General features: G+C 43.6%; 1 protein-coding gene across 1 annotated transcript; it reads left to right on the top strand.

Annotated features, from left to right (window-relative positions):
- The first annotated feature begins 11,118 nt into the window (after positions 1-11,118).
- LOC112103231 (olfactomedin-4-like) lies at positions 11,119-44,151 on the top strand. The gene is made up of 6 exons (XM_026647653.1): positions 11,119-11,228; positions 14,249-14,326; positions 18,380-18,532; positions 29,236-29,448; positions 30,286-30,439; positions 42,278-44,151. Exons 1-6 carry the CDS (start codon positions 11,142-11,144, stop codon positions 43,078-43,080), a joined length of 1,488 nt encoding a protein of 495 aa, XP_026503438.1. The 5' UTR covers positions 11,119-11,141; the 3' UTR covers positions 43,081-44,151.
- The last annotated feature ends 27,938 nt before the right edge of the window (positions 44,152-72,089 follow it).

Below are 72,089 nucleotides of genomic sequence, written 5' to 3' on the forward strand. Positions count from 1 at the left end.
CACTGGCAAGTTGGCACCTGTGCTTCTGGCATTTGTTTACATGAATACCTAGTACTTCTCAGAAGTGCTGTGTTTTAGCAATGCCAGCCATGCTTTTGCCAAGTTCATGTACCGGACAGTTAACTTGTAAGCAAGCTTCTGCTTTATGACAGGGCCTGACTTTTGCTCATTGCATGGCTTTTGCTGACTTTGGTTCAGGCCTCAGGCCTTGCACCAGGCCCAGCGCTCTAGGCTCTCTCTCTCTCTACTAGAGTACTCAGAGAGTAAATAAATAACCAAGTAAGTAGATAACTCAGCAGAACAATGTGCCTTCTGTAATACATGTTATGAAATAGTGTAGAAACTCTGGTGTGAATTCTTGACTAATGTTTTACTGAGGATATCCTGCCTCCTGGAAATTTCTTATTTTGCAATACATGGATCCTTGTTGGATGCAGATTCTATAATAAAAGAAGCTGACCCGTTTAGCTTCAAAAGAAAACATTTTGCAATCATGTTGGATAAGGAAATGTCCTTGCCAAAACCCTTATATGATTTTTAGTCAATATGACTTAGGAATAATGTATTCTCGCTGTTTTTTTGGCCTTGGGTCAAAAATACATATTTTGGGGGGGCGTATTTCACAAGCTTTAGACAAGCTTTGTTAAATCCACAATATACAGTGTACCGGACAAAACACATTGGACGGTTGAATTTATGTTTCTGGGGCTTATCTCTTCTGTAGGCAAAACAGCAGAGCCTCTTTTACATTAGGCTTGCAAAATGTTAAGTACAATGCAATGTACTCTCACACTGAACTATTCTATCAGGTTAGCACAATTAAATATTACATCCTGGTTTGGGGTATTTATTTAAAAAAAAGTCACGTCATAAACCTGAGCTGCAGCTGGACTGTAAACACTTCACAAACAATTTGGAAATCTCAGATCAATTAGATTACATGCCATTTGACAGTGTCTAGCAGGTAGAGCCGAGGTTTAGAAATTATGGGACCTACATTCTCAGGGCTTAGAATTCTCACACACTATTTCCTGGAGCCTCGGGGCTTCTGCCTCGCAGGGTGCGCCAAGGTTCGGAGGCTTCTGCCTCGTGGGGCTTGCTGGGGTTAGGGGCTTCTGCCTCGCGGGACATGCCGGGGCTTGGGGCTTCTGCCCCATGGGTTTGAAAATATTTATAGGAGCTCTTCTCTGGAGGGCTCTAGCTGAATTTAAGCTCTGTCTGCTCTTCATTCTGCCATTAGCCTGCTATATGTCCTTGGGCTAGAGCTGATGGGAAGTTTTCTGACTAAACTTGGTCCTGGTGTTCCAGGCTGGGCAACCCAACAGCAGACAGTCTGGCAGCCAGGGGAGCCTTGGCTGGAGCCCAGTCTCTAGGAGCTGTTAGGATTGCCACTCCACAGTAGGCAGCTTCCCAGCCCCCAGGGCCCTGGCTGGAGCTGGGACTCTCAGGGCTGGCTAGGGTCCTTGCTCTGCTGCAGCAGGGACCAAGTCAGCACCGGAGCTGGGGCCCTGAAGCTTCTAGGCTCCCAGCTCTATCAGGCTCCCTGCTGCGGAGTAGGAAGCATAGGAACCATGAGAATCCTGGTTACATCAACCATTACAGGGCTTCCTGAAAGCCCTGGGAGCCCCAGATCTAGCTGGGCTTGGTTCTCAGCTCTGCAGGAGGAAGCCTGGAAGACATGAAAACCCTGAGAGCCATGAGAACCCCAGGCATGTGGGAAAAGCCCGCATACCCCACGAGGAGTTTCCCTCCTTGCGAGGCAACCAGCCCTAACTTCCCAGGGCAACAAATAGATAGAATGTTTGCAATATCCATGGATGTCATAGAATCATAGGACTGGAAGGGAACTTGAGAGGTCATCTAGTCCAGTCCCCTGCACTCAAGGCAGGACTAAGTATTATCTAGACCATCCCTGACGGGTGTTTGTCCAACCTGCTCTTAAAAATCCCCATGATGGAGATTCCACAACCTCCCCATCTCAAAAAAGATATATTGGAATTGGAAAAGGTTCAGAAAAGGGCAACAAAAATTATTAGGGGTATGGAACGGCTTCTGTATGAGGAGAGATTAATAAGACTGGGCATGAGACTCATCAAGCCCTCGGATCACTACCCCTTCCTGCTTCTCCATGTGGGCACCAGTGATACCCCCAAGAATGACCTTGAGTGGATCACTGCGACTACGTGGCTCTGTGAAGAAGATAAAGGAGTTTGAGGAACAGTCAGCATGGATTCACCAAGGACAAGTCATGCCTGACTAACCTAATTGCCTTCTATGATGAGATAACTGGCTCTGTGGATGAGGGGAAAGCAGTGGACGTGTTATTCCTTGACTTTAACAAAGCTTTTGATATGGTCTCCCACAGTATTCTTGCCAGCAAGTTAAAGAAGTATGGGCTGGATGAATGGACTATAAGGTGGATAGAAAGCTGGCTAGATCGTCAGGCTCAACAGGTAGTGATCAATGGCTTGATGTCTAGTTGGCAGCTGGTATCAAGCGGAGTACCCCAAAGGCCGGTTTTGTTCAATATCTTCATTAATGATCTGGAAGATGGTGTGGACTGCACTCTCAGCAAGTTTTCAGATGACACCAAAGTGGGAGGAGTGGTAGATACTCTGGAGGGTAGGGATAGGATACAGAGGGACCTAGACAAATTAGAGGGCCAAAAGAAACCTGATGAGGTTCAACAAGGACAAGTGCAGAGTCCTGCACTTAGGACGGAAGAATCCCATGCACTGTTACAGACTAGGGACCGAGTGGCTAGGCAGCAGGTCTGCAGAAAAGGACCTAGGGGTTACAGTGGACGAGAAGCTGGATATAAGTCAACAGTGTGCCCTTGTTGCCAAGAAGGCTAACAGCATTTTGGGCTATATAAGTAGGAGCATTTCCAGCAGATCGAGGGACATGATCATTCCCCTCTATTTGGCATTAGTGAGGCCTCATCTGGAGTACTGTGTCCAGTTTTGGGCCCCACATTACAAGAAGGATGTGGAAAAATTGGAAAGAGTTCAGTGGAGGGCAACGAAAATGATTAAGGGGCTGGAGCACATGACTTATGAGGAGAGGCTGAGGGAACTGGGATTATTTAGTCTGTGGAAGAGAAGAATGAGGGGGTATTTGATAGCTGTTTTCAACTACCTGAAAGGGGATTCCAAAGAAGATGGATCTAGACTGTTCTCAGTGGTAGCAGATGACAGAACAAGGAGTAATGGTCTCAAGTTGCAGTGGGGAATGTTTAGGTTGGATATTAGGAAAAACTTTTTCACTAGGTGGGTGGTGAAGCACTGGAATGGGTTACCTAGGGAAGTGGTGGAATTTCCTTCCTTAGAGGTTTTTAAAGTCAGGCTTGACAAAGCCCTGGCTGGGATGATTTAGTTGGGGATTGGTCCTGCTTTGAACAGGGGGTTGCACTAGATGACCTCCTGAGGTCCCTTCCAACCCTGATATTCTATGATTCTAAGTGCCATGCAAATACCTGTTCTCACTTTCAGGTGACATTGTAAATAAGAAGCGGGTAGCATTATGTCCCGTAAATGTAAACAAACTTGTTTGTCTTAGTGATTGGCTGAACAAGAAGTAGGACTGTGTGGACTTCTAGGTTCTAAAGTTTTACATTGTTTTGTTTTTTGAGTGCAGTTATGTAACAAAAAAAAATCTATGTTTGTACATTGCACTTGAACGATAAAGAGATTGCACTACAGCACTTGTATGAGGTGATTTGAAGAATACTATTTCTTTATCATTTTTACAGTGCAAATATTTGTAATAAAAATAATAATATAAAGTGAGAACTGTACACTTTGTATTCTATGTTGTAATTGAAATCAATATATTTGAAAATGTAGAAAAACATCCAAAAATAGTTAATACATTTCAATTCGTATTCTATTGTTTAACAGTGCAATTAAAAGTGCAATTAATCATGATTAATTTTTTTGAGTTAATCGCGTGAGTTAACTGTGATTAATCGACAGCCCTAGTTTAAAGCAAATAGCCTAAGAGTGACACTTTGTGGTCACAAAAAAGTGACAGCATTCATCTTAGAGAAGGTGGAGCTTGAACTGATCTTTAAGCTAGAGACTTTGGTTGGATTTTCAGAAGTACCTAAGTCACTGGGAGTTTTGCTCTCATCAGTATTTTCAAAAATTCCATGTCTTACCACTGTTTAAATCATTGCTTGTATATTATATTGGGGGTTTAATGAACAGTAATATTGTATGTGAGAGAGTGAAGGTCTTAGCTATGAGTATTACCTTTGGAAGGATGATTTTGGACAGAATTGACATTTTTAGTAATTAGGTAACTGACTAAATTCCTAAGTTTTAACTTTAGCATTACACTGGTTGAACTGTTATGGATGTTCCCATAATATAATTGGCATATAAACTTAATTGGTAAATCGACAAGGGCTGGGAATCTAAGGGAATCCCTAATTCTTGGGTTGGGACAAAAATTGCTAGCCCAGATTTATATAGAATAGGATAGTTTCTTTATGTAACAAGACTGTCAGACTTGGAGTAACTGATTTGGTCTATTGCCTATTGGACAAATTTTAACTTTTCTTGTCAAATTCATTCTTTTTAATTTTGTAAAAAAACCCTACCAAATAACCTTCTTTATTTTGTTTTCTGTAATTCTCTCAAATTATTTTTGCTAATGAAACTTGTACATTTACAACCCTCCTCCAGTCTGTACTTTAGCTAAGGAACAGAGGCACAAGAACCGTGAGAAAGGTGACATAGGTAACTGCTTAATTAAAACTACTTAACTAATGTGTGTTTTATACCTTTATTGTCCTCTCTGATTTGGCACCTGAAAGATCTTCTAAAGACAGATTTTAGAGGTAGAGACACAATACGGGTAAGGTACAGAAAGGTCTCTGGTTTTGCCTGAAAAAACTGAGAAAGAAATTAGCTCTGAGAAAATAATTAGCACGGCCATTGACTTATTCACAGATCATAAATTATAATGAAAGATCTGGGAAACGCTACCCAGAATCTAGAATCCGAAAACCAAGCCCTATGAAATTAATTGAAATGTCAGAATCCCCAGAGACTGAGTAATATATAAACTCAAAAGAAGTCCAGGAGGTAGACTATAAGGTGGATAGAAAGCTGGCTAGATTGTCGGGCTCAACAGGTAGTGATCAATGGCTCCATGTCTAATTGGCAGCTGGTATCAAGCAGAGTGCCCTGGGGTCAGTATTGGGGCTGGTTTTGTTCAACATCTTTATTAATGATCGGGATGATGGGGTGAATTGCACCCTCAGCAAGTTCGCAGATGACACTAAGCTAGGGGGAGAGGTAGATAAGCTTGAGGGTAGGGATAGGGTCCAGAGTGACCTAGACAAATTAGAGGATTGGGCCAAAAGAAATCTGATGAGGTTCAACAAGGACAAGTGCAGAGTCCTGCACTTAGGAAGAAAGAATCCCATGCACCGCTATAGGCTGGGTACCGACTAGCTAAACAGCAGTTCTGCAGAAAAGGACCTGGGGATTACAGTGGACGAGAAGCTGGATATGAGTCAGCAGTGTGCCCTCATTGCCAAAAAGGCCAACGGCATATTGGGCTGTATTAGTAGGAGCATTACCAGCAGACTGGTGAGGCCACACCTGGAGTACTGCATCCAATTTTGGTCCCCCCACTACAGAAGGGATGTGAACAAATTGGAGAGAGTTCAGCGGAGGACAATGAAAATGATTAGGGGACTGGGGCACATGACTTACGAGGGGAGTCTGAAGAAACTGGGGTTAATTAGTCTGCAGAAGAGAAGAGTGAGGCAGGATTTGAAGCAGCCTTCAACTACCTGAAGGGGGGTTCCAAAGAGGATGGAGCTAGGCTGTTTTCAGTGGTGGCAGATGACAGAACAAGAAGCAATGGTCTCAAGTTGCAGCGGGGGAGGTCTAGGTTGGATATTAGGAAGCACTATTTCACTAGGAGGGTGGTGAAGCACTGGAATAGGTTACCTAGGGAGGTGGTGGAATCTCTATCCTTAGAGGTTTTTAAGGCCCGGCTTGACAAAGCCTTGGCTGGGATGATTTAGTTAGTGTTGGTTCTGCTTTGAGCAGGGGATTGGACTCTCCTCCACCCTGATATTCTATGATTCTATGACTCTATGGTCTCTAGTTGAAGGGAATTGTCTCTTGATGCCAACAAATTGAAGCAGTATGAATACTCCCAAAAGAGGGCACTGGTCCAGGAACTTATAACACTGACCCTGGGTAAAAATGTCACTCTCAAACAGAGCTGAAGAGATTAATAAACATAACAGGAATTAATCATACACAACACGCATATAAATGATCTTATAGGCCTTAATTTTTAGGTAAACTTTGAGCGGAGTAAGAATACTGAACTATAGAACATGTCTTACCACCATAGAACGCAGTGGTAATGATGACCATACTATTCCAGGGCAGTTAGACCTTGAGGAACTCTCTCTTTAAGGGTTAAAACAGAGCATGATAACTCAGAGAGAATTCCCCTGGATAAAGTCATTATCCTCATGTAGAACGCAAGCCACATCCTGCAAAGGGGGTAGAAAGGTCCAAGAGACCTGCTAAATAAAATGGGACTCTGAATCCTGAGACTGACAAAATATGTTTCAACGGCTTTTACCTTAAGCCGGGAAATTCTAAGGATCCGCCATTAACACCTCATTTGCAGAAGTGGCTAGATAGGGAATGGGGTTGGAACTGCGACTTTAATGAATGCCTTCCCGCAGCTCTCGAGAGGGTCTGGCAGAAGGATGTTACATGCAGTGGATGGGTTGGATCTGTCACTGCCTTTGTGACTCACCAGTGGAACTGGTCAAAACATTTCAAAATACATATTTTTTTGATGAAAAAAGGGACACCTTTCTATGATTTTTTCCCTCCAATTTTCAGCTAGCTCTACTCATCAGGCACATAACAAGGCCAATAGGGTGGCCAGAACATTGGACTAGGACATCCACAGAAGGCTCATCTGCCCAGAAACCTAGATGCCAACACAGCTGGTTACAGCCTGTGTTAGATCAAATTCTAGATGCCAGGTGAAGCTTCAGGGACATTACTTATCCTTACACAGAAAGTTTAAGATCTTATGTATTCATAATAATGAAGTATAATGAATCAAATTGGTACAGGTCACCTTTCCTTCAGTTGATCCTTCTCAATGTGTTTTCCACCCCCTTCCTCCTCCTTTCTCATCTTCCCTTTGTCAGATCTCTCCAGGCCAGCTACAGGAAAGCACTTAAGCTTGTACTAATTTTAAGCATGTGCTTAAGTCCCATTTAAGCCACTCTGCTTTTAATTATTTTGTTTCCTGGAGCTCATACTTTGAGACTTCTTCTGCTGGGCTGTCACTTTTACACTTGGGGCTGCTTGGTAGTTTGTGTACTTGTATTTGCGGCTGTCTGATAGGGGCTTTGGTCTTCTTTTCAGTAACTACAGTGTGTATTACAGCCTTCTGGTCCAAGGAAAGCTGGCAACAAAGCTGCTTATTGTAATTTATTTCATTTAAGTAGGGTTATATATATGAGCTGCTGTGTAAATATTAAACAATTAACCTTAGTGTCAGGCTAACCTGCACGCTGGCTTGTCACTAGATTAAAAATGCTTTTGCACCTGTGCTTAGGAGTCATTTAAAAACATCTTGCACCTTCAAATAAAAATATGCTTTCTTGTCAGGGTTTTCCTCCACCTGCTGGTGGCAGCATGGGTGGCAGAACCGGGGGTGGAGGTGGGAGGGGGCGGGCGGACGTCCCTGCAATGGAAATATTGTGGGAGCTCTGTCCCCAGGTAAACTTACACGTCTGTGGGGGGAGAAAGGGACAGAGGGAGGGAGGCGAGAGCAGGATGCAGAGTGGCTGGAGTGGCTGCCGTGGGGCCAGGGAGCAGGGACCCAGAGGAGCTGGAATGAGCCCAGGAGCAGGTGGGAACACCTGAAACCCTCCTTCCCAGCCTGGAGCCGCCTGCCTCTCCCTTCCCCCTGATGAGCACTGCTCTTCACTCCCTCTCCTATCCCTTTGCCCCCTCCCATTGGCAGGGAGCTTCTGCCTCCCCTAGATGCCAGATTCCCTTGGGGACATTCCACAGACTAAAGAGGGTGCGTGCAAAAGTTCATACTCACTAGGAGCCTGATTCAAGGCCTGCTGAAGACAATGAGAGTGTTTGCATGAGGGTTTGGATCAGGTCATAGGTCAATATTCACTTTAGTGAGGATTCTCCTTAGTGCTGGTGTGGGGGATGGTGCATAGACACTATGTTTTCCCACCCTCCCCCAAGCCCTGCTCCCTTATGCCTACCCCTGACAACAGCATGGATCCATGTACTTGTGGAGGGACTACCACGGAGGCTGAGAGAAGGGAAGCTACAAGGCCACAGAGGAAGCACCTCACTGTTCTGCTCTTCTCAGCAAGAGATCCACCAAGTTTTCATTCGTTCCACCCACAAAGACAGATGGGACAATAGGGCCCATAATTTTCTCAATTAAAACAGAATCCCGCATAGTAAGCAGAACGTTTGGAACACCTTGGGTGGCCTGTTTGTGATTAGAAATGAACCAGCCAAGCAAATATTTCAGTTACCTTGTCCTCCCAATTCCCATGCTGCCAGTTTGTTTGTGTTTCAACTGCTGTCACTTGTCAGATGTTTAGACTGCGTAATGTTTTGCGCACTAAGGCCTGGTCTACACTAACACCCCAATTCGATCTAAGGTACGCAACTTCAGCTACGTGAATAACGTAGCTGAAGTCGACATACCTTAGTTCGAATTTACCGCGGTTCAGACGCGGTCCACACACGGCAGGCAGGCTCCCCCGTCGACTCCGCGGTACTCCTCTCGCTGACGTGGAGTACCGCAGTCGACGGCGAGCACTTCCTGGTTCGAATTATCGCGTCCACACCAGACGCGATAAATCGAACCCGGAAGTTCGATTGCCAGCCGTCGAACTACCGCGGTAGTGTAGACAAGCCCTTAGTTAAACCAACAGTGTAGCTCTAAATTTGCAACAGAGTTAATCGATACAAAATAAATCTATGTGCTTATTCAAAGTCAACAATAGAAGGTAAACATAGAAATCTGACAGATTTTGAGAACTGTATGTCCCAAGAATTGATGAGAAACAATTTGTGCTGTCCACAGAATATAGCATGTCTTGTGGCTATCTACACAACACCTCTGCCCTAGTGGAAAGTGCAGTCAAGTGGTAATAGGGCCAGATCCAAAGCTCATTTATATCAGTGGGATCTTTCCATTAACTACAGTGGGCCTAGGATCATACCTATAAAGCAGAGGGGCTGGAACTTTGAAGACTTGGATTCTATTCTTGACTTTGTCACACTGGCTTCCTCTCTGAGGGTCTATGCTACAGCAGAAAAAGGTTTGTTGATATAGCTATACAGGTCTAGTAATACTAAACCCTTCTAGTGTACATTCAGCATCTACCAGCAAAAATGTGCTTTTGCTGGTATAGCTTATACCAGTTCCCCAAACAAAATAAGGACTTTTATGCTGGATTAATTGCACCTACACAAGGACTTTTATCAGTATAGAAATGTTGTAAAAAAAATCACACCCTTAATCAACATTATTATACCTGCAAAAGGTTTTAGTGTAGATCTGGTCTAAGAGTTAGTTGTCCCCTCTGTAAAATGGAGATGATAATAATATTAATCCACTGCTGAAAAGCTCTTTAAATTCTTCAGAAGGAAGATGTGGTACATGTGAAGTGCTGTTATTACTTAGAGGAATTGGAATAACCTCATATCTGCAAGGACAGAGTTTCTAACTTGTTTTGTAAGTCAGGAAATAGGTGGGGTAGAATATTATGTTCCGATATGGGGCCCCTTTGCACTGCTCCACCAGCACAAAGCAGGTGAGAAACTTGACAGAACTGGCTGATGGGATTTCTCCTGTATAAGGGGAATCCCCAAAGAGCCTACAGCTGCCATAGTGGCTTCCTTCAGCCTGTGCCACTTCTGCCTCACCTGCATACTGGGGGAGCTCATATGGAACACAGCTCTGCGGCACTCAGGTGTTGCGTACCCTCTGTGTAAGGTCTCAGAATCCTCCCCCTCCCTCATTTTCTTACACTTGAAGCAGTACTCAGAAAACAGAACCCAAGCTGCATTCTCCACAATAAGTATGTATTATTTAAAAATACAGCTGCAGACACTAATTAAAGGTAGGGGAACTGACCTGAACTTCCACCCAAACTCACACCTTGCCTTCATGCCAGTTTAGAAATGTCTGGATAGCCATTTTCATTCTTGCTTGCCTCTATACCTGGCTCCAGTGAGCACTGGAAGTGGAACTGCCTAAATGCCATGAGACCAGCTCATCAATTGCCTGAATGTCTTGAAATCTGCTGGCAAACCATGCAGATCTTTGTGCTCCCATGCAAAGGTCTGTTCCACTGTGTGCTGTTCCCTGATCTCCCCTGCATCAGGAGCCATGGTACCAAAGCTGTAGGATGGGCGTTAACACTGAATTGCAGGTCTGTTTTGGCTGTTCTTCAGTTCGGCCCCCTCTCCCATCCAATGGTTGGTTTTTAGCTCAAATTTGTGGAGCCCCATGTGCATTATGCTCATGTTAAAAGGCATCCAGAGGCTTAGAGGAAGGGAGAGATGCTCCTTTGACATTGTATGTGAAATGACCTACCTTGAGCTGCTTTCACCCCATCTGAGTTTAGAAGCAGGGTTAGGAAGATGATGTGGCCCAGGTAGTCTATGTGCTCCTGAAAGGATTTACAATAAAAATATGGATAAAAGTCCCATAAAAGGAAGCAGCTATTCTCCTCCCACCCCCCGCAAAAAAAACCCCAACCAAGAATGCATTTTAATTATTGCAGTCTTATCAAATTAATTGATCTGTCCATTATGTACTTATTCCTTTGTGGCTCTCAGAGCACAAGATTAGATATTGGGAATGAGGAAAGGCTTTGTTTTTGACAGCAGGCAATAAAAAAGTTATTATGTTTGTATAATAGCTGTTCAGTCACTTTCTGTGCCATGATTCACTCACCTTTATGAGAAGTGTCAATAAATATTGCACATGTTCCTCTTTCAAAGCACCAAACTCCTACTGGGGGAATTCCCAGAGCACACTATAAAAGGGCTCCCGCTGTCCTTTCTCCATCATACCTGTTTGCTGAGAAGATGAAGTGTGCAAACTTGGCTGTGCTGCTGGTCTTTCTACAAAATGCCATTGCACAGAATGCAACCAGCATCACACTCCAGAATGTGGTAAGATGCGTATTATGATTTTCACAGGCTCTAATGTATTCTTTTTTCCTCTCACTTATTCATGTTGCTAGGAAAATCTTTTAAAATTATTTGAGGCAAGTTTTCAGATCTCCATTCGTTCTGTGGACTCTCTGTAAGTAACAAGTGTAAAATATCGCCTTTAACGAATGTGCTGGGATTTAATTATAAATCTGAAAACAAATTACACTGTTTTAAAAAGCCAAAATTCTGCCTTCAGTTAGGTGAATGCAACTCCCGTTGCGAATTGGAATAGAGTTTAAATGCAAAATGCAGGTTGTAATTAATTAACTATGGTTTGTACCTGAGATGAGCTCAATCCAAAACCACAGATGCAAACACCCCACAGACTTTTGGAGTGTTGAAGATCTGGATTTAGATCTCAGTGTCTCAGGTTCATTTGCCCAGCACTTTGAAAACATAATGCCCTATATGAGTTCTAGGTGATACTATTAATGCAGTCTCTTGGTCTAGTAGGCCTTGAAAGTGCTGTGGACTCAGGTAGTGAACTCAGCATCTAAGGGGAGGGAATGTTTTTCACTGCAGCATGATTAAGCAGTGGCAATTCCTGGCAGTAAGAATCAAGGCTGAAGTGTAAATATATAATGATAAGCTGAGGACGGGGGAATTTAGTATGTCAGAAATTTCTCCTCATTATGCTCACTCTTGGGTAAACCATAATTTGAGCAGACATTTGTAAAATTTATGATGCTCCTTGTAACTCTGCTGTTAATCACTATCAGCCTCCCCTGTACAACGCTATCAGGGGACCAGACAAATGGCTGCGTATGTTATTTTTTTGACCAGCTGGCACAAAAAAACCCTGTTTTTTCTGAATCAATTTAAACAAGTGGCCATTTTCCTGCCATCTTCCAGTTCCTCAGCTGTCCAGATGGCTGTTTTAGGGGCTCCTTAGGAGTGGGACTGTCTGACTGGCTGGGGGAGTGAGGGAGCAGGTGATGGGGATGCAGCGGCATGAGGCACTGAACGGGTTCTTGGATGGAGTAGTAGGAGGCCTGCAGGGGAAGCTGGCTAAAACTGGGGCTCCAGAGCTCTGTCAGAATGGAGTTTTGCTTCCGCGTGGCTTTGAAGATGTGCAGCCAGGGATGTCCCCTGCCACGCAGAGCTCCTGCAGGAATGGCGCATTGCTCTTGTATGGCTGACTAGCAGCTGCCTGCTTGTGCAAGCCCCTTCCTGCCCCACACGCCTCAGGTTTAATCACGTCTGTGACGGGTTGGATCACAGAAACCCCCTTGGGAGCTGCCACCTGACGTACCAAGACTACTCCTGCTTCTGTTTTCCCTGCCAGCTCAGGACTCCAGCACCCCGTCTTGCTGAGCCAGACACTCCCGTCTGCTCCAACACAGACCCAGGGTCTGAATCACTTGCCCCAAATCTGCAAGTTTACCTGAAAACAGCTCACAGAAGTGTGCTTGTCTCTAGCACTCAGATGCTCAACTCCCAATGGGGTCTAAACCCAAATAAATCCGTTTTACCCTGCATAAAGCTTATGCAGGGCAAATTCATAAATTGTTCGCCCTCTATAACACTGATAGAGAGATATGCACAGTTGTTTGCTCCCCCAGGTATTAATACATACTCTGAGTAAATTACTAAATAAAAAGTGATTTTATTAAATACAGACAGTAGGATTTAAGTGGTTCCAAGTGGTAACAGGCAGAACAAAGTAAGTCACCAAGCAAAATAAAATGCGCAAATCTATGTCTAATCAAACTAAATACAGATAATCTCACCCTCAGAGATGCTTCAGTAAGTTTTTCTCAGATGGGACACCTTCCAGGCCTGGGCACAATTCTTTCCCCTGGTACAACTCTTGTTCCAGCTCAAGTGATAGCTAGGGGATTCTTCATGATAGCTCCTCTCCCCCTTTGTTCTCTTCTACCCCTTTATATATCTTTTGCATAAGGCGGGAACCCTTTGTCCCTCTGGGTTTCCACCCCCCCTCACTGGAAAAGCACCAGGTTAAAGATGGATTCCAGTTCAGGTGTCATGATCACATGTCACTGCAAGACTTCATTGCCCACTTGCCAACACACACATATACAGGAAGACTAACAGGTAAGCACAGCCATCTGCAGACAATGGTCCTGGTTAATGGGAGTCATCAAGATTCCAAACCATCATTAATGGCCCACACTTTACATAATTACAATGGGCCCTCAGAGCTATGTTTTATATTTCTAGTTTTAGATACAAGAGTGGTACATTTCTACAAATAGGATGATCACACTCAGTAGATTATGAGCTTTGTAATGATACTTTACAAGAGACCTTTTGCACGAAGCATATCCCAGTTGCATTATATTCACTTATTATCAAATCTTTATAAAACTATCCCAGTTACATTATATTCACTTATCATGTTTTTATAAAACCATATAGACTGCACAACGTCACAACATCATTTGGTGCACAGTTTATCAAATGGTTTTGCAAGCATTGGAGATTGCCACGGTTCCCATTCTGTGGAGCTCAGCTGCGTACATTGGTGGGCTGCGTCCCTACGGTATAGTGTTTTGTGCAGTACACAGGGCCTTGATTACTGTAGACTCCCAGGGATGCATATTAAGATTCAAGAGTGACATCCAAACTTGCCAGTGCTCTGGAGGGGTAGGACCTGAAACCTTATTCCATAAGATGGCAGTGAGAGGGTATATATTACTTTAGCATAAATAATGCACACTGTTTTGGACAGACTGAGCATTTGCGGCCTTTCATTGATCACATGAAGCTTTTTTCAAAGGAAGGACTCCATGAAACAGAGTTGTACCAGAAGAAACATTAACTGTCTCAGCAGTCAGTCAGAAATCCCAATCAATGTTAGAGCTGCTGGAGATGGCTCCCTTCACAAAATCAAAGTGTTTCAGAATACTGAGGAATCTGGAATGCTGATTGTCTGTCGGGAGAGGGGGTCATGATTTAAATAGGGATGGGACACGTAGTATGTTGCACTGTAACAGGTATTTTTGTTTCCTTTCCAGCCTACACCTCTTCCTACCCTGGTGGAATATCTGACTGAACCTCAGGCCACACTCAACAAACCTCAGTTCATGCCAGAGGTATACCATTGTTTACTGTTCTTGGAAAGCTATAGTAAACATCATCATTAAGATAAGAGAGATGCGTGGTCTAGTATATTAAGCGCAGGACTGGCAATCAGGTGGTTTAGAGGTCTAATCCTGGCTGTCACAGGTCTCTGTGTCCTATGCCAAATTGCTGAGGCTGAAATTTGAGTGCAGGATTTTCAAAATTAATTTCCTAAATTTAGGGTCCTAAATCCATATAAAGTCGCCCAAATAAATGGCCTGGTTTTCAGAAATGCTCAGCACCCCACAGCTCTCATTTACTTTACTAAGCTACAAATATTTGGATCAGGGTGAATAATATTTCTTTTAGACTCAGATACCTTTATGTAATACATGATTTAATTTTACAAACAGAACTTTTGCAGTCAAGTCCTTGCTGCAGGCTAGGACAGTTTGCTCGCTGTTAAATACTAAATGAAGCCTATTTAGCTTTTAAAAATACACAAACCATCCAACCAAAAAGAGCTGAGCTTCAGCATATTTTTATATAGGACTTGGAAAGATGTTATGACCAAAATTAATAATTCTATTGACATTGTACTGTGATCAAAGGAGTCAGGGACCCAGGAAGATCTTTATAATAATAATAATTAATTAATTAATACTACTTATGGTTTCATCAATATCATGAACCCAGCATACAATAATGTCAATGGAAGAAATGAAACAATTCTGTCAACATCATAAAAATAACAGGAGTACTTGTGGCACCTTAGAGACTAACAAATTTATTAGAGCATAAGCTTTCGTGGGCTACAACCCACTTCTTCGGATGCATATAGAGTGAAATATATTGAGGAGATATATATACACACATACAGAGAGCATGAACAGGTGGGAGTTGTCTTACCAACTCTGAGAGGCCAATTAAGTAAGAGAAAAAAAACTTTTGAAGTGATAATCAAGATAGCCCAGTACAGACAGTTTGATAAGAAGCAAGTGTGAGAATACTTACAAGGGGAGATAGATTCAATGTTTGTAATGGCTCAGCCATTCCCAATCCCTATTTAGCCCTGAGTTGATTGTGTCTAGTTTGCATATCAATTCCAGCTCAGCAGTCTCTCGTTGGAGTCTGTTTTTGAAGTTTTTCTGTTTTAAGATAGCCACCCGCAGGTCTGTCAAAGAATGGCCAGACAGGTTAAAGTGTTCTCCCACTGGTTTTTGAGTATTATGATTCCTGATGTCAGATTTGTGTCCATTAATTCTTTTGCGTAGAGACTGTCCGGTTTGGCCAATGTACATGGCAGAGGGGCATTGCTGGCACATGATGGCATATATCACATTGGTAGATGTGCAGGTGAACGAGCCCCTGATGGTATGGCTGATGTGATTAGGCCCTATGATGGTGTCACTTGAATAGATATGTGGACAGAGTTGGCATCGGGCTTTGTTACAAGGATAGGTTCCTGGGTCAGTGTTTATATTAAGTCTGAGGAAGATATGAACTTGATGTGATGTTAATGTGCAAAGGTCTTGAAATCTGCAACCATTTTTCATGCTGAATAGTTCTACTGAAACCTGCCCCTCTAAATTCCTGTTAAACATTATCAGCCTTTAATTCTTAGGTCTTACAGGAGTTGAATGACTCAACCCAGGGCCGGCTCCAGCATTTCTGCCGCCCCAAGCAAAAAAAAAAAAAAACCCCCGCTCGGCGGCGGCAGTTCAGCGGCAGGTCCTTCGCTCCTAGAGGGAGTGAGGGACCTGCCGCCCCCAAATTGCCGCAGGTGCCGCCCCTCTCCCTTGGCCGCCCCAAGCACCTGCTTGTTAAGCTGGTGCCTGGAGCCGGCCCTGACTCAACCTATTGATACCATTTATTTTTTTGGAGGAAGGATATTCTTATGGTTAAGGCACTAGCCTGGGACTCAGGGAATTTGGGATGGTCCAATGATTGGGGCATTGGCCTGGGGCTTTGGAGAGCTGGATTCAGATCGCTGCTCTGCCACAGACTTCTTGTGTGACCTCGAGCAAGTCATTAACTTCTCTGTGCCTCAGTTCCCAATCTGTACAATGGGGATAATAGCACTTCCCTACCTCACAGAGGTGTTGTAAGACAAATACATTAAAGATTCTGAGGTGCTCAGATAGTAGGACAATGGGTGCCATAAAAGATAGAATTGTTGCCCCTGCCACAAATTTCATGTGTGATCTTGGCCAAGTTACTTATTAGGCTGGGTCTACACTACAGCGGGGGTCCGACCCAAGATACGCAACTTCAGCTACGTGAATACCGTAGCTGAAGTTGCGTATTTTAGGTCGTCTTACCTGGCAGTGAGGACGGGGGAAAGTCGACCGCTGCCGCCGACTCCGCTGCCGCCTCTTGCCGCGGTGGATTTCCGGAGTCGACGGCAGAGCGATCAGGGATTGATTTTATCGCGTCTTCACTAGACGCGATAAGTCGATCCCGGAACATCGATTGCCTGCCGCCGGACCCTCCGGTAAGTGTAGATGTACCCTTAAACTTTCTAAGTCAAATGCTGATTCCTGTTGAAGTCAATGGCAAAATTCCCATTTCCTTCAATGGGGCTCCTCATTGGTAAAACAGGGATAACAATATTTCTTCCTCCCACCCTTTAGCTATCTTGTCTATTTAGACTTTAACCTCTTTAAGGCAGGGGATGTCTCTTACTAGGTATATATACATCTTCTAGCATAATGAGGCCGAACCTCAGAAGGGGTAACTAGACACTCCTACAATACAAATAATATTTTTTTAATAAGTAGTTGAATCCATCCATTGAAGTTTGGTGGGTTTTTGATAGTTTAAATCCACTTTTAAAAGAGTTATTTAACTTATTAAATAAACATAGATAAAGGGCAGTTTGTAATCTGTATCAGGATAAAATAATGTCCCCTCCTCACAGGCTAGCACAGATGGGACCTTATGAAAGGTAAGTACAATAACCATATTTGTCTGTTCATTGGATGTTTTCCTCTCTGCTCCTTTTTTCACCATTCCTGCTGAGCAGAATGCAAATCCAGTAATGTGAGGAGTCTGAGGGTGACAGTTCCAAAAGCACCTAAGGGACTTAGGAGCCCAAGGCCCATTTTTAATAGTGACCTAGGCCCAGATTTTTAAAAACTATTTAAGCGTTGCTGCACTCAGTGTTGCAATGCCTAACCAATTTAGATGTCTCAATTTCATTTTCAAAAGGGATTTAGGAGCCCAAATTTAGGGATTGTGTTAATCAATAAAGGAAGCACGGAATGTGGAACAGAAGCCTGTTTATCTCACTTTATTGGAAGTGGACAAATTTAGTCATGGTACAAAACTACTCATAAAAGCGATATTCAACAGCCAATATTTTATTATTTTTTAACTCTAACTGCCCCAATTAAAAAACTTGTTTATGCCCTTGTGCACTGATAGAGCAGTGATAAATGTCCACTCAATACCCTGGAGTAGCAGACATACCAGCTCTCATGTGCATGTGGTTGAGTATGCAACCTGTTTACCAGGGGTAGCTGAAAAATATCAAATGAAACATATTCCCAGTGGGGAAAATAGGGTTTAGTCAAAATCAAAATTTTCCATGAAAATAGATCAATTTCTGTGGATTCTTCCATCAGTAAAATCCAAACAAAACTTTGTAAAGTGCTCTGAAATTAATGGACTAAAAGCACTAACTGGACCTGATGCAAAGACCATTAAAAGCAATGGAAAGACTTCCTATAAGATTTAATATGATTATTTCCTGCTCTGCCATTGACTCACTGTCTGATCTTAGAAAAATCATGTAACTTTCCTGTACCTCAGTTTTGCCAGTGTTAAAATAGTTATAATAGAATTTAACTACCTCTATAGAGGTGTGGTGAAGTTTAATGAATTAATATAGGAAAATACTTTGAGTTTATTGGAAGAAAGTTGTAATAATAATAATTAATAAATGCTTTCAGGGTCAGTATTATTATTAATTATTACGCTCAACTTTTCCCTGCTTGGGGACTGTTGTTAGTCCTTTGCTGTTGTTTCCTAGTAGCATATTGACAATTTTTTATTTGCTTTCTGAAACAAACTTGTTCTTACAGCCATTTGCCAATGTAACCGGTTCTTTGAATGAAAATGGAGTGTGCCAATGCTCAGTGTACCTGCCAGACACTGCGTTTCCTGTGCAGAAGGTCGAGATGCTGGAAATCACAGCCCGAGTGCTTTCTGAGAAATTTGAAATAGAACTTACTAAAGTAAGGATTTTTGGTTTTTCTTTTAAAAAAAATCTACCAGTCCTATTTTTAGTGAATCTGAAACAGTCCAGCAGTCAGAACTTTGCAGGGCCTGCCTTCCAAGCAACTGCAGTGAGGGGCATGTAAAAATTGCAAGGAAAAGGGTGATTAAACATAAAATGTTCAATATTGTAGCATGCAAGCAGGGCCTTATAACAACATGAGTTTCAAGTATCCTCAGGCCTCATTCCTGGGCCTATAGGCAGTCCCTACGGAGGTTCGGGGCCTGGGGTGGAAGTGATGGATTTGTCTCTTCTGGGACCGACTGTGCCAGCCAATTGCACCGGCCCGCAGGGCCTCCCAAAGCACGGGGCCCGGAGCAGTCACCCCAATTCGCCCTACCCAAGGGACAGCTCTGCCTATAGGCACATGGTGTTCTTGGAGGGATGGAGGAAGAGCTATGCTACTCTTTATGAACCGTGGAACAGTCTTGTTGGCTTGTAATTGCTATATACAGTCACAGAAGAAGCCATGATTCCTGCTCCTTCCTGTGTTATTACCAAGGCCGACGAGAGGGGGGGGAAGTCGGTACAAATTACTGGGGCCCGGCGGTCCGGAAGGGGGCCCAGGGTCTGGCTTCCCCGGCTTCCCCCCCTCTCGTCAGCCCTGTTTAGCCGGTCCACCCTTGCTGGGGGGCCCAAAAATTTTTTTTCACCGGGGCCCGAACCCGCTCTTGGCGGCCCTGGTTATTACTTGTATGTAACCAGCTTATGGGAGGGAATGAGGGAAAAGAGAGCAAATGTCAGCTCAGCCCAGGTTGAAGCAAAAATCCACCCCTTGACCCCCTCCATTCCCATAACAGTTGAAAAAAAAATCAGTTATTTTCTCTGTCAACATCTGATGCTCTAGCAATGACTGTTGAATTATGCATTCTAGTTAAAGACAAACTCCTTACCCTTACACTACTTTGCTTGTTTGTTACAAGGATTCAGATCTCATTTTTCTTGCAAAAATCAGGCAAAACTAGGGGACTACCGTGGTTTCTTGAGAGAAGGAGAACCTACATTTGATTTTTGCTGGTAGATGAATATTCAGGGTTTAAATTAGGTGTCCATGAGAAAGTGTTTGACTTCTCCAGGAGCCAGACATCTTAAGAAATGAAGTGTCCTTGAATTAATCAGTAGAAAAGGCACAGCAGTAAATTATAAATTCTAACCATAAATATTCATAACTCTCTTCTAGTATAATCAAGAATAGATAAGAAGTTATGCATAAAAACACAACAATGTGGGGGCATAATCCTATAGAAGGTCTTTTCAGTTAAAATAATTTGCTTTGAAATAACTAGTGTTAACGATGACATACATTCAGTTGTCAGTGAAGGTATGAAGGGCAATTTGACAAATCTCAGTGCCTCTCGGCACAAGAGCTACCTGATCACTTTAGGAGGAATATGGAACTTGACATTAATGATCCATGAAAACACTAGGTATTTAAGGGCCCCAAAGTGCTCCCACTGTGATCAGTGGCAAAATTTCAATTGCTTGCAGTAGGACAGGATCAAGTCTATAATTCCCATCCTGAAACTTGGACTAATTCTGCAAGGCCCTCCCAAATCAGAGAGGACTGAAATAAGACCCAACTGAAGCCAATCTCCGATTGAAGTGAAACTCTGCATTGGGAGTTTTGCCTGACTAAGGACCAAGTACGGATGGCAGGAATTGGCTGATTTTTTGAAACCCTGTAGCCATTCTCTATTAAAAAAATGGCTGGACTCTAGTGACCAGATCCTCAGCTGATGTCATTTTCTTCAAGTCAATGGAGCTCTTGCAGTTCAGGAGTTGGCCCTCACTTTTCAACTCCAGTGGTAGATACCAAAAAAAAATCTTGACCTAATCCGAGTTTCACTGCACTTTATCATGTTGAGTTTGATCAGCCAAACAGTGTTACAATGCATCCAGTTAGATATAGTGTGACACATCCTCCAATGTGATCCCAGGCAAAGAGACATCAGGTCAGAAATGAAAACAAACAAACTGTATTTTTGTTTAACTACAGGGGTGTTACAATTTCATAGTTAGTTATTATGTTGCTTGACCATAGAACGAAAAAGATACCAGGCGTTGACTTGTTCGTCTCTGAGTTCAAGTAAAATTGAAATGTCTGGAGATGGGCAGAAGACGCTTGAATCTATGTGCATATCTGTACTTGTCTCATGTAAACATATTTCTCAGGCTCTCTTTGAAATGAGTTTCTTACCTTTCTAGTTGTAAAGATACCCCTCAGTGTGTAACCCAATGTACTGCTGTTTCCTGAAAATACTTATGGACAAAATGAAACAATAAAACCAAAAGATCTCCCAACTCATCCTAGTGATAGAGGGGTCTGAACCAAAATTCTGGGTTCCAAGCACCCCCAAACTATGGGGATGTTCAGATCTACATCCAATTTTGCAGCCCAGACTCGTCTTTACACATTATGGAGTGGGAGCGTCTACTGAACTACTGTGAAATTTGAAACTATGCAAATCATAAACACGTGGATTTTGGTTTTGAATCTGAGAACCACTTTACAAAGAGGGTTGGAATAACAAACAGATCCTCAACTAATTTAAATGGATGTAGCACCATGGAAGTTAGTTTACAACTTACTAATTTACACCAGCTGAGGATGTGACCCAAATGCCATAACTATATTTCAGCATCCCATTGTGGATGGGTTCAATCTTACCTTACTTGCTTAGTCAAAACTCCATTTGAAGCTAATGGGAGATTTTCCTGAGTAAGACTTGCAGGATCCAGCCCCTTAAGAGGTGCTATACATGTATTAGAAGTCCCAGATATACAACCTGATTGAATCTCTAAGCTTTTGTCTGATTGTAGGCTGCTAATTCAACAAGCAAGGGAGGCCCTTTTATAAAATCAGCAGGCAGTGAATTTCACAAAGAGATACTCTGATATTCCAAATCAGTAAAAAACTGTAGCTTGAAAATGTTGGACTAATTTTTTCATCTGTAATTATCATGATGAAAAAATTAACTTGTTAGACTAATGCAGGAATCAGCTTTGTTCGCAACAGTGAAGAGGAGTATGGCTCTCTTTGTGCACCTCATTAAAAGGGAAGAATAGCAACTTTAACCCAATGGGAGAATGTGCCTTTCAGTGCTTTGACCACAATGCCGAGAACATGCTTGAGCAATAAAATCAGGAAGAGCAAACACACCTGCCCAACAGAGATGAAAACTATATTCAAGATAGATTATTCTGTTGGAAATATTCCTCTTGATCTCAGGCTGGGTTATATGACATGCGGGTGGCATGCTCACCATGTGATCATGGAAGTCAGACTTGCCTGTGGCCAATGCACTTGCACGTGAATTGCTTGCTCATTTCATTTCTATCCCCCTTTCTCTCCCTCTCCATCTTTTTTCATTTTATGCCTTCCTTCTGCTTCCTCATTCCTCCACCCCCACCCTCCACCTGCATGCTGGAGGAGTGTCTGCTTGCATGCTGAGAAACCTGTGTTGATAAATACCAGTTTCGGGTAACTGACACAATAAATGAACATTACAGATTTTCTCCCTGCCCTTTTCAGGCCCTTAGTGTGACAATGCTTGCAAAGCAGGAAAAACTAGATAGGAATTATTCTTACACATGCCTAAAATAGATGAATTTTATATTTTTTAAGGGTGAAATTCACCTCCTGCAGAGGTCCACCACAAGGCCTTTGCACTGCTCAAACCCCACTGCAAAGCTCTGTGATGAATGTGAGATGCATGGTGAATACTGATCTGTACCCCAAAATGTGGTTTATGTACTAGATTTCTGAAATGGTGTTTTGGCCTGTTAGAGGGGAGCAGATGGTTTCAACACAATCCCCCACAGGTAGATACAGTCACAAGCTATTAAGGCAAAATGGGTCTAACTGCCAAGCAATAGAGCAGCCATCATGGGAGGCATTCTCCTAGATGGCCTGGCTGGCCAACTGGGAAAAAACAGTCTGAGGTAGAAGGAAGACTGGGCATTCCGACTAAGTGGGCATTCACCCACGAAAGCTTATGCTCCAATACATCTGTTAGTCTTAAAGGTGCCACAGGACTCTCTGTTGCTGGTCTCAGACCTGAAGCTCTTACTTATGAGAGTAGCCCTTACTTATGCAGGTAGTCCACTGACTTCAACGGATTGCAGATTTGGCATATTTTTGGCAACTAGATTTTCTTTTAAAGCATTTATTTTCTTTAAGTATTTTAATATTATTAGCATTGGGATAGATACTCACATTTCTGAACGTTTGTGCCTGTGGTATAGGTAATTGTACACATCAGTACGCGTTTTCTCCACATGGTTGCCTACTTTGTGCTCACCAGTTTGCAAATGCAAATGTATTTTTGTGCATGCGGTGGGTTCATGTGCAAATTTTACAGGCACAGTTTAGACACTAACTTTTAAACATCTTCCCCACAGAGATTACTGGGGAAATCTCCCAGCTCTCACTGGATTTTTGTGAGTAGCAAGGTAGTCAGAATCCATCTAAATCCTCTCTTCAAACAACACGGATCTTGCTCTATGGACTGGTCCATGTTAGGGTGGAGGTAGGGAAATTTAGACATACCTATGGTGAATGTCCAGTCAGTTAACTCCATATATAGAAATACATTTAAACAGACACTATTTATTTTGATTGCCAAGTACAATACATTTTATTATTCCTTAGCTTGAATTTATACAGGACTAAAACTATGAGAGCCAGATCCTCAGTTGGTGTAAATTGGGGACTCAGTTGGTGTAACCAGGAGATATTCAAAGACCTGAAACTCAAAAAAGAGTCATACAAAAGTGGAAACTAGGTGAAATTACAAAAGATGAATATTAAAAAAAACCAACAGAAGCATGAAGGGACAAAATTAAAAAAGGCCAACCCCCCCCAAGATTAATCTAGCTAGAGACATAAAGAGTAACAAGAAAACATTTTACAAATATATGAGAAGCAAGAAGACGACCAAGGACAGGCGAGGCCCATTACTCAATGACGAGGGAAAGACAATAACAGAAAACACAGTAATGTCTGAAGTGTTAACTGCCTTTTTTTGTTTATATTTTCACCAAAAAAATTAGCAGTGATTGGATGACTAATATAGTGAACATCTGTGTAAATGGGGTAGGATCTGAGGCTAAAATAAGGAAAGAACATGTTAAGAATTAATTAGACAAGTTAAATGTCTTCAAGCTGGCAGGGCATGATGAAATACATCATAGAATACTTAAGGAACTGGTTGAAGATATTGCTGAGCCATTAGCAATTATCTCTGAGAACTCATGGAGGATGGGAGAGATCCCAGAGGCCTGGAAAAGGGCAAATATAGTACCTATCTATAAAAAGGGGAATAAGGACAACCCAGGGAATTATAGACCAGTCAGCTTAACTTTGGTACCCGGAAAGATAAAGGAGCAAATAATTAAACAATTTGCAAGCACCTAGAAAAAATAAGGTGATAAGTAGCAGTCAATCTGAATTTGTGAAGAAAAAAGTATGTCAACCTAATATCCTTCTTTGACAAGGTAATAACCATGTGGATAGTGTGGACACAGCAGATGTGATATATCTTGATTTTAGTAAGGCTTTTGATACTGTCTCACATGACCTTCTCATAAGAAAACTAGAGATATATAGCCTAGATGAACCTACTATAAGGTGGGTGCACAACTGGTTGGAAAATTGTATACAGAGAGTATTTATCAATAGTTCATATTTGAGCTGGAAGGGCATATTGAATGGAGTCCTGCAGGAATCTGTCCTGGTCTGGTTTTATTCAATATCTTCATAAATGGTTTGGATAATGGCATAGAGAGTACACTTATAAAATATGTTGACAATACCAAGCTGGAAGGGATTGCAAGTGCTTTGGAGGACAGGATTAGAATTCAAAATGATCTTGACAAACTGGAGAAATGGTCTGAAATAAACAGGATGAAATTCAATAAAGACATATGCAAAGTACTACCTTTAGGAAGGAATAATCAGTTGCACAAATACAAAATGGATATGACTGTGTAGGAACACATACTGCAGAAAAGGATTTAGGGGTTATGTGGCATCACAAATGAAACATGAGTGAACCATGTAATATTGTTGCAAAAAACCTGAACATCATGCTGGGAGGTATTAGCAGGAGTGTTGTAAGCAAGACACGAGAAGTAATTCTTCCATTCTACTCAGCACTGATAAAGCCTCAGCCGGAGTATGGTGTCCAGTTCTGGGCACCACACTCTGAAAAGATGTGGACAAATTGGAGGAAGTCCAGAGGAGAGTAACAAAAATGATTAAAGGTCTAGAAAACATGACCTACGAGGAAAGATTGAAAAGATTGGCTTTGTTTAATCAGGAGAGGAGTAGACTGAGGGGGGAGGTGAAAACAGTTTTCAGGTACCTAAAAGGTTGTTATAAAGAAGAGGTTGAAAAATTGTTCTCCTTAACCACTGAGGACAGTGCAAGAAGTAATGGGCTTAAATTGCAGCAAGGGAGATTTAGGTTAGACTTTAGGAAAAACTTCCTAACTATAAAGGTAGTTAAGCACTGGAATAAATTGCCTAGGGAGGTTGTTTAATCTCCATCACTGGAGATTTTTAAGAACAGATTAGACAAACACCTTCCAGGGATGGTCTAGATCAGGGGTCGGCAATGTTTGGCACGCGACTCGCCAGGGTAAGCACCCTGGCGGGCCGGGCCAGTTTATTTACCTGCTGACGGGAAGCGGCGTGGGCGAGGGATGTGCTGGCCATGGCTTCCTGCCGCCCCCATTGGCCCGGGACGGTGAACCGCGGCCAGTGGGGGCCGTGATCGGCCGAACCTGCCGCGTCAGCAAGTAAATAAACTGCCCCGGCCCGCCAGGGTGCTTACCCTGGCGAGCCGCATGCCAAACGTTGCCGACCCCTGGTCTAGATAATACTTAGTCCTGCCTCAGTGCAGGGTTCTGGACTGATGACCTATCTAGGTCCCTTCCAATCCTACATTTCTATGGGTTTATGCTAAATGACTTCCCTCAGACTCAAAAAGTAGTTCAGTCACAGTTGCATAAAAAATTGTAACTCTGAAAATAGGGTCCTCTTATCACAAATTGCCATTTTTTGCTATATATGAAGAAACATGCTTAAGGCCAAGATTTGCTTTAATTTACACTGATTTAAATCCAGAGTAACTCCACTGACAATAGTAGAGACATTCCAAATGCTGTGTTAGTCTGGATCTGTAAAAAGCAACAAAGAGTCATGCGTCTGACGAAGTGGGTATTTACCCATGAAAGCTTATGCTCCAATACATCTGTTAGTCTATAAGGTACCACAGGACTCTTTGTTGCTAGTTGCAGAGTGGTGGCCTGACCAGTGCCCACTGAAGTCAACAGAAAGTCATCTTGGAGAAATTGGTGGATCTTTCGTTATCTTTTTCAGCCCCAGAGAGTACATCTATACAGCAAGTGGCAGGCTGCAGCAGTGAGTCTCTGAGCCCAGGTCAACAGACTTGGACTTGCATGCTGTGCTAAAAATAGCTGTGTAGGTGTTGCAGCTCAGGCTGGAGTGTAGGCTCTGAGGTCTAGGGAGGGGGTTATTTTTAGCACTGCTATTTTTAGCACGATAGTGAGAGCCCGCGTTTGTCGACAGGCTCAGAGACTCGCAGACGCGGGCTGTGTAGACATACCCCAAAATTCTTCATGTACATTACTTATCTGAAATAATCACTGCAGATTCCCTGGTAGAATCTGGCCCCTGAAATTCTATATAATCCTGGATAAAGTTAACTCCAAGAGGGAACATTAGTGAGTGTAAGCGGGTGGCTTGCCCTGTGCAGGCAGGAGGGCCTGGGGCTCAGGGCCGGATTAACCTTGCGTGGGCCTGATGCCAAACATATTTGTGGGACCCCCTGGGGGATAGTGGAGCATGGCATGGGGAAGTTGGTCCCCAGAGCGAGGGGCTGGCTAGGGGCAATGGGGCATGGCATGATGGGGGTGGTCCCACTACGCCCAGCCCAGTGCAAGGGCACTGTTTACAAACCGGCAGTTGCCAGATACACCATGGCCCACCCGGCCCTGTGCTGCCAGCATGCCTCTTCCCCTTGGGGGGCGGGCCTGGGCCGTGCCCCACAGTTCCCTGCCCAAACACTGCCCTGCTCCCAATGCCCAGCATCCCCTGGACCTGCTATGCCCATTTATGGTGCCCCTCCACATATCCCCCACCACAAATGCACAGTGACCTGCACACCACCACCCTGCCCAGTGCACCCCCACTCACAGCCCCACCTAGGGTTACCAGATAGCAACTGTGAAAAAACGGGACAGGGGGTGGGGGATAATAGGCGCCTATATAAGAAAAAGTCCCAAAACACGTGACTGTCCCTTTAAAAACGGGACATCTGGTCACCCTAGCCCCACCACAACTGCCCAGCACCCCCCCCCCACAGCCCGACCACAACTGTTCAGCACCCACACAGAACCCCCACTCTCTAGCACCCCAACACACATAAACCTCCCCCACTGCCCAGCACCCCCGCCCCCTCACAGCCCAGCACCCCCCACTGGCCCCCCAGACACACACTCCCCTCACTCCCCGCCCCCGGCCGAACTCACTGCTGCTGGGAGGTGACTGTGTCAGCCGGGGCTGGTCCCGTTCCTGGGATGGGGAATTGCTCTAGCTCCTTGGGAGCAGTGTGATCATCCAGGCGAGGGCCTGCCCCTGCCCTGGACAGCCTCTCAGGACCCTCTTGCCTAGAGGGGCCCAGCCAAGGCCCCCACACTGCCCCTTCCCCCTTACACTGGCCGAGAGTGGCCAGAGCCAGAGCTGCACTGGGGTCTGGCCAGGGGGGCGGAGAGAAGGTGGGTGGGGCCAGGCAGCAGAGAGGAGCCAGAGGGCTGGCAGGGCCTCAGGGCTCAGTGCAAATGGAGCAGGCCGGGCCAGGGCCCCTTCTGAGCGCGGGGCCAGCCAGGGCCGGCTTCAGGCCGATTCAGCCGATTCGGCTGAATCGGGCCCCGCGCCTAAAAGGGCCCCGCAGCTGTCCACCCCTCCCCCAGCTCACTTCCCCCTTCTCCCCTCCCCTGAATGCTCTGTCCCCCTGCTCCTCCCCCTCCCCTGCTTCCTGCGAATCAGATGTTCGCGGGAAGTCTGAAAACAAGCAGGGGCAGGTGGGCAGCAGCAGGTAAGCTGAGGCGGAGGGGGACGTGAGGAGGAGGGCTCCGGGGAGGCGCGGTGCGGCCCAGTCCGGCCCCGGCTGAGCAGCTCCCTCCGGCCCCGGTGGCTCCAGCCTGGCCCAGGCCCTGGGGCACTGGCCCCGGTTCCAGCCGAGCGTGCCGGCCCCGGTTCCGGCCGAGCGCGCCGGCCGAGCACCCCCAGCCCCGGCGGCTCCGGCCCCGGCCCCAGCGGCTCCGGCCCGGCTCGGGATCAGGTGATTCCCCTATAAAAAGTAGCTGGAAGCTGAAGTGAGGGGAAAACTCAGGGAGAGCAAAGACTGCGGGAGTGAGGAGGCTTCAGCAGAGTCCTGGGATTTGTGACTATGGTTTATCTATACCAGTGGTGCCCAACCTTATTACACAGGAGTGCCACATAAAACTTATGTGGGCCAAACAGATTCTACATATTTTAATAAGATTTAAAGTTACATGTATTGATTTATATTTGAAGTTTAGCTTGTGTTGTATGTATTTAGATAGGTTGTTTCTATGTACAGTATTGTCTGTTTCAGGGCCGGCTCCAGCATTTCTGCCGCCCCAAGCAAAAAAAAAAAAAAAAAAACCCGCGCCCCCCGGCGGCAGGTCCTTCGCTCCTAGAGGGAGTGAGGGACCTGCCGCCCCCAAATTGCCGCACGTGCCGCCCCTCTCCCTTGGCCGCCCCAAGCACCTGCTTCTTAAGCTGGTGCCTGGAGCCGGCCCTGGTCTGTTTACACACTTGTGTAAACTAAAATGATGTAAACGTGATGACAAAAGGCTAATGAATTGGCCGAGTTTGGACCCCGGGATGTGAATAGCAATGCGCACCAGGATGATGAACTGTAACTCACTCATGTAGATGCTGCAGGTGCAACCCATAAGGTTCCTAGTTTGCCTTCATGTAATCCTCTTCAAACAGGACTACATTAATGGGAAGAAGGAACCTTTTAGTTCACACCCCCGGCATCCACACAGGGGAGTTACAGAGCAGTTCTTTGGTGCTCCCTGTAGTCCGAACCACAGGTCAGTATAGATGTAGCCTAAGATTCCAGCTAGGAAGTGCTGGCAATAGCCTGCTAAGGCAGGGAAGACCCTGAGAGAGCAGGGGAAAGACAGCCAAAGTTCTCCAAGCAGGGAGGCTTGGGAGCAGGAAGAGAAACGTTTGCTTGTTGGACTTTAATTTGGGACTCTGAGTTTTATTTTGAGTTTGTTTTGTGAATAAACTTAGGTCCAACGAGGGGTATTTTGACACCAGAAAAAGAGTGTGGAGTCTTCATAAGGGGCCCTTGAGGGGGAAACACGCAGGTGCTGCAGGGTGACCTCTGGCCATAAGGGGTTGCTCACAGTGTGGTTGCTCGTTACAGTGAGGAATAAAAAAGTGAAGATTATGAATGAAATTCTGCCCTCAGTAATGCACAGGGGTAAATGAAGGCAGAATTTGACAAATTTATATATAAATGCGTGTAATAAAGATGTCAAACATGCCTGTTATATTTGTTCAACTGAACTTGAAAATGTGCTTGTTTTTTTTTAGGTTAGCCAATATACCAAAGCAATTCAAATATATGAACAGAAAATCCGAAACCTAACCATCAAGGTGGAACATATGGAGTCAACCAGTGTTTCTTACACTGAGTTGGACTTTCAGTTACTGAAACTGGAAATCAATGAAATGCAGAGACTGGTCACTCAGCTGAAATCCACACTTGTGGGAAGCAATGTGATTGTTGAACAACTATACGTGGAGGTAGAGTATGAGGGTTATTCTGCCATTCAGAAACATTCAGTTCTCTGTTACACCAGTGAAATTTGGAATGTCTCTACTATTGTCAGTGGAGTTACTCTGGATTTAAATCAGTGTAAATTAAAGCAAATCTTGGCCTTAAGCATGTTTCTTCATATATAGCAAAAAATGGCAATTTTTATCGTTTGTGTGACAAAGTTAAAGTTCTTGGATGCTGCTATATTAAATAAATATGCTGTCTAAATTATTATAATAAATATTAATTTATGGGCACCTATGCCTGAAAGCTTCTGTGGTCTAATAAACATAATTAAAAATTTAACATATTAGGGTAGTGACCTGATTAATATAAAATCAAGAACTGGAAAAGACTCATACCTTCCCAATATTCAATAAATCAAATTTTCAAAATTATCACTCATTCACCTGGAGTGAATAATTGTTTTTGATGGTAAGTAAAATATCATTAGTTTCTTCACTGTCCTCTTCAACATTAAATGAGTGTGTGAGTAGATTATTTATCTGGGCAGGTAAATTTTCAAGATATCTGCAAGGCTGAAATCATTTATAGGTAACAGTTAATAACCAAGTAAGCCTTATTGGACATTTTGGGGTGATCTTTAGCATTACGGTATATGATTGAGAGCTAAAATCACAAACATTTTCTTGTGGTTACACACATCCGCACGAGACCTGATGTTTATGCTAAAACATATTCTTGGGAACATTTCCTAAAACTTGTTCTGCAGCACCTGTTGTGAAATGATAAATTCAGCCTAAAATATTTGTGAAATAAAGTTGACTGTAATTTAAAGTCATGCTAAATTTTTATTTCTCCAGATTAGGAATCTGACTGTCATGGTAAATGATCTGGAATCATTGGACAAAAACAATATCCTTGCAATCCGTCGAGAAATTGTGACACTGCAGAATCGATTGAAGGAATGTGAAAAGGATAGAAATCAAACCACTCCACCCTCCTATTTCCCACCAGGTAAGCATTCCGTGTATAAATCACATGAGAAAGGATGGTAGAAGTAGGAAGAAGACTGAGTTAAATGAAATGACAATAAAGCACAGGTCGAAAAGTAACGTTTTGCCCTTCTTCCAAACTCTCTTTTTGTGGTATAATATAAGAACATAAGAATGGCCATATTGGGTCAGACGAAAGGTCCATATACCCCAGTATCCTGTCTTCCAACAGTGGCCAATGTCAAGTGCTCCAAAGGGAATGAACAGAACAGGTAATCATCAAGTGATTTCTCCATCCCTGCCCATCCTGGCTAATAGCCATTGATGGACCTATCCTCCATGAATTTATCTAGTTCCTTTTTGAACCCTGTTATAGTCGTGGCCTTCACAACATCCTCTGGCAAGGAGTTCCACAGGTTTACTGTGCGTTGTGTGAAAAAATACTTCCTTTTGTTTGGTTTAAACCTGCTGCCTATTAATTTCATTTGGTGACCCTTAGTTCTTGTGTTATGAAAAGGAGCAAAAAACATTTCCTTATTTACTTTCTCCACACCAGTCATGCTTTTATAGACCTCTATCATATCCCCACTTAGTCGTCTTTTTTCAAAACTGAAAAGTCCCAGTCTCTTATTAATCTCTCCTCATATGGCAGACGCTCCACACCCCCTAATAATTTTTGTTGCCCTTTTCTGAACCTTTTCCAATTCCAATCTATCTTTTTTGAGATGGGGTGACCACATCTGTATGCAGTATGCAAGATGTGGACGTACCATGGATTTATATAGAGGCAATAGGATGTTTTCTGTCTTATTATCTATCCCTTTCTTAATGATTCCCAACATTCTGTTTGCTTTTTTGACTGCCACTGCACATTGAGTGGATATTTTCAGAGAAATATCCACAATGACTTTAAGATCTCTTTCTTGAGTGGTAACAGCTAATTTAGTCCCCATCATTTTATACGTATAGTTGGATTTATGTTTTCCAATGTGCATTACTTTGTATTTATCAACATTGAGGGGGCCACTTAGGGATCTGGGGCAAAATCAGTACTTGGTCCTGCTAGTGAAGGCAGGGGGCTGGACTCGATGACCTTTCAAGGTCCCTTCCAGTTCTAGGAGATAGGATATCTCCATTTATTTATTTATTGAATTTCATCTGCCATTTTGTTGCCCTGTCACCCAGTTTTGAGAGAGATGTTTTTTCTGACTAAGTCTGATCATGATTAACTTCTGTTAAAGTGATTTGTGTCTTGTCAATGTCACTCTACTGATGCTTGGGAAATTTGAGAAGCAGCTGATGCATGGAGCTGTTTGTATGCAGACTCAAGAAGACAAAATTGCGTAGTTTACATTTTTCATTAATATGCAGAAATTTATTCTGAGCCATAAAGGCTAGAATCTTAGGGTGAAATCCTAGTCCCATTGAACTCAGTGGGAGTTTTGCCATTGTCTTCAATGGAGCCAGGATTTCACTCTTTTTTTTTTTTTTTTTAAAGAAAGTTTAAATTCTGTAGCAATTGATAGCTCTCCTTAAGGGAAAGCTTCCCAGTCACTAATGAGTAGGCAAGAGGATTTTTCAAGCAGTGTTACTCCCTTTGTATGCATTTTTATGACTTCTTTTTGCCAAATTATTCTAAAGCAGAAGGTATTACAATGTTCATAATACAATGGGGGAAGAAGACTGCTTTTTCACCTATACCTAACAATTTGGCTAGCAAATCAGAGGTGAACCAGACTAATAACAAAGAGTTTGGAGAAACCTTTGAACAAAGCAGAGCACTTTCCACTGTACAGATAGTTCACGAATTACCTACCGGTACTTGCCTCCTACCACCTTCAGGTCAGTTATTTCAAGCTTCCCATTAGCAGGAGAGAGGAACTGGTAAAAGTAAAAGTTTTCCCTCTGTGGCCTCTTCAGGGCTTGCCAGCACTGCAGGCAGCCAGTGCAGTTTGTCTCTGATAGGAAAAATGAACAGCACTTTCTCTGTTGGGTCAGATGATGCGGGGAGGGGGAGGGAAATACACTCTAAAGTCCTTTGCTAATCCTTAGGAAAGGCTTACCAATTGTTCAGTGGAAAGTGTAGGATTTAAAAAGCATTTGAAGGGCATTTCATTGATTTATTGAGGGTGATGGTGTGTAGAGAGAGGCTGCCTCTTTCTTCTCAAGCCTGACAAGTCTTTCTTACAGTTAAAAAGTGCTAAAACCTTTAACCATAGTGCTGTGTTCAGCAGGTGTATGTAAGAGGAGGAGGGGCTCATTTCAGGGTTAGTGGACCTCTTTCTGGTTGACTTGAATGTGGCATGCCTGCAGGGCACACAGGCCCGGCTCCAGGCACCAGCTTGGCAAGCAGGTGCTTGGGGCGGCCACTCCGGAGAGGGGCGGCAGGTCCAGCTATTCGGCAGCAATTCGGTGGATGGTCCCTCACTCCCACTCGGAGCGAAGGACCTTCCGCCGAATTGCCACCGCAGATCACGATTGCGATTTTTGGTTTTTTTTTTGGCTGCTTGGGGCAGCCAAAACCCTGGAGCCGGCCCTGAGGGCACAGCAGCTTTCTTAGCACCGGGAGTGACATGGAAGGCCAGCTCCTCAGCTGGCATAAGTTGCCATAGCTCCATTGACTTTGGTTGGACTATGACAGTTTATACCAGTTGAGGACCTTTTTGGATGGTTTCTGGGTTCAATTCCCCCATGGGCACAGAGGCTTCAGAAGGCCCCTATTGCAATGAAACCTCAGTGGTTCTCTTGTTTGAGGGGGGTGTGAAGCTGTGGAGAGGCCATAGGGAGGGACTCTGTATGTCTTGTGAACAGTAGAGGTAACTTGCCACCAATTTCAAATAGGTCAAAACAAGGTTTGGTGGGAGTTTGGGAGCAGGGTGGGATTGTGACTTCTGGGTGTGCCATTAGGGGGAGATCCAATGACAATAAACCATGCTGAAGGGGAGTATATCAGTGCCATGGTTCCTACTCCAGCCCAAGACTGGAATAGCAACTGTGGAGAGCCTGGGAATTTTCCTGTCTGTTAGGGAGTGGAGCTGCTCAGCTACTACTGTGTAAATACCTAGATAGAGACAAAGATTCAGATCCCTAACCTGCTGTATAATTGACCACACAAAGCCTGCTTAGCCTGACTTTGGGTACGTCTATACTTACCTCCGGGTTCGGCGGTAAGCAATCGATCTTCTGGGATTGATTTATCGCATCTTGTCTAGACGCGATAAATCGATCCTGGATCGATCCCGGAAGTGCTCGCCGTCGACGCCGGTACTCCTGCTCCACGAGAGGAGTACGCGGAGTCGACGGGGGAGCCTGCCTGCTGCATGTGGACCTTTGGTAAGTACCTTTAAGTTCGAACTAAGGTACTTCGACTTCAGCTACGTTATTTACGTAGCTGAAGTTGCGTATCTTAGTTCGAACTGGGGGGTTAGTGTGCATGGTGGGGAGGGAAGGAAGGAAGGGGAACAGATAAATTGCACTCTCTTTGCAGTGGGTGCAATCTTTCATTTCATGTCATATTGTTCAAAACTTTCTACACTGATTGCACACAGTATAGTCCATTTCCTTAACAGAGAGAAAGTGGGAGGGAGAAGTTGCTGTTTGGGAACAGGGGGTGAATAAGTGAGCTTGTTGGATTTCCTGGATGGGTCCCTTTGGAGGATGCAAATAGTTGCACACACTAGACTATCAAAACTCCCTAGCACGCCTTTAAGCAGTTACACACAGATTTTCATACATTTCCTCCACAACTTTGATTCCTGTCAAACCACTTCCTCTGCTTTTGGCTCATACTATATTTATAATATTTGTATTACACTGATCCTTTGTCCTGCTTTCAGATCTGTTCCCCCCCTCCCCTACTTCGTATGTTGGTTGGGTAAAGTGGACTTGGGAGAGCCTGAAAAATCCCTAACTTGTCTAAGGAGGGTTTAATTAAAGTTACTTGCTCTTGCTCTTTGGAATACAGCCCCTCAAACACTGCATCCCAAGGTGCTGCTCACTGACACGCTGTGTAGTGAGAGCAGGCCTATTCTCAAGCAACCTATCAGAAAGTAAGTACTGCTCTCCATCTGGCCTGCTCTCTGACTGCAGTTTTCTAGTGCATGGCCCAGTCTGAGATGGGATTCAGTAAATGTGTTGATAATAAAAACTCATTACTTTTACCATGCCTGCAGCAGTTTCCAGCACCTCTGTCACTATTTACTGCCCCAAATCAGCAGAAACTTATCCAACCTCTTCCCATCCCTTTGACAAACTGAATGACTGTCTCTCTTTTGTGTTGATTTCAACTGATTGCATCAGGGCAGGAGTACAGAGACGAGTTCAGTGAGGGCTCAGCAACAGGCTTTTTGTCACACTGGACTAAAATTATCTGGTAGTCAGTGGAGAGTCATGAGCCAAATGAGACACTAACAGGCAAATGGAAAGGAAAAGCTGTTTCCCCCCCCCCCATTGAGCCTTCATGGACTAATATACCAGACTTCAAGTTATTGGCAAACAGCTCTCACGAGGGTGGGAACATGGAATTAGCCTCCATGGAAGCTCAGGCATCTTGGTATGAGGGTCACACTGATTTCATGCCCTCCCCCCCATCTAAGTAAAGCTGGGATGTAGGAAAATAAATGCCTATAGTCTGGTTGTCTTTTGGGGTAAGGTACCAGTTATCACTTGAAATGTTAATGCCTTAGTTACGGATATGTTTATTTAGAGCTGGATATTTCCATGGTGTTTGTACAAACACAGGCCCACTCCAGAAATCTGATCTGGGTGGGTGGATCCCTGTGCCCCTGATATCAATGGGAATCAATGTGGGTATAAGGATCTGCCTGCATGGGCCAGATCACAGGAGTAGGACCAAAATGTAATATGTTCCTTTCCCCAGGGAGCTTACTATTTCTGGGTTGGATGGTGTCCCAGCCCTTTAGAAGAGGTGGCACATTGCCGGGCTGCCCCAGGAGCAACACAGGAAAAATTGTGGTGCAAGGAGTCACATTTTCCCTTTCTGCCTTGTTCTTCAAGGGGCACAGGCAATGTTCCCTCTACTTTTTTCCATCCATGTGCGGAATGAATTTTGTTATGTGCACCAAATTATCGAGGTAATGTGTGGATGTGTGCTACCAGTAGAAACAAAATACTTAGATATAATATATATTTTTAAAAAGTTACCATAGGGATAATTACTCCATCCAGGACAGGTTAGGCATTTTAGAACTCATTAAACAAAGCATTAAATTTAAGCGTAAGAGAAATAAAAATTATGAAATGCACAGATGAGTCAAAAAACTCAAATAACAGCATGTTGAAAGAATAAAATTACAGAGACTATATGTGCATTGCAGGAAGTATTAAGAAGTAACAGCAACAACAACAACACAAGTATGTGTTGGGGAGGTGAGTGTGAAAGACAGTGTGTGTGTGTGTGTGTGTGTGTGTGTGTGTGTGTGTGTGAGAGAGAGAGAGAAACACACAGTGTGTGTGTGTGTGTGTGACAGACACACACACACACACACGCTGCCCCTTTAAGTATGCTGCCCCTTTAAGTAGATCGGCACTCACCAGTCTGAAGCCTGCTTGTTCAGACACAGCAGCAGCCACCAGCAAGCTCCGTCCCAGTTCTGAGCTCTGTCGTGTCCCTCCCCCGCTCTGCAGAGATGGTGGGGCAGGGGAGGGGGACACCCTGACATCACACTCCCTCCTGTCCTCCTGATCTGCACAGCAAGCAGGAGGCTCCCGGGAGCAGCTGACCAGGGACTCCAAGGCATAGGGCAGGAGCAGTGCAGCAGTGGGGGGAAGAGGGCACCTAAAGTGCGCGGCACTTGATAGACTGCTGGGCGGCCGCCTGGCCACGCAGCTTAGAGGGAACTATGGGCACAAGGATATCAATTCACTGCAGTCACAACCCCCAGCCTGCCAGCTTAGCTGTGGTGACTGGCACACTGGGGCTATGGAGCCATGGCTTCCCGCCTCTCCATGCTCACTCCTCTGCCCCACAGAAGTGGGGTAGCAAGCAGACATGCAGCGCCACTTCCCCCTGCGCATCCTGACCCAAAGTCTGGGTAGCCTGTGTGGGGGAATAAAGCGTATGTGTTTTCTTAGCTCCCTCTACCTTATTCCCCCACGTGAACATGCAGCCCACCTCTGAAAAAGAGACAAGACACGGCTTTAGCCCTGGGACTTCAATGATCAGAGGTCTAACACAGTAAAAAAGGAGTTAAAATGCTAAAGTCTGAATAATTCATATGGATTTATTTCAAGTGCCGCCCAATATTTACAAAATGACATGACATTTTGTTTCTTTTGTGTATCTTTTTCCACAAGATCCAGACAGGAAGGCAAGTTAAGATTAAATAAACAACAATGAGTTCCTCTGAACCTGTGCAGAAGACAGATAACCCACCCTGACTACCACAGAGGGTTTTTTTTAAACACTTTCTGGGAAAGTTTTCAAAAATCAAAATCAAACATCCACTGTATGGAACTTCACACAATTTCTCATGTCATTAAACTAAACATGCTCCTAACTTTATTTTAATAATTCATACATGGTTTCATAAATAAGAAACAAACAAGTGTTCAGCAGAGAGATCTCTTTAAGGGAAGAAATAATAATTTATTATTTCTTTTGTAAGAAACGGTCTCTCTGCCGAACACACGTTTGTTTTTTATTTATGAAACAGTGCATGAATTATTAAAATAAAGCTGGATTGGGTTCAGTTTAATGACATGAAAAATTATTTGAGGTTGCATATATATGAGTTTAGTAGTACCTCAGTACCAGCAATATTATTTGGAACAAATCACAGATTTATAGAAGCACTTAATAACCATTTAATTTTGAAATAAGATTGCTGTGAGTTAAGTTCAGTAATAGATTCAATATGTCGACAGTTAAGAACAAACCATAATGCCGGAGGTAGCGATACACAATAGAGATATAAGGCAAATGGCTCAAATTGATTTATGAGTTGGCAGGCTGCAAGCCACTGTGCATCATCATCTGCATTATCTTTCTTGCACTGCATTAGCTGAGGTATGAGCACCTCCAAACATCAGTATGTGTGCCAAGTACTGAGGCCATGTTCTTAGCCATGCTAATTGCCATTTGCAGAGCTACAGCCTGCCTGGCCGTACAGTGCCTGCATTGTGTGCTATATCTGGAAATGAGGTCTCAGGTCTCAGCGGTCCATTCCCAGTCAGTAAAGCACTTAAACACGTGTTTAAATGCTTTGCTGAATATGAGCCTAGAATGCTGATTTGCTGTAATTGGAGCATTATTTGGTAGTTTTTTCAACAAGGGAGCAAAACCCAGGGCTACACCATCTTCTAGCAGTGTGTCCTCAGAGCAGAAAATTGATCAGGGGGGAAGTTACAGTGGCACAGAATGGCTGTAACCTCTGCTCTGGCCAACCAAGCCCCACAGATGGCTGGTGCTGACTAAGAAGGGGCATGACCCAGGTGGCCAGGGGAGGCAGCAATTCAGCACAGCCTCTCTGCAGCTTCCATCAGCAGGGCTCCATAGAAGCCCCACGAAGAAATGAAATCTGCCTCCCACCCCCCCACAGTGAGGGCAGTGAGTGAATTCCTGATCCCCACCTGCTTTGACACCAGGGGTCAGGCTGGGCTAGGGAGATGTGGGAAAAGCTATACAACAGAAGAAAGGAGACAGTGGAGCTTAGGAAAGGGGAAAGACAAAAGGAAGGGAGACATGGTGAGTTTCACTGCAAAACCGTATTTCATAGACTGCCACAAATGTTACAATTACAGTTAAATGCACATTAATATTGGATTCTGCAGATGTTACCAATAGTTAGACTGAAAGGCCAGAAAGACACTGTCCTGCCTCTAGGGCAATGCATCCCTCCATCTAGATGCCGATAAATCATCCCTGCCAGGGATGACTTTGATCCCTCTATTTCTGAAGAAGAAATGTTTTGCATTTGTAAGCGCCAGTTTTCTCCAAGTGGCAGGTGTGTTCCAATCATTTCCCAGAGAGAGCATCTTCAGACCGGCCATAAGGGGTTTTCCCCCCTCTGCATATTGCTTTGTATTTTGTGGACTGTTCAGAAGATGTTTCTGGCCAAAGGAACCTGCTCGTCTGGGTCTGTCAGTGGCAGTATGCGTTTCCCTATTCTGCTCCATGGGTGCTGTTCAACCCTCCTTAAGGGGGACCAGCTTTAGGTATGAGAGCATAGTTCTGTCTTTGTGTTATCTCAGTTCTCAGTGCTAATAAGGGGGTGATGGTGTTATTTGTGCTGTGGCTACTTCTCTGTTAGGAATAGATTAAGGCCAGCAACTCTTTTCATATAGGCTTGCAAACAGCCATCAAATGATATTCACTGAAAAGATAAAATATCATGAGTGATGTGGAGAAAGTAGACAAGGAAAAGTTATTTACTTATTCCCATAATACAAGAACTAGGGGTCACCACATGAAATTAATAGGCAGCAGGTTTAAAACAAATAAAAGGAAGTTCTTCTTCACACAACGCACAGTCAACTTGTGGAACTCCTTCCCTGAGGAGGTTGTGAAGGCTAGGACTATAACAGCGTTTAAAAGAGAACTGGATAAATTCATGGAGGTTAAGTCCATTAATGGCTATTAGCCAGGATGGGTAAGGAATGGTGTCCCTAGACTCTGTTTGTCAGAGGGTGGAGATGGATGGCAGGAGAGAGATCACTTGATCATTACCTGTTAGGTTCACTCCCTCTGGGGCACCTGGCATTGGCCACTGTCGGTGGACAGGATACTGGGCTAGATGGATCTTTGGTCTGACCCAGTACGGCCGTTCTTATGTTCTTAAGTGACTTGTGTCAAAGATACACCCCTCCCCCACTACAGCATGTGCAACCTCTGCACTGATCTAGGTGTTTATTATGTAATCAGCTGTTGCCATGAATTGATCAATTAATAGAAACATGAAACTCAGGTCTTGGCAGGTAAAATTTCCTTCACCTCTAAGAAGGAGGGAGCATTGTCTAGTGGTGAAAGCACCCTAGTTAAGAAATGTTTGTTCTAGTCTTGGCATTGCCACTCACTTGCTGTGTGACCTTGTGCAGGTCACTTAGCATCTGTGTCTCAGATTACCATATTTTTAAAGGAAAAAGAAACCTGGCACATGTACATGGTGACATCTTTTAGGGCTGGAAAGAGTCAGACAAAAGGACACTTTTATTTTAAAGTGTGCTGGTGTCACCACGGCCAGCTTCTGACTCAGAGAGGGACATGTGTATTTTGGAGTGGAGGATTTTTTCAATTTTTAAATCAGCTTCTGTACCGAATGACTGGAGGATAGCTAATGTGATGCCAATTTTTAAAAAGGGCTCCAGAGGTGACCCCAGCAATTACAGGCTGGTAAACCTGACTTCAGTACCGGGCAAACTGATTGAAACTATAGTAAAGACCAAAATTGTCAGACACATAGATTAACATAATTTGTTGGGGAAGAGTTAACATGTTTTTTGTAAAGGGAAATCATGCCTCACCAATCTACTAGAATTCTTTGAGGGGGTCAACAAGCATGTGGACAAGGGGGATCCAGTGGATATAGTATATTTAGATTTTCAGGAAGCCTTCGACAAGGTCCCTCATCGAAGCCTCTGAAGCAAAGTAAGCAGTCATGGGATAAGAGGGAAGGTCCTCTCATGGATTGGTAACTGGTTAAAAGATAGAAAACAAAGGGTAGGAATAAATAGTCAGTTTTCAGAATGGAGAGAGTAAATAGTGGTGTCCCCCAGGGGTCGGTACTGGGACTAGTCCTTTATTCAACGTATTCATAAATGATCTGGAAAAAGGGGTTAACAGTGAGATGGAAAAATTTGCAGATGATACAAAACTACTCATGATAGTTAAGTCCCAGGCAGACTGCAAAGAGCTACAGAAGATCTCTCAAAACTGGGTGACTGGGCAACAAAATGGCAGATGAAATTCAATGTTGATAAATGCAAAGTAATGCACATTAGAAAACATAATTCCAACTACACATATAAAATGATGGGGTCTAAATTAGCTGTTACCACTCAAGAAAGAGATCTTGGAGTCATTGTGGATAGTTCTCTGAAAACATCCACTCAATGTGCAGTGGCAGTCAAAAAGGTAAACAGAATGTTGGGAATCATTAAGAAAGGGATAGATAATAAGATAGAAAATATCCTATTGCCTCTATATAAATCCGTGGTACGTCCACATCTTGAATACTGCGTACAGATGTGGTCGCCCCATCTCAAAAAAGATAGATTGGAATTGGAAAAGGTTCAGAAAAGGGCAACAAAAATTATTAGGGGTGTGGAGCGTCTGCCATATGAGGAGAGATTAATAAGAGACTGGGACTTTTCAGCTTGAAAAAAAGACGACTAAGGGGGGATATGATAAGAGGTCTATAAAATCATGACTGGTGTGGAGAAAGTAAAGAAGGAAGTATTATTTACTCCTCATAACGCAAGAACTAGGGGTCACCAAATGACATGAATAGGCAGCAGGTTTAAAACAAACAAAAGGAAGTATTTTTTCACACAACGCACAGTCAACCTGTGGAACTCCTTGCCAGAGGATGTTGTGAAGGCCAAGACTATAACAGGGTTCAAAAAAGAACGAGATACATTCATGAAGGATAGGTCCATCAATGGCTATTAGCAGGGCAGGGATGGTGTCCTTAGCCTCTGTTTGCCAGAAGCTGGGAATGGGCAATAGGGAATGGATCACTTGATGATTGCCTGTTCTGTCCATTCCCTTTAGGGCACCTGGCATTGGCCACTGTCAGAACACAGGATACTGGGCTAGATGGACCTTTGGTCTGACCCAATATGGCCGTTCTTATGTTCCAATGATGTAGTGTTCTGCGTTCATTGTGAAACATTGAACAAGTGTCACCAGCAGTCGCTTTGAGCAAAGGAATAGCTTTGATAGCATTCATTCACGTTCTCTTCATTCCAGACATTGTTCATTCCACTGAATGCTCATTCCACTGTGCTGTTTGTTCTCGGTAAACAGTGTAAATTCTACTCAGCATAGCAATACATCTTGAACAAGCATTGTGTAACTATAAAAAACCCAAACATTTTGGCTGATGAAATAAAAAAAAAACAAAACCAGAATATTTTAGTCATCCTGAAGCTCCTGGGACATCATAAGAAACACCAGGACTGTCCTGTTTAAACTATGTAAGGTCACTTTATAGTTACCTCACATGTAAACTGGGGATATTTAACTCCAGCTCACAGAGCTGTTGTAAGGCTATGCTCATTAATGTCTGAATTGCTTTGAGAGCTTCAGATGGAAGGTACTGTGAAATATTGTTTTAAAGTGGTGATTTTGACAGCAGCATGCTAATCTGAAATGAGCCTCTAGAACTAGTGCTGCTAATTCTCCCTCCAACTTCTAAAACTCACTGTTGTACAATGAGACAAGATGTTCCTTTTTCTTGTTTCCTATATTCTCAGAACTAAGCTCCACTGCAGGAGCAAATGACCTAAAATGCTTCTGAAATTGTATTTTCTATGTGATTTCCCAACCCATCTGATCATAAACTGATCATTTATCTGAAACAGAAGCTGATCACGTATTTACTGCAAATGAGTACTGACTGAAAACAGAGGTCCCTATAATTTGGTGCTGGATTGTTGGCTGTTTTTTCAGTATGACCCCCGTTCTAGTGGTATGGGCCTTTGACCGCTGTATCTCAGTCAGACTGGAACAGCTACAGTAATGAAATCCATGTGCTGTTTACATGGTGCAAAGCAAGTCGTTGACAAAGATATGAATGTATTTCTGTCCTTGCAACTAAGCTGATTCTTATAAAGCACACACTGTAAATCCTCTCCCCTAATCATGCCATTTGAAAAGCCCGAATTTTCTTTTTGCTTACAGGTAGTTGTGGTCATGGTGGAATTGTGAATATCAGCCAGCCCTATGTTGTACAGCTGAACTGGAGAGGATTTTCCTTCAAATATGGTGCCTGGGGTAGGGATTACTCTCTTCGGACGCCACAGAAGGACCTATACTGGGTTGCACCTTTGAACACAGATGGGAGACTCTTGGAATATTACAGACTTCATAATTCCTATGATGATTTGCTGCTATTCAAAAACGCTAAAGAAAATAGAATTGTATACGGGGAAGGCAGTGGCATTGCAGTTTACAATAATTTCATGTATTATAATATATATAGTACAAGAGATATGGGCAAGCTCGATTTAAACACAAACACATTGGCTTTGAGGAAAACTCTGCCCAACGCTGCTTATAGTAACCGTTTCTCTTATGCTGGTGTTGGGTGGCAAGATATGGACTTTGCTGTGGATGAAAGTGGATTATGGGTAATTTATTCAACTGAGGAAACCACGGGTAACATTGTGATTAGCAAACTCAATGAGACCACACTTGATGTGCTCCATACTTGGAAAACAAGGCAGTACAAGCCATCTGTTTCCAACGCTTTCATCATATGTGGTGTTCTATATGCCACAAGACCTGTCAACACTAGGAAAGAGGAAATATTTTACATGTATGACACCAACACTGAACAGGAAGGTAGAATTAGTATAATTATGGACAAAATGTTAGAAACAGTTCAGAGTATCAACTATAACCCCTCAGACCAAATCCTGTATGTTTACAATGATGGCTACCTTGTTAGATACAATCTGATTTTTCAACCTGCGTTACACTGATATGAATTTACATAACAGCTAGAGATCATAGAAAGTCCAATTTTGTATCCCTGTGGACAATGTTAATGTCCTAATCCTACCAAGAGTAGCTACTGGGCATAGGGTTTATTACCATGAGCTGTCCCATTGAAGGGATTACTTACACTAATAACCTCTATGCCTGGTAATAACTAGTTGCAAGATTGGATTCTTAGCTTTTTAACTGGTGTTTAGATACAATGGTGACAGGTGTACTAGAAATGCCTCTGCTGTAAAGATAAATAGATGACTTATTGATGGACAGAACATGCATAGCAATAGGCTCACACACTGATGTGCATTTGGAGGAATGTATGTATTTGGATAAAACATGGAAACTGAACTGCTGTTTTGTCATCATTGCTCAAAATATGGAAGGCCATAAATATATTAATCACTAGCCTCAAATAATTACTAAAAGATTAAAATTAGAGGAGAATTAAGACTTGATCTTTAAAGAGCAGACCATCGGTTAAGATGAAGCTATGGAAACGGTTGCCATGGCGCCTTCCTTTCAACCCATCAATGTATTTTAGATGGCAGGGCTCCAATGGACTACTTTCCTAAAGTTGCACTCCTGGGAAAAAAACCTTACCCATTTTTGGATGGTTGCATTTTCTTAGCACTGTGTCCTGGGAGCATGAGCCATAGCCCACTGAAAACAATGGAAAGAGTTCCATTGACTTTCATAGTCTCTGGCAGTCCCTTGGTGTATGCCATATGCTGCAGTAGAGCAGAAACTATGCCACTCTACATGCTTCCATTGAGCCATTTGGCATTCTGCAATTTACTGTGACCTCCATTAGCATCTTTCAAAAACACTCCGAAAACAAGGAGCCAAAATTCATTTCCAGTATAACTCCATTGGCTTCAATTATTTTACATTGGAGGGTGAATCTGGCACATGATCTGTCAGTTACAGAATACTGAAGTTAGGACAAAATCAGTCATATGATCTTTATTTTTAAAATGCCACATAATATTTTTTATCAATATCTGTACTGTAATCATGTCAGAAATACTGACATGTACAATTATGAAAATGCAGTGAATGTTTGCTGGTTTTGTTTTATTAACCCTATCTTTGTTTTCTTATAATCTGGATCAGTAGATGTGAATGATTAATTTTTGTTTAATAAAAAGTGTTCTAAAAATCCAAACCCTACAGTTATTTAAGTCATTATGTGACAGCTGGGAAACTTTTGGGATGCAGCAAAAAGCCAGCTTGACCAAACAATATTGGAAACAGAGATCATCATACTCCATAGTTCCTAGAACAACACAAAGGTGTGAATCAATCTGTCAGTAACTAGATGAAGGACTTTATTTCCTCCCATTGAAATATGTTCATCAGTTAGATTAACATTCTCCACCAAGTTGAGATGTTACTTGAGAGGTCTGAGGCTGATGACCCATCTTTAAGCCAGGTGCTGCCGTTTACCAGGTATCTGCATCTTTTTCCTGAAAATCTGTGAAATAAATTTGAAAGCCAGCTAGCACTGGCACAGTAATCTGATCCATGAGCATGGGCCTATAAGGAATTCACAATAGCCCTACCAAAGGATGTTTAAAAATAAAAAAGCTAATAGCAGAATATTTCTTGCTTCACATTTTTTGGCGAACCAATAATTCCCAAGGGTTGCCCTAATCACAGGCAGCTCTATATGGCAGCTCTATATGGCATCACATTTTAAGGAGAAATTTGGGGCTAGATCCACAAACAGGACTTAAAGTTAGGTGTTGCAACACTGAACCTAGGTCCCCTGCCACTTACTGGAATCTTCTGCTCTGACTCAGGTACACAGGCTCCCCATAAATCAGTGGTTCCCAAACTTTAGCAACCCATGAATCCCTTTCACTAAAATGTCAAGTCTCGTGAACCACCTCCTAAAAATGAATATTTCCAGGGATTTTCTCCCTTACCTCAGCATAAATTATAAAAGCAGTGATCTTGGAAATTTAAAATTTGTTTTTATGACATGCTTATTACACACTATTAATTATTATTTATCATTACAATATTTTTATTACATTATGAAAACGGGAACACCCTTCCAAGATCCCACTTTTGTAGCTTGTATCACTTTTGATTAAGCCTGTTATAAGACAAGGCTCCTATCAGAGGCACCAGTAGAAAAAATGGGGGCGGGGGCAAAGCCCCCCCCCACATCCTGGGGTCTGGGGGGCGGCACTGCCAGAAAAGTGGGGTGCCCTACAGGGTCTGCCAGAAAAAAAGGGGAGGGACCCGTGGGAGGGGGGCGCAACACGAGGACGACCCGTACTGGCGCCTCTGGCTCCTATGTTTCATCAAGGAGTATCAGATGTGAAACAGCATGAAAATATTTAAGAAGCCAGCTCAAAGAGTTCCTCCTACACAAGCATTGAGGTCTTGAGCAGTCCAGGCAAACAAACAAAGCTTAAACTTGTTCTTCATAATAATTTAAAAACAACTCTAGCAGCCTATTTAATTATAAAAACAGCAAAAAAAACCCACCTCCCTTTCTATTTCATATAAGGAGTCTTGAAATTTAAATCTCCTCAGTGTGATAGACATGCTTGCTTTGATCTGCTTAGCTCTTGGAAGTCCCCGGGCTGCTGACCCGTGCTGCCCAGGGTCCCTATGGACAGCTCTGTCTGCCATTAGGGAATTTTTTTCTCCTGAGAACCCCCTGTAACATTTTGTGAACTCCCAGGGGTTCACGAACCCCCATTTGGGAACCACTGCCATAAATGTATGCGGCGATTTAGGCACCTAAGAATGAGATTCCCAGAAGCTGAGTGGGACGCTGCTTAAGCTAGCCAGTAGCAAATGCTGAGTAGAGGGTTGGGCTCAAGTCCATTTAATGCCACTTGGGATTCCAGCTGTGAACCCTTTCCTGGAATTAGGTGTTTAAACCAGGTCAGCCTTGTCTGAATGGGGAAAAGAAAAGACAACTTGGAGGTTGTGATGCCTTTTTATACACAGTATTTAGAGCATTCAGCTTGGATGTGGGAGATCAGGGTTTAAATCCCCACCCTTCTTGTGTCAGAGCAAGCACTTGAACCCAGATCTTTCACTGCCCAAGTGAGTATGCTAAGCACTGGACTACAGGGAGGGTGGGGGGAGGGGTTTTCTCAATCTCAGCTGTTGAAGCTGCTTCACTTTGTATGGAATACTTAAATAGTCAGTGGGCCAAAAAGTAGTCAGAATGACTCTGTAGTAGAGGGATTACAGTATCTAGTTACAGACCGAAGTTCTAGCCCTGCACCAATGACTGTTTAAACCCGGACCACTACTTAGTTCTAAGCTGTTACAGCATCTTATTATTGTCACTGTGAGAAATCTTGTGATTGGCAACAAACTTGCTAGTAGCAGGCATGGCCAAACCACTCGACTTTCTTTTGTAGGAGGTTCCTATTTACCAAATAGGCTGTGCAATGTCAGCTCATTCTGTATCTAATATCAGAAAGACTAAAGCAAAGGGCAAGTCTTGCTGATTTTGTGCATTTCCCACTTGCAATTTTTGAGTGTCACATCAGCTGGACAGTTCCATACCTTTCTGTACTGTCCAAAGAGAGAGTGCCTCTTCACAGTCATGGAGGTGCCTAGTTTGGGGTAAGGCCCAAATGGCCTCATACAGTAAATGAGTTTCTGATATGGTACTCTCCAATTTACAAAGAGGAGCACAGTGTCCCCAGTCCCAGCACAGGCTTGCCAGATTAAATGGCAATGCAACAGGAAAGCATGCGCCTTCCATTGAAGCAAATGACAAAACTTGCTTTTTCTTCAGTGGGAGAGAGACTACAATGAACCAAAACCTGGACACAAATTCAGTTGTTTGGAGATCCATTCCTGACCTGATTCCTTTCCACAGTCTTGCATCTTGGCCTGTCTCTGTGTCATCTCCTTGTGGATATTTTGCTATCTATTTAATTGTAACTTGGTTAAAATTGAGCTCCTTTCATTCCTCTCAAGATCTCCATTGCATTCTCAGTCACCATTGATAGTACTACCATCCTTCCTGTCACTCAGACTCATCATGAGAGTCATCTTTGACTCTTCGCCCTCTGTAGAGCCATACATCCAAGCTGTATCCAAGCCTTGCCACTCTTCCTCCCTAGCATTTCCACTATTGGGCCTTTTCCCTCAGTCCACATGACTAAAACTCTCTCTGGTGCTTATCTGCCTCCTCTCTGACCTTCCTGGCACCCACCTCACTCTCCTGTCTAGTCAAAACGATGTTGCAAAGTCACCTTTTTGACCTGTCACAGTGACAATGTCAGCCCCCTTCTTGAGTCCCATAGAATATGTCATATGCAAGCTTTTTGTTCCTCCTTTATGGCCTTTCACAAACTGACCCTTCCCCACTTGTCTACTCTTGTATCCAACCCTGCCTCTTCTGCTCTGCCAATGCTGTCAGCCCCCATCATCCATTAGTTCACCTGTCACACATACACTTTCCCATTTTCTTCCATTCTGACTCTTATGCATGGGCACTCCCTCTAAACTAATCCATAAATCCACTACACTGTGCTCCTCCAAATAGCTCCTTAAGACTGACTTCCAGATGCCTATGGTAAGTTGCCAACTGATTACAGCTAAGCAGATCTCTTCAGTAGGAACCTCTAATATTTATCGTATTTAATTATATTAAAGACATGAACCAACTCAAAACCATCTATCCGTGCACATAGCTGGCCTCTGCAAACTAATGATCTTGTTTCTTTTACCCTCACTGTTTATCCCTCATTCTTTTCAATTGTTACAATTACTTGTTGCGTCTTATCTTAAATGTTGTTGTATGTTCTTCTAGGGAGGAACTGCCTTTTTGCTCTGCGTTAGAACAGCATCGAGCACCAATTGTGGTCTCTGGGTACTTCTGGGATACAAACAATAAATAATAGCATGCCTGGGATTTTTTTGTGCATCTGTGTTTTTGTCTGAAATTTCATGCGTGCGGCTATGTGGATTGAATATAAATTGGCTTTGAAAAGTAGGCAAACAATATGTTTCCAGACAACTGTGTAAACATTCTGTTGCACATAATGACATTTAAATTTCATGAATTCATCCCTAAATTTATAAGGTGTAAGAGATGGGGAATCTCTTTCTCCTGTAGATATTACGTTGTTTTTTTGTGATTGAATATTAGTGCTCCTGAAAGTTAGAGACTAACAACACTAGTCAGAAGCAATCACAGAGCACAAAGCCAACAGGAAGTCTTTTGCACACTGCACTATTGGTGGGACTCAGTCATAAAAATGACATTTAGCATGTCTCTTGAGAATAGATTGAAAAAATCATGAATTGTAGTCTCTGCTGAAGATTCTTGAGGAATTCTGTTCCTATTTGTTCTTAGTCTGTTTTCAAACTCTAACAAATAGTTCTAGTGTTAATTACTTAACACTCTTTAGTTAGTTATTTGCCAGTGTAGCGCCCTTGGAGTTCAGGGAGCATGGCCCCTTTAAAACTTTGTTCTGAGGCAGAAGTAGTGCATGTTGTTTCAGGGGCCTGGGGAGCGGAAGAGTGACAGGGCAGGTATGTCCATAGGTCCAGACAAACGGGCTACACCGAGCAGGCCCTCATGTAATGAAGCAGCGGAGAACGAGCCCAGAGCGGCTGACTGGGGCCACCCCGGGACTGGAGCCAGGAGGAGCACTGTGCCAGGGAGGAATCACCCAAGAAGGACAAACAAGATCCTGACCCAGAGCTCTATGGGGCTAGGAGTACTGGGGCTTGTAACCTTGCAGTTGGAATAAAGAGGGAGGCTGTAGCAAGTTAAGTGGGGAGGTTGTTGCTCTGTGTGGCTTTGTAGAGAGTGGCAGAAGAGGGCACTGGAAGGGTTTGCTGGGGAAAGTTTACTGGTGCCGAAGATGACCAGGAGCACCAAAGACTCACTGCCAGACTGGAACTTTGCCCAGGACTCCTGAACTCTGAGTGTAGATGCATTTTGCTCAGTGTCTACCCCTTTCAGACTGTGGTACCACTGGGGCCTTGTGTTGTATGTAAGCCTGTTTTACTGCTCCTCCTATCTTCCCCCCTGTTGTTTTTCTCCATTCATCCCTCTGTGATGAATTATTTCCCTTTCCTATATTCCTTGTACTATTCTGGTGCGTGTGTATTTACTCCAGGGGATATGGAACAGATACTCCTGGGTTGGAAGGGAGTTTCCCTGCTGCATTACTGCACTCGCCTTTTCTTGGCTGGAGCTGCCTGAAAAGCAAACTCCTTCTTGACCACAAGCTCACTAAAGTTACACTAGCATGTTAAAATAGTTTCCTCAATTATACACTCTTTTGGCTTTATCTCCACCTTCAATTTTCAGTTCCGATTGAGTTAGCCTTGTCATTGTACTGGTAATGACTTACATTCTTACACGGCCACTGATATTGAGCTTTATCTCCAGAAAGATCCTAAAGAACCATACAAGCCACATTTGTGTATGTACATGTAACTCATGGTGAATGTGTGTTACAGGTCCCCCGCTGTAGCTGATCTGCTCTATCTTTCCAAGAAGTAAGGATTTGTTCACACAAGGAAGCTCTATCACTTTAACTACACGGGTAAGTGGTACAACTGCTAGTAAGGGATCAGTTATATTAGTATCATCATCATCATCATCATCATCATGTTCCTATTACGCCTCTGGCGTTTAGGGCAGTGACGAAGCTCCTCCACTCCTGTCTGTTTCTGGCAAGTCGTTCAATGGTTCCCCAGCTGTGCCCCAGGTTTTTCAGCTCAGCTTCCACAGCTGTTCGCCATGTTGTTTTCAGGCGGCCTCGTTTTCGCTTGCCTTCAGGTGTCCATCTTATTGCTACTCTGGTGATGGAATCAGTTTCCATCCGAAGCACATGACTGATCCACCTCCAATGCTTCCTGGCAATGATGGTGCTCAGATCCTTGTCGCTGCACTGTGTCAATAGATCTTGGTTTGAAATTGTTCTGGGCCAAAAGATACAGAGGATTTTTCTGAGGCAGATTGTATGGAATGAAGACAGTTTGGACATGTCACCCAGCATTCCGCACTATAAAGTACTGTTGAAAGTACACAGCTCTGATAAATCTTGAATTTGGTTATGGTGTTGTATTTTGAAGATTTCCAGACTGTATTTAAACTCCAGAAGGTGTTCCTGGCTTTATTGATTTTGTTCCAGATGTCCTGGCTTGTTCCACCATCTTGGCTGATGGTGCTGCCCAAGTATGTGAATGTTTCTACATTGGTGAGAACATAATCCTCTATCTGTACTGGAGATGGTGAGGCAATATTAAGGGTCATATCTGTCTTATTGTGATTGATTTTCAGTCCAATTTGCTGGCTGAATGTGTTGAATCAAGTTGTTTTTGCTTGTATATGGTGTTGGATATGTGAAAGGAGAGTGACATCACCTGCGAAGTCCAGGTCTTCAAGGGATGAGAAGAGTGTCCATTTAATGCCTCTTGGCATGTCTTCTATTGTATGCCACATTACCCAGTCAATGGCAACGTTGAAGAGGATTGCAGACATGACACACCCCGATGTACTCCTGTTTTGACTTCAAAACTGAGCTCACTGTGATCAACACTGCATGTAAAGTTGAAATAGAAGCTTTTGATGATGCTGATTATATGGAAAGGAATTCCATATGCCCACAGAATGCACCATAGGCTGGTCCTGTGAATGCTATCAAAAGCCTTTTCAAAGTCTATGAAATTTATGTAGCGTTGCCCTTGCCATTCTAAGCACTGTTCTATTAAGTTTCGTAGAGTGAAGATCTGGTCTGTGCATCCATGCCCTTTCCAAAAAACAGCTTGCTCTTTTCTGAGAACGCTATCATCTGCCTCTGATATACGTTGGACTATGATCTTACACAATACTTTGCTTGGCACAGATAAAAGTGTGATACTATGCCAGTTATTACAGTCACTGAGAGTTCCTTTCTTTGGTATCTTCACTATAACCCCATTGGTCCACTCAGGGCCGGCTCCAGGCACCAGGCACCCAAGCTGGTGCTTGGGGCGGCACCTGGAGGGGGGCGGCGCGGCGCTCCGGCCGCCGGGGAGAGCGGGGCCACAGCCGGGCTCGCCGCCCTCCCCCCCCCCGTGCCCTCCCCCCGGCCGCCGGGGGGAGAGCGGCGAGCCCCTACTGGGGCTCGCTGCCCTGCGCTCTGGCCGCCGGGGGGAGAGCCGAGCCCCCACCGGGGCTCACCGCCCTCCTCCCAGGGCTCCGGCCACCCTCCCTTCCGGCGCCCCCCCCTCCGGCCGCCGTGGGGTGAGCGGAGCCCCACCGGGGCTCCGGCCGCCCCCCCCCCATGCGGGGGGGGGGGGGGGGGGGAGCGGCCGGAGGCTTTTTTGCCTGGGGCGGCAAAAAAGCCAGAGCCGGCCCTGGGTCCACTCATCTGGCACTTTTTCCCTTTCCCAGACTGATGTAAATAGCGGGGCCAGGATAGATGCTGCTAATTTGGGATTTACCGTGAACAATTCTGCATTCAAGTTATCCTTGCCAGGAGCGTTCCCGTTTTGTAAGGATTTGATGGCTTGAATGATCTCTTCCTTAGTTGGGGTGTCTGTGTTGATATCAAGATCTTCTTCTGCCTCCTGGATGTTTGCTTCCTCTTTAGGTAGTTCCCTGTTCAGCAATTCTTTGAAATGCTCTGTCCAGTGCATTTCTTGTTCTTTTTCGGTTGTTAGTAGGTGCCCTTGTTTGTTCCTGATGAGAGTTTGTTGGTGTCTGCCATTTACCACTGATAAGCCGTGTCATTTTATAGACGGTTCCTTGTTCACCACGAGCAGCTGCATCCTCTGCTTGTATTGCCAGATCACCAATATAATGCCGTTTGTCCGCTCTCATAAGGCGTTTGAACTCCTGGTGTGGCTTTCTGTACTGCTCGTGGTATTTGTTCTTTTGCTTCTGGGATTTTGTGTCTAAAACTTTTTTCTTCAGGGCTCATCTGGTTTCTATGGAGTTCCATGTGCTGGGTGTAATCTACTCCTTCCTTCTCTTCTGCCTGTATCCTAGACAGGCTTCACTGCTCTGTTTATAAAACTGGGAATTAATATTTAATCTCACTGAGGAGCTGGGAATCTCCTCTCACCAAGAGGCTATAACACTTGTTACTTTGTCCCACTTTTTGTTGATCTCCTCATCTGCATTCCCCTCCTCTTCATCAAGGTCTGCAAGTGCTTAGCACCTGTTCTTTAACTGCAGAACGAAGACTTTCTGTATTTCAAGGGACTTTGGCTTGTCAATATTATAAAGTCTATGTCCCTTGTTTGGTGGACCCACATTTCTCAGTTTTAGCTTGATGGAGGCTGTCACAAGGTGGTGGTTGCTGCCAACATCTGCACCCCTTCTCACTTTCACATCTGTCAGTGAGCATCGCCATTTGCCATTGATCAAAATATGGTCAATCTGGTTCTTATCTCTGCCATTTGGAGAACACCATGTGAGCTTGTGAATTTCATGATGTTCAAATAGGGTTCTGCCGATGACTAGGTCATTCATATTACAGAAATCAACAAGCCTTTCTCTGTTTTTCATTCATGGTGCCACACCCATGTCTTCCCATTGCTCTGTTGTTGTTTGTGTTGTCCTTACCGACCTTGGCATTCAGGTCTCCCATGTTGATAGTTAGGTCATGGCGTGGTACTCTAGTGTAAGGTAGAATTTGTCCTTTACTTCTTCATCACTGTCATTTGTTGGAGCATAGCACTGAATTGGAGTGATATTATGTTTCCTTTTCAGTCTGGCTCTCATAAGTCTGCTGCTGATGGATTTCCATTCCAGGGAATGCTCCACTCCCTTTTTCAAAAGTATGGCAACACCCTCATGGTGTTGTCCATCATCCCGTCCAGAAAACAGCAAAGTTTCTCCTGAGGCTGTTGTTAATCTTCCTGATCCCATCCATCTGCTCTCGTATAAGGGTCCTTTAGACTGTTACAGCTATTCTCGTACAGGAAGAACAACAAGTATACTGGTATCAGCATGCAGCATAGGTATAGTCATGTAGGTCCCAGGATATTAAAGAGACAAGGTGGGTGGGGAAATATATTTTATTGGACCAACTTCTGATGGTGAAAGAGTACCTTTCCCAGACTTGAAGAAGAGCTCCCTGTAGCTCAAAAGCATCTCTCTTTCACCCACAGAAGTTGGTTCAGTAAAAGGGATTACTTCACTCACCTTGTCTTTTTGATATCATGGTATAAGTCATCTTTATACCACTGCAACTGCATCCACATTAGGGCTTCTAATGGTATAACTATTGTAGTAAAAAAGTAACACCTATTTGAAATAGTTATCCTGGTTAAAAAAACTAAAATATAAACAGGCCTAAGTCTAATGATGTTCAAAACTGCTGAACAACTTCAAAGAGCTATTTAAAAAAATAAAATAAAAATCAATGAGAAATATAAAGTTCTCTCTTCCTCCACACTCTCTAAAATGTGGAATTCCCCCTCCAAATGACATTGAGGCAAGGTTCAGGATGGGAAATATGCAGTCTTGCACCAATGAGAGGAGTAATATCCAGTAGCTTGTAAACCATCAGGGCTGGGAATTAATATTTAATCTATTGAGGAGCTGGGAATCTCCTCTTTCCAAGGGACTATCACGCTTGTTCCTAGCCTATCCAGGTTTTGACATATCAGACTTTTTTTTTTTTTCTACAAATCATAATGTGATTTAAAGAAAAGAGAGTGTGTGTGTAGCAAGAAGTCCCTCTCCTCCCTTCTGGAGTGCAGACAGTAAGCAAGCTGTTTTTCATGCACAGGGCTGCAAATGGAATGAGCAAAGCTGAATGGGCAACCATTCTTAGGAACTCTACTGGGAACAGCTACAGCCATTGGCCTGGTTTCTCTGAACTAGCTGAGTTGTGCTTGGCTCAGGTTCCGCATGTGGAGGAGTCAAAGGTGACTTGCAGCCATCACCCCAGTAATGCGGCTGGAGGGTACTGGCCTTGGCGAAAATCAGGGCATCTTTAAGTCTCTTATCTTATGCTGGCTGCTAATGGCCCCCAGGAGTCATTCCAGAAGCTGGGAATCAGCTGGATGAGGCAATATCCTGACGTCATGCCTTTCCTCCTGCCCCATCTCCTGTGCTAGGATTTGAGTTGGGTTACAGCTTCTTTGTGCAGCTAGAGTGGTGCAAAGCAGTCAGAAATCACTAGAAAACTGGGCCCACCATTTGGTTCTTAGGGAATCAATCCTGCTCCCACAGAACTGATTGCAAAACTTCCATTGACTTTAGGCCTCAAATCTTATTCATGATTTTCATGAAGCAAACAGTGAAGGAGTTTGAGAGGGAAATGTGATAGAGGTCCAGATTTAAAGGAGAAAATGAACTATTCATGTGCTCTTTGCAAGCACAAGTCTCAGAACTGAGTTGTTTTACTGTACTGAATTTCAAAATAGGTGGGAAAAGGGAAGTGGAAGCTTAATGTTAGCCCATATAATTATCTATCTAATCCAGGGGTCGGCAACCTCTGGCATGCGGCTCGCCAGGGTAAGCACCCTGGCGGGCCGGGCCGGTTTGTTTACCTGCCGCGTCGGCAGGTTTGGCCGATCGTGGCTCCCACTGGCCGTGGTGCGCCGCCCCAGGCCAATCGGGGCTGCGGGAAGTGGCGCAGGCCAAGGGATGTGCTGGCTGTGGCTTCCCGACGCCCCCATTGGCCTGGAGCGGCAAACCGTGGCCAGTGGGAGCCGCGATCGGCTGAATCTGCGGACGCAGCAGGTAAACAAACTGGCCCAGCCTGCCAGAATGCTTACCCTGGCGAGCTGCGTGCCAGAGGTTGCCGACCCCTGATCTAATCTATTAAAAAAAATTTTAAAAGCACCAAACTGAGTGGTACCAAAAAAATTTTCATGCAGAAAAAATATTAAAAAGATGAGGGATTCAAATAACTTTTTATAACCTAATAAAAGTAAGAGGACACTAGATTTGTGTGGAATGTAAGTGACTCTGGGAATGAAATGTATGCAGTCCCTTGCAATAAGGGGCATTTTGGAATCTTAAGTCATAGTTTTGGTACTTTGGTTCTCCGCTCATTATAAGTCCATAGGTATGTCTTCAGGAGAATTCCAATTTCCAGTTAATCAGAGTAGTGCCTTGCTTCTGATTTGGAATCAGGGCTTATTCATCAAAATAAGAACCATGGAAAATTAAGGCCAATCATTGTGCAAGAGCATATCAGTCTACAGCAGTGTTAAAGACTGAGATTTAAGACTCAAGTCTCCCTATGAATGTCAAAAATGCATATTCAAACAGCACAGATTGTTACCATCCACATTCTGAACAGAACCCAGAGCCTTAAACTGTTCTATTTGTTGTATACATATGGAAATATTGTTTACAGCAGAAAAGTAGAGGTGTAAATCCTTTTTATGCATTAAATGTGGGACATTTAATACATTCAATAGTAAAGCAATTTTATACATTTTGAATGGAAGCATTGTTTGCTTATTCTTCTCACTGTGACAACCCCCCTGGAAGGGGGTTAAAGGCTCAGACTTTTTGGAACTCAATAAAAAGGCTTGAGTGATACAATTGCACTCTGATTTAACAGTTTCTGATTCTCCCCTATGGCAATATTCTACAGAGCAGGTAGAATATTCCACTGTCGCAGGGTCCCAGAGCTCAAGCTCCAGACCAAGCCCAAAATCTCTATACAACAATTTTTCAGCACCACAAGTTCGAATCAGTTGACTCAGGCCAGCCTGAGTTTTTATCCCCACGTAGATATACCCAGAGGAGATGGAAAACAGTGAATCCACTACTGTCTTTCTCTTCCATGCTCCATATGAGTTCTCTTCCTTTTCCCTTTTTCATAGGAGGGGACGAAGTGACACAGAGGGATTTGGAGACATGCCCAAGGGCAGACAGGAGACAGCCAGTCACTGGAAGACCCAGGAATCAATCCCAGGAATTACTTCAAACATTTCTTTTAGTTCTATTCTCTTTGAACGAATGTTCATTCAGATTCAATGATAATCGCCACAGTGTACATACCTAGGAATACAGAGTGCCACTTTGTGTTGATTTTTAATTTTATTCAGTGTTAAATCATTACATTTCCATATGGAGAGATCAGTAGCATAATTTGGTTTTTAAGTATGTACAGTCCCCAATCAGCATTGGAACTATGTTATGATTCACAAGCAGTTCATGAATATTTTCTTTGCATCTCGGAGACATTCATCTGGAGGATAAGAGATGAGTTTTCCATGTTTCTCACAGTCAGCATGTGGGCAGGTGAAGTGGAAGGGAGTTTGGATCAGTGGATCATATGTGATTGAAGGGAGGCAAGTGAAGATTGGTATTGTTATGAGCTGGGTGAAATGCTGTTATGAGGTGAGTCAAGAGATTGATGGGTGTGAACTCACCTTCAATTAACATAAATGTAAGCATAAGCACCACCTAAGACAAAGGAGGTACGTGAACCTACCCAGGAGCTTTTGGCTGAGTATTGTTTTTTGGTAGGTGTGCATGGGAAAAGAGATCTCACAGAAACTGAGGTCAGACAGGAACATTTAGATAGAGAAAGGCAGCCTGAAGGAGCAGGTATATGTATGTGTCTGAACCTGGAAGAAACCAGGGAAGAGCTTTAGGGTTGGAGTGCAGTCTGAAAAGAGTGCTCTTGGCATTGTGATCCAAAGAAGTCATTTGCTATTATCTGATTCCTTCTGCATTTGCTGGACACTGGACTTTGTACATTCTTTGTAAATCAAATTGTATCAAGAAATACTTAACTACCACCAATTTCTGCTCCCCACAGGGTACCAAAATGACTAGCCGCTCAGGTTGAAAAGGGGCAACAATATTTACAGTATGGAGGAGAAGGTTTGTGGCCCCCATTACTGTTGAAGAGGTACAATGGCACAGAAGTATGGTGGTTAGATTTCAAGGGATCATTGGTGGGTAGATAAGGAGGATAGGGCAGAGTTTAGGATGTTTATGGAGATTTAACTTAGAATTGCCCAACTTGCAGATTGTTAAGAGAAAATAGGCTTGTGAGAATTCAATTTTTTTAAATATAATTTTGATGGATATCAATGTTTATTTTAAAGCATTTTTAAAGATTTTTTTATTAATTTCCCATGACACTGAAAATTTAAATTATAGGGGTGTCAGACAATGGTGGGGGGTGAGGTCAGATTATTTAATGACAGTAGATGTTGAGAATCAAAAAGTTAGCTTTATAACTATTAAAACAAATTGTCATCACCACATGTCAACATATACAAAATAAATATCCTTACATCAAACTCCAATAAGTTCGCAAGCAGCATTTTTCTTACTTATCTGTAAATTTTGATTATTGTGGATGGAAATACTTTTTCACTGAGTCATAGAATCATAGAATATCAGGGTTGGAAGGGACCTCAGGAGGTCATCTAGTCCAACCCCCTGCTCAAAGCAGGACCAATTCCCAACTAAATCATTCCAGCCAGGGCTTTGTCAAGCCTGACCTTAAAAACCTCTAAGGAAGGAGATTTCACCACCTCCCTAGGTAACCCATTCCAGTGCTTCACCACCCTCCTAATGAAAAAGTTTTTCCTAATATCCAACCTAAACCTCCCCAACTGCAACTTGAGACCATTACTCCTTGTTCTGTCATCAGGTACCACTGAGAACAGTCTAGATCCATCCTCTTTGGAACCCCCTTTCAGGTAGTTGAAAGCAGCTATCAAATCCCCCCTCATTCTTCTCTTCTGCAGACTAAACAATACCAGTTCCCTCAGCCTCTCCTCATAAGTCATGTGCTCCAGTCCCCTAATCATTTTTGTTGCCCTCCGCTGGACTCTTTCCAATTTTTCTACATCCTTCTTGTAGTGTGGGGCCCAAAACTGGACACAGTACTCCAGATGAGGCCTCACCAATGTCGAATAGAGGGGAATGATCACATCCCTCGATCTGCTGGCAATGCCCCTACTTATACAGCCCAAAATGCCGTTAGCCTTCTTGGCAACAAGGGCACACTGTCGACTCATATCCAGCTTCTCGTCCACTGTAACCCGTAGGTCCTTTTCTGCAGAACTGCTGCCTAGCCATTCGGTCCCTAGTCTGTAACAGTGCATGGGATTCTTCCGTCCTAAGTGCAGGACTCTGCACTTGTCCTTGTTGAACCTCATAAGGTTTCTTTTGGCCCAATCCTCTAATTTGTCTAGGACCCTCTGTATCCTATCCCTACCCTCCAGCGTATCTACCACTCCTCCCAGTTTAGTGTCATCTGCAAGCTTGCTGGGAGTGCAGTCGACACCATCCTCCAGATCATTAATGAAGATATTGAACAAAACCGGCCCCAGGACCGACCCCTGTGGCACTTCACTTGAAACCGGCTGCCAACTAGACATGGAGCCGTTGATCACTACCCGTTGAGCCCGACGATCTAGCCAGCTTTCTATCCACCTTATAGTCCATTCATCCAGCCCATACTTCTTTAACTTGGTGGCAAGAATACTGTGGGAGACCGTGTCAAAAGCTTTGCTAAAGTCAAGGAATAACACATCCACTGCTTTCCCCTCATCCACAGAGTCAGTTATCTCCTCATAGAAGGCAATTAGGTTAGTCAGGCATGACTTGCCCTTGGTGAATCCATGCTGACTGTTCCTGATCACTACTTTCCTCTCCTCTAAGTGCTTCAGAATTAATTCCTTGAGGACCTGCTCCATGATTTTTCCAGGGACTGAGGTGAGGCTGACTGGCCTGTAGTTCCCCAGCTCTTCTAGACCTGCTGCTCACAAACCAGGAAGAATTAGTAGGGGAAGCAAAAGTAGATGGGAACCTGGGAGGCAGTGACCATGAGATGGTCGAGTTCAGGATCCTGACACAAGGAAGAAAGGAGAGCAGCAGAATACGGACCCTGGACTTCAGAAAAGAAGACTTTGACTCTCTCAGGGAACTGATGGGCAGGATCCCCTGGGAGAATAACATGAGGGGGAATGGAGTCCAGGAGAGCTGGCTGTATTTTAAAGAATCCTTATTGAGGTTGCAGGAAAAAACCATCCTGATGTGTAGAAAGAACAGTAAATATGGCAGGTGACCAGCTTGGCTTAACAGTGAAATCCTTGCTGACCTTAAACGCAAAAAAGAAGCTTACAAGAAGTGGAAGATTGGACAAATGACCAGGGAGGAGTATAAAAATATTGCTCAGGCATGCAGGAATGAAATCAGGAAGGCCAAATCACACTTGGAGTTGCAGCTAGCAAGAGATGTTAAGAGTAACAAGAAGGGTTTCTACAGGTATGTTAGCAACAAGAAGAATGTCAAGGAAAGTGTGGGCCCCTTACTAAATGAGGGAGGCAACCTAGTAACGGAGGATGTGGAAAAAGCTAATGTACTCAATGATTTTTTTGCCTCTGTCTTCACGAACAAGGTCAGCTCCCAGACTGCTGCACTGGGCAGCACAGTATGGGGAGAAGGTGACCAGCCCTCTGTGGAGAAAGAAGTGGTTCGGGACTATTTAGAAAAACTGGACGAGCACAAGTCCATGGGGCCGGATGCGCTGCATCCGAGGGTGCTAAAAGAGTTGGCAGATGTGATTGCAGAGCCATTGGCCACTATCTTTGAAAACTCATGGCGATCGAGAGAGGTCCCGGATGACTGGAAAAAGGCTAATGTAGTGCCCATCTTTAAAAAAGGGAAGAAGGAGGTTTGTGTGTGTATGGTGAAATTGATGTTTATCAACTTTTACTGATAAAACCTAAATTCTTCCATGCCTATCTATAGATGGCACATTTTAGCACATTTTTCTTAATTAAATTATGCATGTTTACAGCTATAAAAATCTTGAGTATTTTTGTTCTGAAATTTTGCATTTCTAAAGTCACATACTCTTATTCTACACAGCAAAAAAATAATTTTTTTTTTTTTTAACTACACAGTGCATTGAATAGACTTTGAGGGCTAAATCTCTAAAGCATTCCAAGGATTTAATCTTGTATGTATTTTAGTGAGTGAATGCTAACAGTCGGTGATAGGATCAGAGCAAAAGCATCAACACAGGTAGTGCTGTGAAACATACCTGGTATGTGGGACAAACACAGATTTGGTTGATCAGGTATGACACCAAGGTTCCAGCGTTGTCAGTGAAATTCTGACACTTCAAAGAGCACAGTCTCAGCGCAGAAATTGCAGATGAAATCAGCAACAAAGAGGTTAATGTGATGAGAACTGGAAAGCAGACTATGGCTAAATCGAGCAAAAATTGCCATTTTGTACCTGACTCTTTCACAATCCATCATTCATTTGCAGCTATATTGTGCTATCAATCCATGTGCATTCCATGGGGTTTCAGCAGCACAACTCCCATTAACTTTAATAGGAGTCAGGAGAATAAAGTGCTGAGCTAAGCACTTTGAAAATGTACCCTTTCATTCTTAAAAATATATTACTCTGCTTTGTGCAGTGGGGAATCTGTAGGAAATAGAGCTGAATGCTTCATAATGGCAGTGTGCTTTGTGTCTAATGTTTACAGTGTGGTTCATAGGCTGCTTTATACTACAGTGGACAATAGATTTCATTACTCAAATGACCAAATGATTTAGAATTTATCAACACGAAGCAGACAAATATCTCTGAGTGAGATAACAATTAGGTGTGTGTGCGTACATGTAGGTAATGGAGGAAAGACAGACCATTTAGGAAAATTCACTGCTGCTGCCTCTTTTACAAAAGCCAGTTGCCAGGATACAGTCAAGACCAATGCTGTGGCGCAGTTCTGGTGTTAAATGAAAATACCCCCCAGCCCCCATCAGCTACCAAACGAGACTCAGAGCCAAATATTTAAACCCTAGGCCAGAGGACCAGTGCTTAATTTGTGCCAGGGTTTGCTAGGGCTGAGCTCCAGCACCCCTATGCTTGGCAGTTCATAGCCCCGGCACTTCTGGGCTTGCTGCATCAGTTATGAATGTAAAAAAATTGCTTGAGCCCCAGCACCTTTTTCCATTACAAATTAAGCACTGCAGAGGACCATGTGCAAGTGCATCCATGCCCCCATCTTCTCGTGAACAATTATAGTAAATGTGTGTGCATATCAGAAGCTTGCACATACCAGCAGCTGCTGACGTACCTCAAAGCCAGATCCTGCAAGATGCTGAGTCATCATCTCTCATTAACTTCACTGAATGGGAGTTGTGGGTGCTCAGCACCTTACAACCTCACAGGGTTGGGTTCTAACTACCCGGTCATCTACTTTGCTTCCTAGTTTTTATGCACAATTGCAATGATTCTGACAAAATTAGCTATTCTTACATATGGATCTACATTCTTGAACACACAAGTCAGCTTCGATCTTTGACACGCCCCATAAAGTGAAGATAAAAAAAAAACAGTGGAGATTTCCTGTGGTCACTTAAAAAATACAATAGCCATAAATGCCTCTGAAAGAGGGATACAAACTGTCCTCTTAGTTGCATACACAGCCATATTTCTTATTCAGCAAGACAGTTTTTGCACAGATGTCAAGTTTTGCTGCTCTAGGAACGTGAGAAAGGGGACAGAGTTTTAAGTGCATTGAGATCAGTAGGCACGATCAGCTCTCAAGACTATTCTCCTTATCCAGAAAGACAGTAATTCTTCACAATGATTTCTGAAGTGTAACATGTTCCCATTTACTTAGACACGCAGTGCATATAGTGAAAACCATTGAAAAGTGTTGTCCTGCATTATCTAAGGGATTCCGAAGGAAATTGAGGAAATCTGCATTACAATACATTTTTCCTGAGCGGAGGGATCTCACAAAGCGTAGCCTGCACAACGGAGGCAGCTTTTCAGGGTAATTTACATTATAATTGTATTATTCCTTTCCAAATATGATGCACCCCTCAACGACCTCCACAGTCATATCAGGGATTGTTCATCCCAGACGAGGGGGATGCAATGGTGGGTGGAAGTCTCCAGATCCAACAACATGAATATATTCTTCGATTTTCAAAATGAAAAATTAACATTACCCTTTCCCATTGCCAGCAAAAACTAATCTCAGTCAGATCTGATGTTGGATTCCCAGGGATTCGCTGCCAGGCCCAGATCAAGGTGAACTGGTAGATCCTCCTGCTCCCCAACAAACTACAAGCTCAACCCTAAAGGTGTTCCTTGCAGGTCAGGAACATGCATTAAAAATGCATTGCTGGGGGATTATGGAGGAACCTTGCACTGCAATTGATTATAACCTTCATGTCCTTGTTCAGGTTTCCCTGCTGCCAAACTAGCATCTCTTCCAAGCATTAAATTAAACTGAACCTGAAAGCAAAGGGCATAATTGTTTCCAGTCCCTGCACAGGTCTGTGGGGCACAAGAGTCTCTCTTTGTATCCCTGTGCATGGGCTAGGCATAATCATAATCCTTCATCAGCCCGAGGGTAGATGTTACTCAAGTCTAGTGCCACTGGACTCCCTAGAGTCAAGAAAGGGCAGGGCAAAGTGGAGTTGGTCCTTCCCATGTAAAAAGCGTGCATTTCACTAGTACAGCCGATGTGCTCTCCCTCTGCCCCTGGTGAGGTTATGCTTGCCTGAGTTGCCCCAACACAACGTTGGCCAATAGAGCCCAGTCAGAGGATCAGCCCATCAGCATCTTTTTCTAACACTAAGTTCACTTAGGGCCTGAACCATTTCCATTGACTTCACTGGGGGTGGGCAATGGAGAATGTAAAATAGGACATGAAGTCCATTAAAATAGTATTTTTATTTTAGCTGAGCAAATAATTTGCTGTGAATAATTTGTAGATTTTCACCCTTTTTTCCTATTTGTGAAATTATTGCATTTATTCATTTGTATTCCTTCATACATTTTTCACCTATGATTAGTTTGCTGTGAATATTTTATATTTAAACTTCACACTTTGCACTGTGTTGGTTCGTTACGAGTTACAAATATTATAATGAGATATATTATTGTAAATTCACTTTCAGTGGATATTTCATCCTTCAAGTTTAAAACCCGCTTTCCACAAGTATGCATGCTACAGAAGATTGATCACCCAAGTATCCCCTGAAAGCAAACACAAGAAGGGCTGTGAATATTGGTGAATAGAATTTTCAATTGCAAATACATAGTGGTGGAACATTTTTCCCACTCTTTGTTCACCTCTAGTTTTTAATAAAGAATGTAATGAAAACAAGAAATAACTTGGATTGCTAAAAGCTGTCCTAACATACATTGGTGCTACCCCATTGATCAGTGCTAGAAATGGAAAGATATCAATATGAATATGTAAATAAGAATGCATGTTCATATCTGTAATTGATTCTTCCATGACATTTCCCCCCTGCATCATAGTCTGGCACGCATTTAGGGATTCTTGATCTGGAGGTTATCACCAGGTCTACAGGGTACAGGCAAACTGTTGTACAACCATGGGACTTTGTCAAGATGTAGGAGGCAAGTTGAATTTAAGTAAAAAGTTGCTATTGACATGTAGAATATTTTCTCCATCTTTGTCATAGAACTTTTGCAAGGAAAGTGAATTGTGGTTAAAGCACAGGACTTGGGATGAAGGCACCAAGATTTTATTCAATTTTCTGTATGACTTTGTGCAAGTCATCCTTTGTGCCTCTGTTTCCCCATCTGTAGAGTGGGGACAATAGTGCAGAGGTGATGCAAGTCTAGATGTGGATACACCCACATCTTGAATATTGTGCGCAGATCGGGTCACCCCGTCTCAAAAAGTTATATTGGAATTGGAAAAGGTACAGAGAAGGGCAACAAAAATGATTAGGGGTATGGAACAGCTTCCGTATAAGGAGAGATTAAAAAGATTGGGACTTTTCAGCTTGGAAAAGTTACAGCTAAGGCGGGACATGATGGAGGTCTATAAAATCTTGACTGGTGTGGAGAAAGTGAATAAGAAATATTATTTATTCCTTCACATAACACAAGAACCAGGGGTTACCCAATGAAATTAATAGGCAGCAAGTTTAAAACAAACAAGAGGAAATATTTCTTCACACAATGCACAGTCAACCTGTGGAACTCATTGCCAGAGGATGTTGTGAAGGCCAAGGCTATAACAGGGTTCAAAAAAGAACTAGATAAATTCATGAAGGATAGGTCCATCAATGGCTATTAGCCAGGATGGGCAGGGATGCAACAACATGCTCTGAGTGTCCCTAGCCTCTGTTTGCCAGAAGCTGGGACTGGACAACAGGGGATGGATCACCTGATTGTTTGTGTTGTTTATTCCTTCTGAAGAACTTGGCATTGGCCACTGACAGAAAACAGGATACTGGGCTAGATGGACCATTGGTCTGACCCAGTATGGCTGTTCTTACGTTCTAAATTCACTGATAATTGCAAAGTGTGTTGAGATCTGCAGATGGAAGGCAGGTACAATAGAAGTGCCAATAAATCATCATTATTGTATCATTATTCATTCATTGCAGTTTCACCATTCACTACAAACCACATTCTTTGGAACTCAGAGTCAATACGATAGACTGGAAAATAAGTTTGTTTTCAAAAATAAAAATGTGCAGCGTTAAGGAAGAGGGATGAAAGAGATAAGTAATTGGATTGTAGCATCCCTAGTATTAAATAAGGGCATTGTGTATACTTATTTGTTATTGCGGCTTGTAAAATTAGTGGTGATTCTCTGAAGGAGAACAAGATGTGGAGAAGAGAATAAGAAGGAATCGTTGTGTACTCTTGTGCGGACTGAATAGATCTAGAGCAGAGGTCGGCAACCTCTGGCATGCGGCTCGCCAGGGGCGGGCTGGGCCAGTTTGTTTACCTGCCGTGTCGGCAGGTTCGGCTGATCGTGGCTCCCACTGGCTGCGGTTCGCCATCCCAGGCCAGTGGGGGCTGCAGGAAGCGGCGCGGGCCGAGGGATGCGCTGGACGCCGCTTCCCGCCGTCCCCATTGGCCTAGAACGGTGAACCGCGGCTAGTGGGAGCCGCGATCGGCCGAACCTGCCGACGTGGCAGGTAAACAAACTGGCCCGGACCGCCAGGGTGCTTACCCTGGCGAGCCGCGTGCCAGAGGTTGCCGACCCCTGATCTAGAGACTGGGATATAGAACTTTCATAAATGCTGTCACTTTGAATGTGACCCCTAGGGGTGATCACTCCAGGTCAGGGTTGAGTTACATCATGGGATGGGGTGTCCCTTTTGTTCCTGCCCAGGCTGTATAATTTCTGTGGCTAAGCAGAGAACTTAAGTTTCCAGGTCTTGCACTCTGGCACTTTTCATAAGCAGTAAATTCTCTTTAAAAGTAAAGAGGATACAGAGCCAAAAGCCCCAGATCTGGACACTCCTCAACTCTGAGAGAGGAACATGCATGGCATTGAACCTGGACCTGTAATTTTGCAGCTGCCTTTATAACAGGCCAAAACAAAACCCCAGAGATGAACACCCCTCACCTTCTGGTGCTGAAAACTTGGATTCACATCTGAATTTGGTATCTTGAGCCATCTCTGCTTAAAACACACAAACATAGAGGGGTCAACCCTCATCTGCAGTAAGCTATAATAGCTCCCTTGAAGTCAGTGGAGTCATGACGATTGGATCTGACCCGTGTTTTGTGCTGCTTCCTATAGCAAATGAATGGTACAGGGAAGAAGCCATGGAAAAGACAGACAGACAGACAGACAGACAATGTGGAGGGGTGAAGTGGGGGAAAGAATTAAATAAATGGAGAAAGGAAGCCCTAGAGCCTACCTCAAGGCTTTCGACACAAACACTACCATACTTGTGAGCCCTTTACGCCCACTATGCGGTTGAAAAAGGCAGGGGGCAGAAATGGCATCATGTTAGCTACAAAAATACAGTACTTAATGATTTTCAATAGTCAGTCGAGTTTTGCTTGGAGTCTGTGTTCCTTCTGACACTATAGGAGTTCTAGCCCTCACTAAAAAGCAGCCCCCGCAACAAAAGAGATTGCTAAGAAAATTGAAAACAGACTCCTAACAATGGAGGCTTCAGTTCTACTGCACAAGTGTTGGGAAAGCATGTCTCGGGACTTCCATAGGGCTGCTCTGAATACATTTGAAAAGCAATTAAGGCTGGCAAATAGCTACTAAAGTTTTGCATCACCAGTCCTGAGAGTGCCTCAGTAATGGTGTGACTTACTTAATTCAACGTAGGCTTGAAAAGGGACCTCTAGGGCTCAAAAATGCTGTTGTGTAGACCACTCATGTGCCTCAAGGGGATTGTCACAACATCTCCATGGCAATTGATCTAGTGAGCTGAGAGACTTTCAGGGAGCTGCCACATTATAAAGACTGCATGGTACGTACTGGTGTGTGTGACACACACACACACAGTGAGTGAGACTGCCCTCTAGTGGAAGATACATTAGACCTACTGATGTGTCTGAACTAGTGGAGGTGTTGTTTTAATGGTGAAGTGCTGTGTAGATCTATTCCTATGCTTCAAGTGGATACATTTGCAGAAATCAGGCCTGGTTTGTGAATTATTTGTCAGTAGAAAAAATGGCTAAATGCATCAGATAAAATATTCAGTGAATAATTTGACTATTTGAGACTGACTTTTTAAGCCATCAGCGTAAGCTCGATGTAGACAAAACAGAGCTCTTAATATTTCCCCCTAACCCCTGCCTTCTCTCTCATTAACTATGAATGACACAATAGGGCAGGGACCGGCAACCTTTGGCATGCGGCCCACCGGGCCGGTTTGTTTACCTGCCGCATCCCCAGGTTCAGCCGATCGCAGCTCCCACTGGCCGAGGTTCGCCGCTCCAGGACAATGGGGGTGGCAGGAAGCGGTGGCCAGCACATCCCTCGGCCCACGCCGCTTCCCGCCACCCCCATTGGCCTGGAACAGCGAACCGTGGCCAGTGGGAGCTGCGATCGGCCGAACCTGTGGATGCGGCAGGTAAACAAACCGGCCCGGCCCTCCAGGGTGCTTACCCTGGCGGGCCGCATGCCAAAGGTTGCCGATCCCTGCAATAGGGCCTCTCCTCTCAGTCCACACAGCTAAAACTCTCATCCAGGCCCTCATCATTGCATATCTTGAGCACTGCAACCTGCTCCTTTCTGGCCTTGACAAATGCCATCTAGCTGCCCTTATATCCATTCAAAACGCTGCTGCAAAGATTTTTATCTTGGCTTGCTTCTTTGACAACATCACCTCCCTCTTTGCATCCCTTCACTGGCTCTCCCTTCTCCATCACAACACAAACAAGCTATTTGTCTTCACTCTTTTAAGGACTATCCCTACTCTCCTCTAACAAATTAGAAGAGGTTAACTCCCTCCTCTGCTCTGCCTGTCATGCTAGCCTTCATTGTCCATTTGTCACATTTTTCCGCAACATGTGCTTTCCCACCTTCTCCCATGCCCCGCCTCATGCATGGAAAGCGCCTCTCAAACATCTGCCAAGCTGTCCCATTGTCTACCTTCAAATCTCTCCTTAAAACTCTCCTCTCATGTGATGTCTACAAGAGACTTGACAACCGTTAGGCAGCTGGTGTGCTGTGATCCCTGCCTATCATGCTGATCAGAGCCTTCTCATTATTACCTTTTGCTTCCCAAATCGACCTGTTGTATCCACCTGTTGTCTCTCATCTTATAGTTGGACTGCAAACTCCTTAGGGCAGGGACTCTTTATGTTATGTATATGGTGCCTCGCACAATGGGGCTATGGTTTATAAATGCTACCACAATACAAATAATGATAATCATTAAAAACCAACTTCAGTGTCAGGCTCCATAGGCCTTCTTATAGAGTTAGCCTCTGCATTCAGCCTCCTCTTTGTAGAGACTAGCTATTTTCTTGGCCCTGCAGTTGGCACACCTTCCAGAGCTGTCCATGGGCATGCCTTGGATACGGAGTGCTATGGGACAAACCTCAGCAGTGGCCACAGTTGGGCATGAACTAATTGGAGCGGTGTTTGGAATCAGCCAGCACTGTTTCACCGAGTGTTTTTTCTGTTGTGCTGGATGTCTTTTTGGATGGCTGAGAAGTGACTTTATTTTATGGCAGGTGGTGAGATTACCCTACATCACAGCATTGACTTAGGTGCCCTTATCCCCCCATTTATACCTCACTTACCATCCTTTTGGCCACTAATTCATGACTATGAAAACTATTTAGCTTATTTTACATTACCACAAGTTTGTGGGACTTCTCTGTTCACATTTTCCATCTAGTTACACCACTTGAGGGTCTAAGTTGCACCAGCCTAACTAGTTAAGATGCCTTTTATGCTGGCTTACAATGCTGATTCACATTTCTAGCCCCTGTATCTTCAGTCCACTCTAGTTACCTTTAAAACTTCCCTTCTCTAGTCTGTAGAACCATTCAGTTCTGGATTCATTTTGTGTCTTTGGATTTGTTTAATCTCTGCTGTCATATCCCAAGCACTTTCAGAATCAGCAGGTAGTTTACTCCTTTTAGCACCTGACACAGAACTTTCCCCACTGCACCGGGAACCTTGCTATTATATCCAGTGGATTTTTACAGTTAATTTCTTTTCATATTTCAGATTCTAATATAGTCTGAAAATCCCAATGACTCTCAAAGGCTTTCTGGAGGTCTATTATCTCACTATCTTTTATGCTGTATATGGGGACTGCAGTCACCAGTACTGCTGAGAGAACATTTATAAGCTTTCCAATTCCCACTACTGCCTTAAAGAATGAAAAGTGCGCAGGCATGTGTATGTGTGGATTTTTTTGTTACACTTCCAACCAATATCTCCCTCTAAAGAAACCAAGACACTATAAGAAATGAAAATCTTCTACGACAAGTGCTCAATTGCCAATAATGAACATAGAGTGCAAAAGCAAATTAAAAAACCCTATGCCAGGAGAGACCATTAAGAGCAATTTGACATTTATTGAACAACAGATGGTGATTAAAAGCATAAAACCGAAATTGTCTTGCTAAAAAAAGGGCAGTTCTATTTAAAAAAGTCTAACATTTCAATTAAAACACCTCTAGACATCAGTTAAATCATGTGAAGATCAACCTCATAAGAGCTTCTATCTGCATTATAATCAATAATGCAGTTAAAAATCGGCCATCTAAAAGCCCCAGTTTTTAGCTTGACAATTTGCCCAAGAGATTATCCAAAGCTTGAAGGAATCTTCCCCTACCAGGCAGAGCTCAGTTTGTAAACACCGAACAAGGAAAACTGTCATTTATATTAAACAAGGGGAACTGATTGCTCTTCCCTTTTCCCCATTCCTCACCCTATTCTCCTAATCTAGCCTGGTTTTCAGGGGGGTCAAATCCTGATGTACTTCTCTGCAACACAGACCCTGAACTGGGATTGTCCCATTGTACTAGGAACTGTACAAATGCATACTGAGAAACAGTCCTGGTCCTGAAGAGCTTACCTTCTAAATAGATAAGACAGGTAAAGGTTGGGAAAGGAAACGAGGCACAGAGAGGTTAAGTGACTTGCCCCAGATCACAGGCAGAGCTTGGAATAGAACCACATTCTTCATATTGACTCCCAGTCCAATGCTCTAGGCACTGGACCACGCTGCCTCTCATTTGCATTCTTTTCTGGGTTCTTACATGGTCTCCAGCACTCTGAGGACTTCTGTAGCCCGCCTGGGTTCAGTGGCTGGGGAGGCAAAATGGAATCCTGGCGGAGGCCAGGTTTCCAGTCAGCCGAATGCATGCTTTCATGCCTTCACAGCTATAAATAGCATCTAAGGCACTGGCATCAGGCAAAGCAGTATGGGTTGGGCATGACAAGTGACAGCAGTGCCCCAGAGCTGGCAGTCTGAGACAGAAATGTCAGCCAAGTCAGACAGGCCCGTTAGGATAAGCCCCCTCCATGCCAATGACAGACAATCATTGCTCCTTGTTACTGTTCCAGCCTGTTACAAATGTATCTACATACAATTCTAATAAGCCCAGTGATGAGTTTTGCCTCATCCCTTCCCCACAATCCTTTGTGCTGAACAACTATCTTTGTATTTTGGAAAAAAAAAGAAACACAATGAGGATCCTGAGGGAGACCTCTAGGAGCTACATAATAATGAAAGCGTAGGATAACTCTGCTTACTTAACTGTGTTTTATTTTCTGCTTCCCCAGTCCCTATCTCACGGCCCAATCATAACCGGTCAGCCATCAGCTATCTAGCATATCCTTCATGCACACCCATTAGAAACTTGGACCAATCATGATTTGCCTTTACTCTTCCTTTTCTCTCATACTAACACCTCTCCTCTGCATTAGCATCTCCTTTCTTCTCCTCTGTCCCTTTCACCTTCCCTCTTCCCCACCTTCTGTATTTTGTCCTTGTTTCTACCTTTCCCTCGTATTGCACCCACCTTAGTCAATGAATTTTGAATTAGTAATCACAGGAATTTCCACTGAAAGCCTGATTAAAATAGTTATATTCACTCAATCAGTGAGCAGAAACATGCAGTGTGACCCTATAGAAGGTCGCTGCAGCTCCTTTATGGTAGCAACTGTGGAAACTCTTGTGTATATAAAGGTGCTGGTCGCTCCTGACATTTTAACCACCGGGCTGTCTAGACCTGTCTGAGGAGGGTTGGACAACATGGTGCTGGCTGCCTGGAGCACTGGTGTTCCTACTATTGCTCCTATCAGTGGAGTTGTGTTTACGGTAGAGTCAGAAATTTCTGGCAAAGGAGCCTAAGATAGGCCCAGCCAGTCTGCAGACAAAACAACTTGAATTCTGAATACGTGAAGCAAACAGCTTGTGACCAGGATAGAGATGAAGCATTATTCCCCAAAGTTATGCAGTGAATAACTCAGAATAATGAATACAAGAGAAAAACCACAATCTGCTCACAACGCTTGCAAACAGAGGGGAAAAAAAGGGGGCAACATTTGTCAAATCAATTATTCATGCAGTTTTCACTCAGCTCTAAGAAAGAACAATGACATGCTCTTTGCTGGGTTTCTATACTCACCTCTAGCCTCCCGAAAATAATAATAAAATACGAAATGAGAGGATTTTACCGGGCAATGAATTTGCTCATTACATTTTGCAAAAGGGTAAAGAGTCTACAAAAAAAAAAAAGTTCAAAACTGGGTAACATATTAAAGCTGGTAACAAGATGGGAAAACAATTACGAGGCGGTGGTGCACCATGAGAGATATAGTTTGATCAGGGAGCCCAGCCCACAAAAGGAAATGGAAGCATGAAACGTTTAAACTACAATTCCCATGGAGGTACCAGGGCAGCATTTCGGAAACAAAATAGTTTATTTTTTGCAAAAATATTTCAGATTTTGATTTTTCCTCAAAAAGTTGCAGTATTGCACAGGAACACACAAACAAATAAAACAAGCAACCGACTGACTCTCTAAATACAGCTTACCACATGAGTTCAAGAATAAGAAGGGGGTAGAGACCTGGTTGTTAAGATCATTCTTCGATGGCATCACGAAAGCTTGCATGTGGTTAGCGTGACATTGTTCTAAATGTAGGCATGAAAAATTGCACAAAAACTGAGGGCACCCCAGCTAGTTAATGAAGCTCCATTTACAATTTACACCACCTGAGGATCTGGCCCTGAGAGTGCAAGGAGAAGATGATGAGCAGCTAGGCAGGACGATAGAGAAGAGCATAATGAGAGAGATGAAGGGGCTGTAGGGGGGGAGCAAAGGTGTTGGTGCACGGAGAGTTTTGAAGAGCCTTGAAATTGAGGATGAGGAGTTTGAAATGGATGCAGAAGGCAAGGGGAGAGCCAGTGAAGGGAGTCAAGGGGGAGAGCCAAGTTACATGGCTAGAGTGGCAGGAGAAAAAAAATCTGAATACTTTTTTATGCTCCATGATATTGTATAGGTTTTTCTGGTCCAAACTTCAGCCAAGGAAGGTCAGTATTTTAACCCAGTTTGGCTACCAAACACAAGCAAATGGAAGCATTTCTTTTCATTGTTACTTGCCTGCACTTGGAGTCCCAATAATGCCACCACTGACTCAGCTACCACCAATGGTATCACAGATTTTTCTACCATTTCCTATTGGAACCAGAGAAAATCTTATTCACCAGTATAGGTTTGCAAAAGTTAACATTCTTGTACTGCTACAAAAGGAGAGAGACAGAGACAGAGGGAGAAAGCAAACATTTTCTTTCTGCTTATGCCAGCAGTATG

Source organism: Terrapene carolina, unplaced genomic scaffold, assembly GCF_002925995.2.
Source record: "Terrapene carolina triunguis isolate 2854851 unplaced genomic scaffold, T_m_triunguis-2.0 Scaffold17, whole genome shotgun sequence".
Classification (NCBI taxonomy): domain Eukaryota; kingdom Metazoa; phylum Chordata; order Testudines; family Emydidae; genus Terrapene; species Terrapene triunguis.

Excerpts from the sequence above, each read along its gene's own strand:
- LOC112103231 (XM_026647653.1), top strand. The coding sequence starts at position 11,142 with ATGAAGTGTGCAAACTTGGCTGTGCTGCTGGTCTTTCTACAAAATGCC. Across the intron at positions 11,229-14,248 it reads GCATCACACTCCAGAATGTG|CCTACACCTCTTCCTACCCT; the intron begins GTAAGATGCGTA and ends TTTCCTTTCCAG. Across the intron at positions 30,440-42,277 it reads ACCCTCCTATTTCCCACCAG|GTAGTTGTGGTCATGGTGGA; the intron begins GTAAGCATTCCG and ends TTTTGCTTACAG.